The sequence below is a fragment of the Pelodiscus sinensis genome, chromosome 22 (assembly GCF_052426305.1).
Source record: "Pelodiscus sinensis isolate ZL-2025 chromosome 22, ASM5242630v1, whole genome shotgun sequence".
NCBI classification, from domain to species: domain Eukaryota; kingdom Metazoa; phylum Chordata; order Testudines; family Trionychidae; genus Pelodiscus; species Pelodiscus sinensis.
The window spans coordinates 25,725,369-25,786,316 of NC_143073.1; the positions used below are offsets into that span (position 1 = coordinate 25,725,369).

Sequence of the window (60,948 nt, forward strand, 5' to 3'; positions counted from 1 at the left end):
CTCAGTCTTCTCCTTTCCAAACTAAACCAGCCCAATTCTTTCAGCCTTCCCTCATAGGTCATGTTCTCTAGACCTTTCATCATTCTCGTTGCTCTTCTCTGGACCCTCTCCAATTTCTCCACATCTTTCTTGAAATGTGGCACCCAGAACTGAACACAATACTCCAAGGCTACGTCTACACTGGCCCCTTTTCCAAAAGGGGCATGGTAATTTCAGAGATCGTAATAGGGAAATCCGCGGGGGATTTAAATATCCCCCGTGGCATTTAAATAAAAATGTCCGCCGCTTTTTTCCAGTTTTTAGAAAAGCCGGAAAAGAGCGTCTAGACTGGCCCCGATCCTCCGGAAAAAGCGCCCTTTTCTGGAGGATCTTATTCCTACTTTGAAGATCCTCCGGGAAAGGTCGCTTTTTCTGGAGGATCGGGGCCAGTGTAGACGCTCTTTTCCGGCTTTTCTAAAAGCCAAAAAAAAGCGGCGGACATTTTTATTTAAATGCCGCGGGGGATATTTAAATCCCCCGCGGATTTCCCTATTACGATCTCTGAAATTACCATGCCCCTTTCGGAAAAGGGGCCAGTGTAGACGAGCCCCAATTGAGGCCTAACCAGCACAGAGTATAGCAGAAGAATGACTTCTCGTGTCTTGCTCACAACAATCCTGTCAATGCAGCCCAGAACCATGTTTGCTTTTTTTGCAACAGTGTCAAACTGTTGACTCAGATTTAGCTTGTTACACTCTGACCCCTAGATCCCTTTCTTCAGGATCCTTCCTAGGCAGTCGCTTCCCATTCTGTGTGTGTGAAACTGATTGTTCCTTCCTAAGGAGAGCACTCTGCATTTCTCCTTATTAAACTTCATCCTATTGACCTCTGACCATTTCTCTAGTTTGTCCAGATCATTGTGAATTCTGAACCTGTCCTCTAAAGCACTTGCAGCCCCTCCCAACTTGGGATCATCTTACAACTGCATCTTTTTTTCCTGGTGCTTTGCAGCTGACTAATGGGGTCAGAGAGCATAAACTGGGGGGCTGTGCCATGTGCCTGGGCTGGGCTGTGAGGGGCTGGCCGTGGCGGGGAGGAGGGTGGCCCAAGCTGGGGTGAGATGGGCCAGGGTTGATACAACATCACCTACCTAGTGTGTTTTCTGCTGCCACGGTATTGCAGCCGCCATTGGCCTCTGCTGTGCACTCTTTCCCTGCCTCAGCCTGGCAGTTGTCTCCATTTATGAAGCATGTTTGACATGTTAGTCCTGGAGAAAGAAGAGTGAGTGTTTCCTTCGCTCTGTGGATGTCATGTGTGCGCTGACACATCCCTGAGCCCGCAACCCCCTGCTCCCAGCAAGCTGAGGGACTTAGGGGCTCATGACTTCCAGGACCCTCTGCAATGGGACAGTTTCAGCCACAGGACCAGCAGTACCCAGTAGAGGGCAGACTGGTGATGGCTGAAGGGGGCGGTGCTCCTCCTAAGCTCCACCCTCCAAATAAGCCCCGCCCACCTAAGAGGTCGTTCCCATGATGCAGATATTCCCAGTACTGGAGAGTGACTCTCCTCACACTGCCTGGGGCTCCTGGCAACCCCCCATTGCCATGAAACCACCCAGCCTCATGCCCTGTATGCCATGGGCTCCCCATCTGCCCAGCAGGATCCCGCATGCTCAGGACTGTGTGTGCCTTCTATTTCCTATGCCCCATCCCAGGGTCCTCCATTCTCCCCCTGGCTCCGTGTGCCCCCAGTGCATCCCTCCCCCATCCTCATCCTTCCTTCTGTCAGGGACCCCAGCTGCCCGGGGGGCGCTAGGCAGAACGGGGCTGGGGGGAAGGGTGTGAGGGGTGGAAGGTGCCAGTGGCTCCACCAATCGGTGCATTGATCTACACACAGGGTTGGGGGGGGGAGTGTAGCTAGGCTGGCCTGATGCCAACAGCTCTGTGTGTCCTCGACTTCCCTCTTCCTGTTATCTAAGTCCCCCCAAGTCCTCAGGGTTCAGCCTGGAGGTGTCTAGAGCATCCCCAGAACTGCTGAAGCAGGGATTGCAGTGCTCACATGCTCTCCTGGGGCAGAAATAGGGGAGTACCGGGGAGGGGAGAGCATCCAGGCTGTCTGAGCTGCCGCCCAGCCAGCAGAGGTGTCCAACAAGCAGGTGTGGGGGGCAGAAGCCAACTGCCTTGGCCCAGAGCCTTGTGGGTGTTGCTCACCAACGGGCAGGCTCTGATGGGCTGGCTCCCGGGGTCACACTTCGATTACAGGGCCTTGAGTCTCCAAGACATGAAGGGGGTTTCAGGGAAAGACACACCCCTGTGGGTGCACTCAGCCGTTCCCAGTCTGGGGAAAGGGAAGGGTGGAAATTGCTGGGCAACAAAAACCAGAACAAAAGGCCCCCTGGAGTGGATGCAGCTGGACCGAGGTGGGAACGTTCCCCTCGGCCTGGACACCCTGGCTCAGGAGGTGAGCCCCTTGGGGGAGGGAAACCCCCTTCCACTGGGGCAGGCGGCGTCTGCACTACGGGCTCTGCCAGCCCCGCTCCAGGCCCCGCTACCATAACCGCCGTGTGGACAGGCCCTTGCGCCCAGAGTTACTTCCAGTTTCCTTCACGTGTGGGAGGGGCCCTGGTCAGGGAGCCGAGGAGTGTGAGGGGTCCAAGTCCAGGAGGGGTTAAGCGGCTGCAGCCATGGACGACTTACCTTGGACACTGGCTGTGGCTAGGAGAACAGTGAGGAGGCAGAGGAGCCAGGAAACCCCCATGGTGCTGGGAGGAGCTGGGGGCTGGGCTGGGAGCTGAACGGAGCCTTCTCACGGCTGGTGCAGCGAGCTCTGCCGGAGGGGAGCAGGAGAGAGTCAGGACAAAATTAGGCTGGAAAGGGAATTCGAGCCGAGATTAGGGGTGGGGGAGAAGCACCAGACAGCAGAACCGCACAAACACCCGATGGTTTGGCTCCCTGGCAGTTCAAATATTGGGAAACATCACGTTGGGGTGACCCAAACCTCTCGTCCTCAGAAAGGCCAAAAAACAGCGCCAGCTCCTTTCTGAGCATTTGCAAGATTCACGTTGGTCACAGAATGAAAAGTCCCGCCCACATGGCAAGGCACAGAGAGGTCAGGTTGGGAAAAGAGCAAAGCGCCTCACTCTGGCCGTGTGACACCAAACGATGCCATTTCTCAGGGTTGTTTCTTGTATTTTTTCCCTGCTGAAGCGCGGTGGCGAAATTGACACAAATTGCTGACTCATAGACTCACAGACTCATAGACTTTAAGGTCAGAAGGGACCATTATGATCATCTGGTCCGACCCCCTGCACAGTGCAGGCCACAGAATCTCACCCACCCCTCCTAGAATAATCCTCTCACCTAGATCTCAGATATTGAAGCCTTCAAATACTTTGAAGACCCCAAGATGCAGAGAGTCCTCCAGCTGTGATCTGTGCCCCATGCTACAGAGGAAGGCAAAAAACCTCCAGGGCCTCTGCCAATCTACCCTGGAGGAAAATTCCTTCCCGACCCCAAATATGGCGATCAGCTAAACCCTGAGCATATGGGCAAGACTCACCAGCCAGACACCCAGAAAGTTCTCAATCAACCCAAACCCTCATTTTCAATGGAGAAAAGTGTCAGATGGAACATTTCCCCCTCTCTGGCTGCCCCCCTTGCCACAGGCCTGCCCAGGTGTGACAGAGGGGAAGGGCGCTCCTATAGATGGTCCTTGTAAGTCGTTATGGAAGGAATCAGAGTTACAAGCAAAGCCAAGATGACAAATGCAGTTTGTGACAGACACGGGGCCATGACCTGCCCCTGCATCACGTCCTGTTACATCAATGGAGCTGCAGCCCATTGACCCAGCTGGATCTGCCCCATTGACTCCAGTGGAGCTACGGCCCATTGACCCAGCTGGGATCTGCCCCATTGATTCCAGTGGAGCTACGGCCCATTAACCCAGCTGGGTTCTGCCCCATTGACTCCAGTGGAGCTACGGCCCATTGACCCAGCTGAGATCTGCCCCATTGACTCCAGTGGAGCTATGGCCCATTGACCCAGCTGAGATCTGCCCCATTGACTCCAGTGGAGCTACGGCCCATTGACCCAGCTGGGATCTGCCCCATTGACTCCAGTGGAGCTATGGCCCATTGACCCAGCTGAGATCTGCCCCATTGACTCCAGTGGAGCTACGGCCCATTGACCCAGCTGGGATCTGGCCCATTGACTCCAGTGGAGCTATGGCCCATTGACCCAGCTGGGATCTGCCCCATTGACTCCGGTGGAGCTACGGCCCATTGACCCAGCCGGACCCCTCGACAGTCCAAATCAATTACATCAACCAGTTCATTTCTGCTCCTGATTCCTGGGACCCTGACTCTCACTCACAGTGAAGATCAATGAATGCCGGCTACTTCGCTGCTTTTTGTGCTTTAAAAACCATTTGATTTCACTCTGGGCCCATCCCACGTGCAAGGCTCCCTGTGCTCTGCAGCCAATCATCACCACTGGTGAGCAATCGTGCAACCCGCCTTGGGAACACTTACCGTGGGCGCCGCACGGCTCCACGCACCGCAGAGTCCTTGAGGCGAGGCTGCAGCCAGGGCCCCTTCCCTCTCTATATATCGCCCAACGCCAGCGCCTGAGTCAGCACGGAACGGGGAACAAAGGTGAATGATTGACTGAGGGGACAGGACCCTCCACGGGGCCCCTCCCTCTTCCAATACAATTGAGATTAACCCTCCGCCAACCCACCCGCCTGCGTTTTATGGGACTTCTCCTGTCCCCGCCTGCTGGATCCGGCAGCAGAGATAAGGGGCGATACTCCGCTGGAGGAGCGACTGTTTGCACGCGAGAGGCCTCTCTCCAGAGCCCGAGTGGCTGTAAATACTAGAACAATGGTACACTCCCACAGCTGGGAATCCGGCTCCGGCAATTGACCCAGGGGGGTGGGGTGGGATGCTCAGAACGAAACTCCAGCTGGCCTTGAAGTTGGCTTCTTACGAGCGCTCCCCTCCCATTCCCAGAACGGCTACATTCCTTCGCCTTCCACTGCGTCAGCAGGCCATGGGGCAGATTTTATTTGCCCCCCGCCCTTCCCCCAGGGAGGTTCCATCCCGCTGGCTCTCGGGGGATGTCACAGCCGGAGACGTGAGCGGAGAAGGGCGCTCTGGCCGTGGGGGGATTCCAGGCCAGTGCTGCCAGTAGAGACGAGCTGGGGGCAGGGCTGGGGGCTGGCTGGTGCCCAGTGGGATGGAAAACTGGGGTGTTATTTCCAACCCTCAATCTCCTGGCTCAGGTGTTGCTAGGACGCGGGGTCTGTCTGTGGCTGGAGCTGCAGCCTTGTTCGCCAGGCTCTCGAGTGAACTCACATGAGTCAGATCGGGTCCACGCTTCTGCCGGCACAGCTGGGAGGGTCCGGGCACGTGATTGGCTGGCTCACCACCAGATGGAGACCAGCAAACCACCCCTTGACCCATAGGCCCAAAGAACAGGGGGGCTCACGCAGGACCGGGAGGGGATATGGACTCTTGGTGCGACGCTCTGACTTGGGGCCTGCCATTGACGGGGGAGGTCGGGCGATCACAGAACAGCCTCCCGAGCAAGGGAAGGATTCAAACTCTGCCTCACACCTGCCAATCCCAGCGGCTCGGCCTGCACAGCTCAGCATGGGGATGGCCCATGGAGGGGCCAATCCCAGCCTGTCGGACCCATGTGGGGGGCAAATAGCTCCTCCTCCACCCAGCCAAGGAGGGCCTGGCCCAAGCCCCCGGCTGGAAACTGGGTCTGGCCAAGGCCACCCTGGAAATCATGGTTGGGTGTTGAACCAGGAGGGGAATTAGCCTCCGGAACGACCTCCCCAGGGTCCTGGTGGATTCTCCAGCCGGGCCCGCGCCGACGGCCGGACGAGGGCCTGCGGCTCAGACTTGCGCTCGGCAGCACGCGGGGGAGGGTCCCTGACACGGGAGGTCAGACAGGATGGCCCCGCGGGCTCTGTCTGGCCTGGGAACCAGCCCCCCTGGGATCCCAGCTTGGAGTGTGGCCTGGTGCTCTGCTCTGACCCCAGTCCTCGCCAAGCCCCAGCTCTCCCGAGCGGCTCCGCACTGCTGTCATGTCTGGCAGGCCTGGCACCCGCTGCCTTGGCTCTGGGCTCAGCCCTGGCTCCCTGTCGGCATGACTAGGCTGAGCACCCCAGCGCTTGCTCCTCTCCCCAGCCCTCACGGCTACTGTCCCCTTAACTCTGCCCTCCGTGGCCTCAGACAGCCCCCGCTCACCCAGAGCATGGGCCCTCCAGTTCTTGACTCCCTCATTGGCCCGCTTCCCTGTCAATCAGACTGAGCTGGGGGGCTGGCCTTGCCCCAGTGGTCCTGGGGCCTGTCAGTCTGATGACCCTCTCTGGCCCGTCCCCTTTCCTTTCCAGTTTTCACACTTGCTCAGTGGGCTCCCTACCAAGAGCCATTACTGGCAAGGTCCCTCTGGCCCCGCAGGGGGGCTGGGGTTGGGGGCACCGGCCACGAGGTGGGCAAAGGTCTCCAACCAAAGCTGCCCCAGGCTCTGTCATGTCCCACCCCAGCCCTGCGTGGCATCATGGCCCCGCCTTGGACGGTGAATCACCCCACGACAGACAGCAGTGGCCTGGCTAAATCCAGGGTCCCGATACCCAGCCCCCAGCTCCCCCCGCACTGTAACCACTAGACGCCCCCTCCCAGCGCTGGGGCTGAAACCCCAGAGCCCTGGCTCCCAGGAGGGAGAGGTGGGCTGGGTTCTCCATCCTTAAATCACGGCACCTTTCCAAAGGCGGTGGCTCACCCCCTCCCCATCCCTCCCCCATGGGCTGTGTGCGGAACTCCCCCGGGCTGTTATGTGGCACAGGATGCCTAGGAGGTCATAGGGGACTGACTCACCCGTCCCCTCTGGCCTTAGGGGCTAAGAAATGAAATGAAGCTCTAGGGAGCAGCCGGGTTAGTCTGTGACAGGATAAACTCAACCCACAACCCACGGGCTGGTAGCACCGTGCAGACTAACAACACACGTCAACCGGATCATGAGCTTGGGTGGCCAAGCCCCCGTCTTCAGGGGACCGGAGTCTGAAATGAAATCGGCGTTCAGCATCCAGCCCCCGCTCAGCTTCGGCTCTGACACCCGACCGGTGTCTCCTGCATCAGCTGGATCCCTTGGGTGGGACCTCGGAGAGGCAGAGCGGGCAGGCGAGCGAAGGGTTAAATCCGAGCGGGGCCCGCGGGAAGGAGCGGCACCTGGTTCCCATCGCTCCAGCCCCTTTTCGGGGAAATTGTTGTCCGCTGGGTTATCAGAAATGGGAATCAGAAAGTGATTTCACTTTCCATATGATGCTGCTTGTAGCTGAGGGATCTGGGGCTGGGCCGGGAGAGGAAAGGAAGAAGCCCCGTCCCTGTGCTGCCCAGACAACAACCCCCCAGCTCCCCACCCCAGCCCCTGTGCCCAGCCAACCCCTGATTCCCTGTGCCAGCCAGCCCCCTGCCCCATCCCCTGAGCCCAGCTGCCCCCGAGCCCCAATGCCCAGCCAGCCCCCGTCCCATCCCCTGTGCCCAGCCAACCTGATTCCCTGTGTCAGCCAGCCCCCTGCCCCATCCCCCATGTCAGCTGCCCCCCCGATCCCCTGTGCCCATCCCCCCGCCCCATCCTCTGCACCATCCAGTTGCCTCCCTGATCCCCCGTGCCAGCTACCCCACCACCACAAATGCACAGCTCTGTGCGCAGCACCACAACTGCCCACTCCCCCCCTACAGAGCCCCCCACCCTAGTGCCCCAAGACCGGGAGCTCTTCCCTGCCCCCTCCTCACCCTCACCCTCACTGACGCCCCAGCAAACCCCGAGTGAGGACCCCATGGAATGGAGGGGGGATGGGAGGGGCTCTCAGAAAGTCCTCCCCTCCCCCTTCTGGGGGTTAGAAACCGGCTCCCTTCCGGCCCCAGCAGAGCCTGCCAAGGCTCCTCTCATCTGTAGAGCTCAGGTTTGGGGCAGGCAAGGGGGTGGGGGGAGCCTATTGCCACTGATGTGGGAGGAGAGGTTAGCATGGCACAAGTCCCCTCGGGGAACCCCCCCCCCCCCGTGTGCTGATCTGCCACCAATGCCCCCCTTCCTGCTCCCTGGGGCTCTCCCGTCCTGCTGAGCCAGCTCCTCTGCTCTCCCTAACCAGTGCTGGGGTCCCTGTGCCCCCGCAGAGCAACGCAGACACTGAACCAGCCCAGCCCTGGGGGGACTCAGCTCTCAGGGCCCCCCCCCCAGGGGACTCACAAATCCACCTTGCTCCATGTGAGCAAACGCAGGGGCAGCCCAACGCGCCGGACGAGGGTCTGGGGACACCACGGAAAAGTCGCCCTTTCCCGAAGTGCATCGGGAGGGCAGAGAGATGCACAGGGGTCGCTCCCGGCCCCGGGTCACGAGGATCGGCGCGGGGCCGGAGAGTCAGCGCAAGCGGCGCCAGGAAGTACGAACAGTCGGATTTCGATGGTTGCACCAAAGCGTCAGGTCACAGCAAGTTCCTAAATTAACACGCAAACGCTTGACTGAATTGGGAGTTAATTAAACCCTCCGCTCGTCTGAATCCACGAAGGACCTCGGTGCCTGCACAGTCTGACCCGAAGCAGCTGTTCTTATTCCAAGTCAATCGCCACGTTCCCCGCTGTTTCCAGGTTCTTCGCACCCTCTCGGGATGGGCCGGGCAGCCTCATAGGCCGGGGGCTTCTTATTGCTCAAATAGACGTTCCCCCGGGACGGAATCCCCCACCCCCTGGGAACACCCAGACTCAGGATGGATTCCAGTACCACGTGGCATGGGCCCAGGCCTTCCTCGGACCAATCACGGGCTTGGGTGTCCGGGACACACACGCCCCTTCGCAAGGCGTTGGTCTGAGTGCCGAGCCGTTACGCTCTGGCGTCTCGTTAGCACACGTAGAATTTGAAACTGATCCGCACTTTGTATTTCTAACAGGCCGTGCAAGACTAACGCACGCGCGAAAACGGGACACACGCCGTCCCCAAGTGTATCGGTAAAACTGGGCCTCGGAGGGGTCGCCGGAGGAGTCTGACCCCCCTCTCCTGGTCCCAGTACACTGCTCCGTCTCAGTCCTGCGCTATTTGCCCTTGGCTGGGTTTGAACTCTGCCCCTCAGCTACAAAGGGCCTTGGGGCCAGCGTGCTGGGCTCAGCCTGGGCTATGAAAACAGTCCACTCCAGCTCCCAGGAAAAGGGGGGCTGAACCCCCTGTTTGGAGCTCTACACCCCCCTTTGTTGTCTCTGGCAAGGTCGCTGTCGCTGTCTTAGCTTGTCTGGTTCTTCTCCTCTCTGCTCCAGTCTCTCACTCTGCAGCCTCCCCTGGCTTCCTGTTAAAAGCCTCAGGTGCAATCAGCTGGCTCTGACTGATTTACAGCAGCCCTATCGCCTCCGCTCCTGATTAACCGGGGCTGCTCCTGCCTTTCAGTGCTGCCTTTCTCCCTCGCGTTTGTAGTCCTCCCGCCTGACCCTTTAAAAACAACAGCGCAGTCCTGGGTTCCCGCAGGGTCCATCCCCACAGCACAGTTATTTTGGGATTCCCAGAAGAGCTACTCCGCGTCTTTTGAACACGCCCGTTCTTTTGAAATATAGCAGGCCCGCTCTTTCGCCCTCCCTGTAAACCTCACCCGGGCTACGTCTAGACTGTAAGCCTCTTTCGAAAGAGGCTTTTTCGGAAGATACTTTCAAAAAAGCCTCTTTCGAAAAAGAGCATCTAGACTGCAAGCAGTACTTTCGAAAAAGCAAGTCGCTTTTTCGAAAGAAAGCACGGAGAGAGTCTGGATGCTCTCTCTCGAAAAAGCCCTGTTTGCATTCAAGAACGCCTTTTTTCGAAAGAGCACTTTTGAAAAAAAGTGTTCTTCCTCGTGAAATGAGGTTTTCCGCCGTCAAAAGAAAAGCCGCGTTCTTTCGATTTAATTTCGGAAGAACACAGCTGTAGTCTAGACGCAGGTGAAGTTTTTTCGAAAAAAGGCTACTTTTTTCGAAACCACTCTTGAGTCTGGACACAGCCCCGGTGAGGAGCAAGGGATCTTTCGAAATAGCACCGTGGTTTGAAATTTGGCGCGGTGCGGACGGCGCCAGATGACGAACTAAGCTATTTCGAAATAGACTCGAAATGAGCTACGCGATGGGCGTAGGGCAAATTGCGTCTCTTATTTCGAGTGCTGTGTGGACGCACCCGAAAGATTAACAAACACATCGAGGATCACGAGTTTTCCTGGGCACAGCCCACTTCCCCAGAACTGCTGGAGTGGGAAGAACAGAAACCAGGATATTTGCATGAAGCCTGTTACGCATCTCCCTGTTCGTAAGTCGATTTCCATAGAGCACAGTGGGGCCTTTGAGAACCCTCCCCCCTCTAGAGGGATGGACTGGACTTTGGTCCAAGCCAAAGGCAGCGTGGTCAGCTGTTCTCTTTGGCTTTCTAGGCACCGTCGCCCAGCATCACCAAACCTGGGGGTGTCATTCCTTGTGTGTCCAGAGTTGTGGGTTCCTGTCCCCCAGGTGCCTGAAAACATGTCGGGGTGCAGCAGTTCCCCCCGAATGCAGACAGCAACATCTCCTAAATGGAAGGGGTCTTGGCAGCTAGCCCCCTGGCGGATAGCTTGCTCCTTGCTCAAATCCCCTTGGACTATAGACATTTCTGCCCCCGTACCCCTCCAGACAGGCCGTTCGCTCTGCCAGGCTTCGTGTGCTCACAGCCTGGACTGGAATTTGCCCGCGTCACAAGCCCTTCTGCCTGAGTTCCAGCTCCTCTCTTAAGGACCTAAGTTTCCCCCAGCCCGGCTGTGTCTACACTGGGAGGACTGGCCACACAAGTGCTGCGGACGGACAGACGGACGTTCAAAAGTTGCCAAAAGAGAAAGCTGGACAAACCAGTTCTTCTGCTTCCCTTTGCTGGCCACGCTGCTGGCACCCTGTGGGCAGACAGAGCACAGCTCGGAGGGGAAGCACCCCGGTCCTCGGGATTCCCCCCTCGTCCGTCCAGCCCTGCCGCGGCCGCCTGCCTGCAGCAGGGTTCCTGGCCGGGCGGAAGAGGCGCACTCCCACGATTTGCTTTGTTTGTTCCCCACACGGAGCAGCTCATGCAGCTGCCATATCCACGAGCCAATTTGCATAAAGAAGGGGGGGCCCCCGGGGCAGCCCGGTCACAGTGTCGCCCTGGTGGGGCCTGTCGGCCTTGCAGGTGCCAGGGCGGGGTGGCCGGGCCCAGTCTGAGCCGTGCGGCTGACCCCGCATCCCAGGTGGCCACGCCAGGCGCTGAAATCGGCACCCAAACTCCCAAGGCCACGATTCTGATTGGCACGCCAGCAAGCGGGACGGCGAAGGGTGCTGTTGGTCTGGACCGGCAGAGGTACGTGTGGGTAAATAGACTAGAATAGGAGAGTGCATCCGTCTGTCCATCTGTCCATTTGTTCAAGAACTCCTCCTGAACCGTAGGAGCTGAACTGGGGGGCCTTATCTGCTCCCCTGGGTGAGCAGTGGGGGGGGACTCCATCTGCAGGGGCCAGTGTCTTCCTGCTGCTGCTGCCACCAGGGGTCGCTCTGCTGCGTTGCTGTTCCCTGCCGCTCGCTGCCCCTTGTGGTGAGTCTGCAGGATGGCGCCCCCTCGCTGGGCCCCTCCCTTGCCATGTTGTGGGAAACCATCGGATTTCAGGCACGTCCCATTGTCCGGCTGCAGCCAAACACTGACTTTGGTTTAAGTTAGGGTGACAGGAAGTTGCATACTGGGTGCCCCCAATTTCCCCCATGCCAGGGGCTCTGTGTCCCTGACTTCTCCCATGCCAGGAGCTCTGGGTGCCCCCGACTCCCTCCCTGTGCCAGGGGCTCTGGGTGCCCCCAATTCCCCCCATGCCAGGGGCTCTGGGTGCCCCCAATTCCCCCCATGCCAGGGGCTCTGTGTCCCCGACTCCCCCCATGCCAGGGGCTCTGTGTCCCCGACTCCCCCCATGCTAGGAGCGCTGAGTGCCCCGACTCCCCCCATGCCAGGGCTCTGGGTGCCCCTGACTCCCCCCATGCCAGGAGCGCTGAGTGCCCCGACTCCCCCCATGCCAGGGCTCTGAGTGCCCCGACTCTCCCTATGCCAGGAGCTCTGGGTGCCCCCGACTCCCCCCATGCCAGGGGCTCTGGGTGCCCCCGACTCCCTCCATGCCTGGGGCTCTGTGCCCCGACTCCCCCCATGCCAGGGCTCTGAGTGCCCCCGACTCCCCCCATGCCAGGGACTCTGTGCCCCGGACTCCCCCCATGCCAGGGACTCTGTGCCCCCAACTCCCCCCATGCCAGGGACTCTGTGCCCCCGACTCCCCCCATGCCAGGGGCTCTAAGTGCCCCGACCCCCCCCATGCTAGGAGCTCTGAGTGCCCCCGACTCCCCCCATGCCAGGGGCTCTAAGTGCCCCGACCCCCCCCATGCCAGGGCTCTGAGTGCCCCCGACTCCCCCCATGCCAGGGGCTCTAAGTGCCCCGACCCCCCCCATGCCAGGGCTCTGAGTGCCCCCGACTTCCCCCATGCCAGGGGCTCTGAGTGCTCCCATTCACCCTCCCCCTGCACGTTGGGACACACAAAGCCCTGGGAAATGCCCCATACAAGGCTTGCCCCAGGCCCCAGCTGCTGTTTCTAGCCATGGAGCAGCCCCCTTGCTCCTTGCCGCAGGAGCCCGGCTCTGCTGCATGGAGCCACTTGCCGACGCGAGGCGGAGCTGGCGTTTCCCTACCGTGTGCAGCGACACAGGCCCTGCATCAACCCATCGAGTCCTGGCACCTCGCCAGCTGGGACTCCCGCGACAGGGGCCCTGCCCTGCCCAGCCGGCTCCGGATGCCAACGGCGGGCGGCCCCCCAGTCAGCATCTGGCAGGCGTCTGTGTCGATTGCCTCACGGAGACGGGCAGGCGCAGCCGGCTGCTTCACTTTCCGGCATGCCCGGTGCCAGGCCTCACCGCTGCAGAACTGGGGGCGTCCGGAACAAACCGCTGCGACGTCAGCAGACGCATCGGCCGTGGGAGCAACCGGCTTCCGAACCGGCAGCCACATCCCAGCCGGCCCAAGGTGACATGGGCTGCGCTCGGATCTTTGCGCACCTCTGCCCTTTCGGCGCACGGCTGCAATGGAGACCACAGGCTGCTAGCGCCGACCGCCTCCAACGCCGCCGTGTGTTCCTGAGCTCTGCAAACAGACGGGAGTTCTGCATTCCCACTAGGCATGCCCAGACACGACAACCACACGCCTTTTCTGAGCCCTTTCCAGGCATAAATAACTAAAAAGCCAAGTCCCCAGTTAACTCCTGCCCAACCCATACTGAGGACACACACACCCTGCCCTCTCCTCCCCACCATGGTGTTATTCAGGCTACAGGGAGCTTTTTGAGGTGCCTCAGTGGGTCCTGGCAGAGGGCTGAGAGCAGCCATGCACCTTCCGGCCAGCGACATCGCCAGGTGGGCCCTGGGGAGACAGGGAAGCGTTAACATCCTAGGGCAGAGCAGGGCCGACCTCACCCAGCCCTGGACCCTCGCACTGAGGAAAGAGGAATTCCAGTTGGCACTGGGCAGAGAAGAGCTGGTGGAGCAACGAGGAGACAAGGGGGCTGAGGGGCACTAAACGAGCTCGGACTTGTTAGCCTGAAGTGCAGACTGAGAGGGGCTTTGCCTGGTCTGGGGGAGAAGGGCAATTGAAGCACAAGAGCAATTCTGGCCTGAAAACACACCAGCCGGGCGTGGAATGAAGCCGTGAATGAGAAGCGGGGTTCTGAGAGACCCGGATGGGGAGGGAAGGTCCCTGGAGGAAGAGACGCGCTCTCAAGGGTGACAGGGCCCTGCCTCAGGGACGGGGAAGGCAGCCAGTGTTCCTGAGGTAAACACAAGGCTCGCACAGGCGGCAGGAGCCAGGCACAATGAAGTGGGCCTTGCAGGCAGAAGGCCCATTGTTATAATGGCCTAGAAACCACTCACAGGCCTTGGGGGACCGGCCAACCCTGCCTACAGACAGACCTGAGGCAAATCCTTTCCAGCAGCCACACGTCACAGCTCGGCCACACCCGCCCAGGGTCCCACCCCTGCAACAAACCGCGGTGCCAAAGCTGCCCTCACATCGCCACCAGCCACCTCACCCCAGGCCCTACCCACATCAGCTACCACATCAGGGGATCCTACAACGGCACGTCCCCCACTGTGATCTGTGCCAGCCACGCCCCCCTGCCACATGTATTGGCCAAACCAGACAGTCTCTGGGCCAAAGGATGAATGGACACAATCAGACTCAGGAATGGGAACACACAGAGACCCGCAGGGGGACATTTTAACCCGCCTTGGCACCCAGTCATGGATTTACAAGGAGCCGTTCTTCTACAAAGACATTTCAGAAACCAACCGTGGAGCTGGCCTGACCCTCTCTTTCAGGACCTGAACAAAGATGGGCCATTATATTTAACACCCCGAGGACATCAAAAGCTAAGCATAGGGCACCTCTAGCCCACTCCATTAGTCTCGTTAGCACCCGCCTTCCCATGGACAGGTACGTTTCCCCCTTTCCCTTTTTCTCTCATAAATTGGGAGTCTCCCCCTTTTCTCTCCACTCTGCACCTTCTGATGAAGTGGGTTGTGCCCACCAAAGCTCAGCACATTCTCCCTACAGTGTTGTTAGTCTCTCAAGTGCTGCACGGCTGCTCGTTGTGGTTTTAGAAACCCCTGCGTCTGTCGAGTCCTCAGTGTTCGGGGTCTAGCTGAGTTATGAAGCTAAGCACGCCGGCTGGTGTTTGGATGGCACCAGGCAGGTTTCTGGCCAGGACAGGAATAGTGAAGTCAGGTCACCAGGTGACAAGTGCTCACCCATGGGTGACAGGGGTGGCATTTAGGGAGCTGGAGGGGTGCTCCTGCCCTCCCCCCCGTATTGCACACAGGAGGTGTGCTCCCCAGAAGGTCTCTTCAGCATGGTGCAGAATAAGAGTTCAGAGGAGAGGTGCTTGTCCTAGATGGAGCCCTGGGGGCAGGGAGCGAGCACTGTTTATAGAGGCAGAGGCATTAAGCTAGGGAAGGGCTGATGATTCAATTAAGGAAGGGGAACTCCTTAGATGAGCCTGTCAAACAGGAATCCCGCTACTGAGGAAGGAACTATGGAAGCGAGCCTCTCAGCCAAGCGGGGCCAGCAATGGTAGAGTGAGGTTCCCACTCAACTTGGGGTCCATCACCATGGTGTCTGGGCACCTCACATCCCAGCCCCTCAGTGAGGCAGAGTCAGGCTGTTATCCCCATGATCCTTGGGGGACACTGAGGCACACACTAAGGGCCAGGCTTTCAAAGGGATTTTGGCACCTCTGTCACGCTTAGAAGCACACAAGATTTTTTTTAGGGAAAAAGGCAACGTGCTGCATTTCTTGAGCACCCTCCCCCCTCGTCCTGCCAAGGGTGGACACAAGAAAGGAGCCGGGTTCTGTCAGTTGTGATTCTGGTACTCTGAGGCTGTTGGCAGGACGAACCCTAAGTTTCTTGGCCAGACACCCGTCTTCTACAGGAGTTCCTTCCCAGACAGGCCTAGGAGTTGTAATCAGTCATTTTGCAACCTGTGTTTGTGTGGAAGTTGTTTACGCTGTTGTTTAAAATCGGCCTGCTGACGACTTTCCTGGGTGTTGCTCCGCCGTGGTTTCGGGATGTGTTTTCTTCACACATTGGGAGTGCTTGACTCACTTCACGGTTATCAATCTGCCCTACATCTATCACCGAATACAATGGGCATGGTCGATAGTTCCTTGGCACCCTCCACATCTCCAGCCCCGCTTATGACCCTCTGGATGCTGTCCTTCAGGCTAATTTCTTTTCAAACACTCACGTCCTTCACGCACACAAAGAAGAAGTCCATCGGTGCTTTCACACAAGCAGAGACTAGGTAGTTGCTTTTGTAAAAAACAGATTTGCTCCCTCTGTATATTTCAGAGATTTGTGCTTCTGTCTGTGAGTCCATCCATATATCTGTGTCTGGAGTCCACTTATTCAAGAACTCCTCCTAAATGAAAAGCAGTAGGACCGACCCATTTCGTATGCAGGTTCCTCTTATTCTAACTTAAAGCAAGGCCAGGGCTGGGTTGTGCCAGGAAAATGGGATGTGCCTGGAATGGCATTGTTTCCTATAACATGGAATGGGAGGGGGCTGATCAGAGGGACTGCTATACTGCAGAGTGACCACAAGGGGGTGGCCACATGAGAAAACCAGTGACCTGCTGGATCCAAGGCTCATTATCTTGTGGGCCACTAGCCCAAGTAAGTGGCTCCCCTCCCCAAACTCCTCCCCTCCAGCCCTCAGCCACAGCACCAGATCGGGGGCAGAGAGAAAACCCCACCAGTCACACCATTGCGGCTCCTCCTGGGAGCACTGCCAGGGTGTGGGCAGCACAGCTCAACCCCCCAGGAGACACACACTGCCTCCCAGCACCACTGGACTACCCAGTGCAGCCCCCAGAGTCAAGAGTGGCCAGAATTTTAGCTGACAGCTGGCAACTCTTGCATCTGTCTCCTGGAGCTGGAAGGTTACAGTTCCTGGGGTATGACCTACGTCCTTTTGCTCACTGGTACAGAGACTGGCTGGGCTGGCTGGTGTCCAAGGCGTGGGACATCACTGGCCCATGGGCGACTGGGCAACAAAAGGGCAAGTGACTTTTAATGTTGAAAAACGCAAAATGACAACGCACATTGGGAGACTTCATCCCAACTAATGACGGAGAGTGTAAATCAGCTGTTACTACTCAACAGAGGGATCTTGGAGCAAACGGAATGTTAGGAATTATTAAAATAGGATGGAGAAGAAGCCAGAGAACATCCTATTGCCTCTATGTAAGTCCATGGAATACTGCATCCAGATGTGATTGCCTCATCTCAAAAAAATAGAGAAGATATTTTGGTATTAGAAAGGGTTCAGAAAAGAGCAACAAAAAGACGATGGCTTTGGAACAGCTGCCATATGGGGAGAGATTGAAAAGCCGGGGATTTTTCAGCTTAGAAAAGAGGAGACTAAGGGGGTTATGATAGACATCTATAAAATCATAACTGGTGTGGAGAAAGTGAATATGGACAAGTTATTTACTTGTTCCCATAACATAAGAACTAGGGGTCGCCAAATGAAATTAACAGGTAGCAGGTTTTAAACAAAGAAAGGGGAGTTTTTCTTCACTCAGCACACAGTCAACCTGTGGAACTCCTTGCCAGAGGATGTTGTGAAGACCAGGACTTTAACAAGTTAAAAAAAGAACTAGATAAACACATGGGGGTTAAGTCCATGAATGGCTGTTGGCCAGGATGGGCAGGGAGGGTGTATCTGGCCTCTGTTGGTCAGAGGCTGGGAATGGGTGATGGGGGGATCACTGGATGGTTCCCTGTTTGGTTCCCTCTCTCAGGGGCACCTGGCATTAGCAACTGTGGGCAGACAGGACACTGCGCTGGATGGACCTTTGCTCTGACCCTAGATGGCCGTGCTTATGTTCATGATGGCATCTGTCACATTGGTAAGTGTGCAGGCCGGAGGGTGCGGCTGACGCACTCCGGGTTGGGAATCATAGAATCATAGAATAATAGGACTGGAAGGGACCTCGAGAGGTCATCGAGTCCAGCCCCCCGCCCTCAAGGCAGGACCAAGCTCCGTCTACACCATCCCTGACAGATGTCTATCTAACCTGTTCTTAAATATCTCCAGAGAGGGAGATTCCACCACCTCCCTGGGCAATTTATTCCAATATTTGACCACCCTGACAGTTAGGAATTTTTTCCTAATGTCCAATCTAAACCTCCCCTGCTGCACTTTAAGCCCATTACTCCTTGTCCTGTCCTCAGAAACCAAGAGGAACAAATTTTCTCCTTCCTCCTTGTGACACCCTTTTAGATATTTGAAAACCGCTATCATGTCCCCCCTTAATCTTCTTTTTTCCAAACTAAACAAGCCCAGTTCATGAAGCCTGGCTTCATAGGTCATGTTCTCTAGACCTTTAATCATTCTTGTCGCTCTTCTCTGTACCCTTTCCAATTTCTCCACATCTTTCTTGAAATGTGGCGCCCAGAACTGGACACAGTACTCCAGCTGAGGCCTAACTAGTGCAGAGTAGAGCGGCAGAATGACTTCACGAGTTTTGCTTACAACACACCTGTTGATACAACCTAGAATCATATTTGCTTTTTTTGCAACAGCATCACACTATTGACTCATATTCAACTTGTGGTCCACTATGACCCCTAGATCCCTTTCCGCCATGCTCCTTCCTAGACAGTCGCTTCCCATCTTGTATGTATGGAACTGATTATTCCTTCCTAAGTGGAGCACTTTGCATTTCTCTTTATTAAACCTCATCCTGTTTACCTCTGACCATTTCTCTAACTTGCTAAGGTCATTTTGAATTATGTCCCTATCCTCCAAAGAAGTCGCAACCCCACCCAGTTTGGTATCATCTGCAAACTTAATAAGCGTACTCTCTATCCCAATATCTACATCATTGTAGATGATGTCTCACTGGAGTTTCATACAGGAAGTGGGTTCCCAAGTGGAGCTTCCAGGGATTAGTGGGGAATGGGAGCTCTGCAGAGAGGTACCTGTCCCAGTTTCTGTCCCCAGCATCATTGTTTACCCATAAAGGAAATTGATGAAGATAAGAGATGATGAGTAAATTAAGGATCTGGGAGCATTTAGAGGAACATGCCAAACCGGTCTGAAGAGATTGGGAGAGGCACGCTCCCGACACAAAGCAGCTTTCCCCTTTTCGTTATTCACACCGTCTCATTAATTATCGGATTCATGCCACACCCACCCTGACGGAATCGGCCTCATTCAGCCCTCTGCATAGAAGCCAGCAGATAAAATGGTGTCCTTGGCCTCTGTTTTTCAGAGGCTGGAGAGAGATGGCAGAAGACAAATTGCTTGGTGTCTTCGGTCCACCCTCTCTGGGGCACCTGGTGCTGGCCACTGTCGGTAGACAGGATACTGGGCTAGAAGGACCTTTGGTCTGACCCAGTACGGCCGTTCTTATGTTCTTATGTTCTTAAGTGACACACACGCATCTCGGCTCGCGTGCGAGAGACCGACCACGCATCTTTTTCCACTCAGCGCATCAGACACGGGGGTTCCAGCCCACGGAAGCTGGGGTCGAAATCCCTGTGCTAGCCCATGTCTACACTGCGAGATAAGCTTGAGTTAACTTCGGTCAACCTTTTTAGCCCCCGAGTTAGTCCAGTAGAAGGCGCATGCCTCTGCTCTGCCCAGGAATTTGGCGCCGTTCGGAAAAGCACGTCCCCATTGTGATGGAGACTTGGAGAGCGCTGCACTGTGGACAGTGATCCCGAAGTACCTGTGCCCCTTTGCATTCTGGGTTATGCATCCAGTGCATGCTGGGACCCAAACTGGGCAGCGGGTGGTTCTGGGTACTGGGACGAAGCTCCTACTTGAGCCACCCTTGCAGAGGGATGGCTTGGCTCAGAGGCTCCCAGCAGCCCTCAGTTTCGACACCACCCCAGGGCATCGGTTTCCTGCACATTGAGCTCCTCTGATCATCACCCGGCATGAGGCGACTGACGGCAGGGACGCCCTGTGCAGTGCAGAGTGGTGGTCGCATGGGCTCCAGGGCCTGTCAAGGGACGGGTCTGCTGCCTGTTAACCAGCTTAGACCTCAGCGAAAGCAACATTCCCGTTGGTTGGGACAGCCCGCTGGGCGCTCCATAACATTTGTGGCAGCAGGAGGGAAATGTCTCTGCCCAGAGGGAATGCCGAGGCACCGCGCCTGGCCAGCCACACACCAGGGCAGCCGGGAGAGCCCAGCGGAGGGCAGGGCCAATCAGAGAGGCATTGTGTGGCTGGTTGGGGCTAAGCCCCTGGGTCCTGCGCTTCCTGGCAGGGTTGGGGTTTTTTGTGGGCCTCAGAGGCTCGTGGTGTCCCTATCACTGCCACAAAGGCGAGGGCACCCTGCTATCAGAGCCCCTTTCATCACAGGCAAGTCCAGGGCATGGGAGGTCCATCCCTCCGCTAATCCACAGGGACTCCCCTGTTTCTTGCTGGCAGGAGGGCTGGGGGGCACCCGGTCCCCACCCACTTGCTCTGGGTTCTGGCCCAGGGCCCCATGGGGGGAGGGGGTAGACCTGAGTGGTTCATGAGGCTTGACCCTTGCCCCCTCCCTGGGCTACTTCCCCAACTCCTCCTGAGGACCCCCTCCCGACGCCTTGGGTCAGGCTTCATTGCCGGCTGCCTAGGGTCAGCCTCTTGGGCTGGGCTGCTCTGTTCTCCTTCGCCTGTCCTCTGGCCTGTCCCTCCACTCCTTCCCCGCCCCCAGCCTTGCCCGAGGAAGGGTTTTTATGGTGCACCCATCAGCCTTAACTGGCCCCGGGTGTTCTAATTAGCCTTCCCTTCAGGCTGATGGCCGAGGGGCTTCAGGTGTTGAACTGGCTGGGCCCCAGTCTCCGGCAGCCTATAACGGGAACATAAAACCGCAGAGCCAGCTCCCCGCGTATCCGCCATCCACCCGGCTTCTGCTGCCCAGTCTGACAGACAGTTTTATGAATGGCCAGTTGTGAGAGTCATGCACGTTGTGCTCAGTGCGCCGCCCCTGCATTCAGGGTGCTGGCCTGTAGCCTCCCTCCCCCCCCCCTCAATACAAGCAATAAGGAGACGGTTGTGCACCAAGCCTGCATGTTAATGAAGGAAACACAGATCAGTGACAGAAAAGGCCTGCCCTGTAACCTGGTGACATCTGTGCTGTGCTGTATTCTGGAGAGGCAATAAACTCCCTCCTTTCTACCGGCTGGTGGAGTCTGTTCATGCCATTTCGGGGGTGCAGGAGGCAGGGGACCCCAACACGCCGTCACAGTGACAGAAAAGGAGTCCCTCTGGGTGCTTCGGGTGGGGGGTGTCTCCGTGTTGTGATGACAGCCTTTGGTTTTGGGACACACTCCTGGGAGTTGAGTATGAAGCTAATCCTCGACTCCCCCTGCATTCTACAGTCAGAGGGGGCGCCTGTCCAGGAAGAAGTCGTGGAGTACCACCCTGTGGCCTATCCCATCTGCCACCCACAGCAATACCCTCTCCTGGTGCCACACGTCCCTTTCCTCCTTTCCTGATGCTCTGCCGGTGTCTCCTCCGGCAGCGTATGCTTCCACTTGCTTATTCACCCCCTGTCCAAGTCGGTGTGTTTGCATCTGCAGATTGGTGCCAGGCAGGCAGCTGGCAGGACTGTATGTCAGTTCATGTGACGGGACAGGGGTTGTGGTGATCAGCAGGTAGGGGCTGAGGGAAAAATGGGCGGACTCAGAGTTTCTACTACTCATCACTCCCTGTAAATCCCTCTTGTGAGTGTGCTTAGGTGTTGCCAGCTGCTTGGTTGCACATGTGTGTTCCCTGTGTGCTGACCCAGCCCTGCCCCGACAGCTGACCTGGCTCCCCATACATGAACTGCCCAATGACCAGAAGATCCATTAAGGGATGAAGGCAGCAGGTGGCACAGCAGGGCCCTGGTCCCTGGGTATTGCCCTAGGACGTTTCTTTCTCTCTTACATGCCAAAGGGCTGGAGGTCCCACTGGGCTAGGACAGCGCTGACGTGCAGCCATCACCAGGGGGCAATGACCCCAGCCTGAGCCTGTCTCTGGAGAGCGTCATGTAGGAAACATGCTCTGATGGGTTAACATGCTCTGAGAGGAGCCCAGTCACGTTCCCAGAGCCCAGGCTGGAAATTGCCACCCGTCCTGTGACTCCCCCTCCCTTATGGCCTGTGACGGCCCAGCCAGGCTGCTGCCCAGGGACTCTGCCCTAAGGGCTGCACCGGCCTTCCCAGCAGTGGCCTCCCCCAGCCCTGCAGCCATCTCTTGCCCCAAATGTGGGAGGCCTGTTAACCCTTGGGGGGCATCCGCACAGCAGCCAAGAGGGGCCAGGCCCAGCTCAGGGAGAGGTGCTCGCACTGGCACCACTCGAGCTCTGGAGAGGGCTGTGGCCTTGTGCCAGGAGAGATACATGTCAGGCCTCCCTGGGTGACACCCCCTGTGCTCGGTGTCCCAGGTCTCTAGCCCAGAACAAGCCCTTAATGTTTGTGCCACCTTCCTGCTGAGAGCGCGGCAGAGAGGCCCCGGGCGGTAACATTGACCCTTCGGCACAGCGTGGGCTGGGAATGGTGGGTGGGCACCGTGGCTGGGGTCACACGCCTGGCGGGAAGGAAGAGGTGTATTGACTGGGACAGGCCTGCTGTGGGCCCAAAGGCTGCAGCATTATGCAAACGCACCAGGGAATTGAATGAAACTTGCCCTGCGTTCGGTCGTTTCCCAGCTCAGTGTTTGCGCGGGCAACCTCCAGCCTCGCCTGGGAGGGGAGATTTTTAATAGTCATCTGTGCAGAGACAGACACAGGGATCGTGGGAAAAACACACCCAGAAAGACAGACACACTCCTCTGTAGCTAATGTGTCTGGCTCTGCCCCAGTCTCACACAGACAAGGCAGGCAACGGGCAACGGAGACATAACACATCGGGGGCTTTTGTTTCCACTCCTGGTTTATTCAATGAATTTGCCAAAGCCCAGAGAAGTTCCAGCCGGCTGTGAGGTACCAGCATAGACACACACCCAGGGGCTAGGCACCCCTCACCACATGGTGATACAGCTCCTCCTTTGCATCGCCACTGTACCACGGAGGAGTCTTTGTGGAAGCAGCTCAGATTTCAACCTTCATTTGCAGACATCATGAGCTGAGTGGCTCAAAAAGCACAGGGGGTCAGGAGATCAGGTTCACCAGCAGCAGCATGGTCAGGCTCGGCAGGGAGAGGGCAAATGAGAATTTCCCCAGAGACGGGCTGGCCCCACAGATGTGGTCATTTGTATCAGGAGTGGGTGTAGGAGACCTGGTGGTTGTCTTGGTGGTGGTGGTGATGGTTCCAGTGGTAGTGGGAGTGGTTGTCTCGGTGGTGGTGGTGGTGGTTCCAGTGGTGGTGGGAGTGGTTGTCTCGGTGGTAGTTTCAGTGGTGGTGGGAGTGGTTGTCTCGGTGGTGGTGATGGTGGTGTCAGTGGTGGTGGGAGTGGTTGTCTCGGTGGTGGTGATGGTGGTGTCAGTAGTGGTGGGAGTGGTTGTTTCGGTGGTGGTGATGGTGGTGTCAGTAGTGGTGGGAGTGGTTGTCTCGGTGGTGGTGATGGTGGTGTCAGTGGTGGTGGGAGTGGTTGTCTCGGTGGTGGTGATGGTGGTGTCAGTGGTGGTGGGAGTGGTTGTCTCGGTGGTGGTGATGGTGGTGTCAGTGGTGGTGGGAGTGGTTGTCTCGGTGGTGGTGATGGTGGTGTCAGTGGTGGTGGGAGTGGTTGTCTCGGTGGTGGTGATGGTGGTGTCAGTGGTGGTGGGAGTGGTTGTCTCGGTGGTGGTGATGGTGGTGTCAGTGGTGGTGGGAGTGGTTGTCTCGGTGGTGGTGATGGTGGTGTCAGTGGTGGTGGGAGTGGTTGTCTCGGTGGTGGTGATGGTGGTGTCAGTGCTGGTGGGAGTGGTTGTTTCGGTGGTGGTGGTGGTGGTGTCAGTAGTGGTGGGAGTGGTTGTCTCGGTGGTGGTGATGGTGGTGTCAGTGGTGGTGGGAGTGGTTGTCTCGGTGGTGGTGATGGTGGTGTCAGTGGTGGTGGGAGTGGTTGTCTCGGTGGTGGTGATGGTGGTGTCAGTGGTGGTGGGAGTGGTTGTCTCGGTGGTGGTGGTGGTGGTGTCAGTAGTGGTGGTAGTTTCAGTAGTGGTGGGAGTGGTTGTCTCGGTGGTGGTGATGGTGGTGTCAGTGGTGGTGGGAGTGGTTGTCTCGGTGGTGGTGATGGTGGTGTCAGTGGTGGTGGGAGTGGTTGTCTCGGTGGTGGTGATGGTGGTGTCAGTGGTGGTGGGAGTGGTTGTCTCGGTGGTGGTGATGGTGGTGTCAGTGGTGGTGGGAGTGGTTGTCTCGGTGGTGGTGATGGTGGTGTCAGTGGTGGGAGTGGTTGTCTCGGTGGTGGTGATGGTGGTGTCAGTGGTGGTGGGAGTGGTTGTTTCAGTGGTGATGGTGGTGTCAGTGGTGGTGGGAGTGGTTGTCTCAGTGGTGGTGATGGTGGTGTCAGTGGTGGTGGGAGTGGTTGTCTCGGTGGTGGTGATGGTGGTGTCAGTGGTGGTGGGAGTGGTTGTTTCGGTGGTGATGGTGGTGTCAGTGGTGGTGGGAGTGGTTGTCTCGGTGGTGGTGGTGGTGGTGTCAGTGGTGGTGGGAGTGGTTGTCTCGGTGGTGGTGATGGTGGTGTCAGTGGTGGTGGGAGTGGTTGTTTCGGTGGTGATGGTGGTGTCAGTGGTGGTGGGAGTGGTTGTCTCGGTGGTGGTGGTGGTGGTGTCAGTGGTGGTGGGAGTGGTTGTCTCGGTGGTGGTAGTGGTGGTGTCAGTGGTGGTGGTAGTTTCAGTGGTGGTGGGAGTGGTTGTCTCGGTGGTGGTGATGGTGGTGTCAGTGGTGGTGGGAGTGGTTGTCTCGGTGGTGGTGGTGTCAGTGGTGGTGAGAGTGGTTGTCTCGGTGGTGGTGGTGTCAGTGGTGGTGGGAGTGGTTGTGTCAGGAGTGGTAGGTGTGGTTGTGATGGTGGTGGTTGTTGTATCAGGGGTTGGTGTGGTTGTCTCTGTGCTAGTTTGGGTGGTGGGGGATGTAGAAGGGGCAGGAGTGGTTGTTTGGGGAGGTGCGGGAGTAACGGTCCCATACACAAATGTAATGGTGCTGTCTGTAGTCGTCAGGGTGGTTACAGGTTTAATGTCCTGCGCAGACATTGATGCGCAGCCCATTGCTTTAAATAGGGAAGGAGATGAACCTGTTGGAGAAATTCAGCCTGGTGTTAGTGGCGAATCGCTCCGGGTCCTTCTCTGCCCCCTTCCCTCTGTCCCCACCAGCTGACAGTTCCCCCTCTGCTCCCCTTCCCTCCTGCCTGGGCATCTCTCTGTTCCGGCTGTACCAGGCCACAGCAGGTACCCGGGCACTGGGGTTGGGAACGGAGCTGTGGCCAGGGCGGCACCTTCCACAGCACATGGCACCACATGGGAACAGTCCAGCTCTCCCTGTCATCACCTCCCCCCACCTATTGAATTCTGATCATCTGGCAGAATTAAAACTCTAGTAAAGAATCAAATTGTCAGACACATGGAGGAACTTAATTTGTTTGGGGAAAGTCAGCCTGGTTTCTGGAAAGGGAAATCATTAAAATAAAAACGGCCACCACGCTGTACTGGCAATCAGCTGATCCAGGACAGCGTGGCAGTCTAGACACGGATTGGTCGACAAGGGAAGCCTTTACCGACCGCTCCCTTATGCCTCTTGAAATGAGGTTTACAGGAGCAGTCAACAAAGGCTTCCCTTGTTGACCAATCTGCATGAAGACTACTGTGTTGGATCAGCTGATCGTCCGTACAGCGTGGCGGCCATTTTTATTTTAATGAAGCGGGGATTATTTAAATCCCCACTTCACTGACTATGTCGAGTAAACTACTTTACATGGCGCCGTCAACAGAGCCATGTAGTCTAGACACACTCTCAATGTGCAGTGGCAGTCAAAAAAGCAAGCAGAATATGAGGAATAATTAAAAAAGGGATAGTGAATAAGATGAGAATATCTTATTGCCTTATATAAAACCACAGTACATCCACATTTTGAATACTGCGTACAGATCTGGTCGCCTCATCTCAAAAATATATATTGGCACTGGAAGAGATTCACCAAAGGGCAACAAAAATGATGAGGAGTTTGGAAAAGGTCTCACATGAAGAGAGATTAAAAAGACTGAGACTTTCCAGCTTATAAAAGAGTAGACGAAGGGGGGATATGATAGAGATCTACAAAATCAAGACTGATATGAAAAAAGTGAATAAGATAAGAACTCGTGGTGTATCTAGACTACAGGGTTTTGTTGACAAAAGTAGGCTTTTGTCAACAAAACTATACCTGCATCTACACTGCTGCTGAGTTCTGTCGACATAACGTTGACAGAACACGGCAGTTTTGTCGACGGCTGTAAACCTCATTCTACAAGGAATAACGCCTTTTGTCAACAGAGTTCTGTCACCAGAAGGCGTTATTGCATCTACACTGTCCTTTGCGTCTACACTGTCATGTCGACAAAGCAGCTTGCTTTGTCGACAGAATTGGATGCAGTCTAGACACTCTTTGTCGACAGACGCTTTGACGACAGTATCTGTCGACAAAGCCTCTGTCGACAAAATCCTGTAGTCTAGATGTACCCTAGGGATCACCAATGAAATGAATAGGAAGCAGGTTTAAAACAAACAATAGGAAGTTTTTCTTCACTCAGTGCACAGACAACCTGTGGAACTCCTTGCCAGAGGACGTGGTGAAAGCTAGAATCAAAAAGAGCTAGATAGATTCATGGAGGTTAGATCCATGAATGGCTACTAGCCAGGCTGGGTAGGGTTGGTGTCCCCAGCCTCTGTGTGCCAAAAGCTGGGAATGGGCGACAGGGGAGGGATCACATGATGATTCTGTTCTGTTACTCCCTCTGGGGTACCCGGCATTGTTCACTGTGGGCAGACACTGGGCTAGATGGGCCTTTGGTGTGTCCCAGTCTGGCCGTTCTTATGTTCTTATATCCTGGCAGCCCCCTCACCCCTCTGTTCAGTTATTTTATAACCACCCCAGAGTGCCGGGAGCCCTGGGCCACACTGAGAGCAGGAGCTGCCCACGGAGCAACAGCAGCTTAGCTCCACCTTAGACATCAAGGGGGTGGGGACTAGTGGTTAGAGCAGTGTGTGGGGGGGAGCTAGGACTCTTGATTTCTTTCTTCAGCTCTGCATCCCTGACATCACAACCCTCCCCCTGGCAAGTACCCCGCTGCCATCACCCCTGGAGTAGGGCAGCATCGCTGGGGGGAAGCTGGGCTAGGAGGGAAAATCACACTTGGTGGCCCCACCCACCCAGGCCTTGGCACAGACTCCGGGTCCCACCAACTCTCTGGGGAGCTCCAGGGGCAGGATATTCCTGGGGCACCCCCCACCCTGCAATTGGCTGGCAGAATTTACCTTGGGTCAGCAAGACTAAGTAATCCAGGCAATAGGTCTCCTGCCCTGTGCAGGGGGTGATTTCACTGTTGCAGGTATCGGAGTTCAGAGCAAAGCAGGTTGGGCACTGCAGCCCGTTCGGGGTGGTGTCCGGGATCACTGAGAACAAAGACAGAGAGACGGTTACCGGGTGGGTGAAACCTCGTCCCAGCTGGGGGCTGGGCCGTGCCTCGCCCAGCATGTGCAGGCCCCTCCCTGCAGCCGGGGGCATTTCTCCGCCTGTCTGGGACACGACAGTCGGCGACGGCCGCACTGGCTCAGTTCTGGATCCCGGCGAGTGTGAAGGGGGAGCCGATAGGGGCCAGGAAGTTCAGATTTGAGCCTGTCCCGGTGGCTGCTCCCTCCTTCGCATGCAGCCCCACCCGTCTGATGGCAAACGGGCCCCGACTGTTCTACCCCCGCCCAGAGACCCGCCCACTACAGGGATTTCACTAAAGACAGGAATGCCATGTGAGGAAATGGATTTTGGGCCAATAAATGGGAGAAACGGGAACAAATATAATTGTGCCGGGGCTTGTCCAAATGAACAATCCGACTGTAGCAAGGGGGGTGGGGTGTGCGGAGCTGCTGGGTGTGACTCTGCCCTGTGCCGGTCCAATGGCCTCTCTGTTCATATGCACCCTGCAGATCATCCGGAATGGTTTATTGCTGTGCTTTGAGTGAATGCCCTTCCAAAGCGCTCCTCCCGCCGACCCGTGTGCATCGGCTGGGGCACATACAGAGCTAGATTCACACCCAGCTCGCACCCCCTAACTGTGGCCGCGCCCTACAATGGGGACATTTCAAACAGACCCACAACGTACCTTGAGGTGTGGCCGAGTTGCACAAATCTGTGTTGCATTGTAGGACGTTGATCCTCACGTACTGGCCATTCCCCACAGTGAAAGAGAAGGGGCCTTTTATGTCACTGTTATAGTCGCTGAGACATTGCTTGGAGTAAAACGTCTGCTTTATCTCGCCTTTGTCAAAGACAGAAAAGCAAATAAAAAAATGGGAGGCTGGGAGGGACCCTCCGATGGGGGCTGGGAGGGGATTTTACTTCCTTGTGCAGCTCCTGGCATCTCGTGTCTGATTCTGGGCTCACAATTCAGGAGGGTGAAGAGGAGCCCAGGCCTAAACTGCCCCCCAGCTTGTGTCACCCAGGCTGAGGTTAGAGGGTGTGTGTGGGGGGAGTCGGGGCAGTGAGGGGCTAGGGTCACATCTAAGCTCACAACCACATTAATCTCAGGGAAGGCGCAGCTTGCATTTGGGTGGGAGTCTGTGACGGTGCTGGGAAAGTGTCCTGAGTGCGCTCAGAGGCAGGCGGGCGGGTGGGCGTGGCGGGGAATGAATAGGGAGGCAGGTCGGCAGACAGGTGACTGGATAATGAACGCCCACGGCACAGCTGGTGAGGTGCTACCATCATTCTTACAGGGCACATGGAAGGGGCCATTCAATCTTGTACATTCAATGGAAGGATGAGTAAAACTGGGGCTTTCTCAAAGGACACACTGCGGGAACTGAAGGGAACTGGTGGAATCCACTGGCCTGCGGTGCTGGGGGGTTGAGCAGGGAGAAGGTTTGTTTGGCATCTCCGAGTCCAAAGGGGGGAAGAACTTGACATTTCCATTTACATGCCGGAGTGTGCTGTGCCGGGTGCCGGGGCTCCGGGAGGGGTGGTGTTGGGGCTGGTCCTGGTGCCGAGGGAGGGGACAGAGGCAGGGTAAGATGTGCCTGGGGTGAAGACAATGTCACCTACCCAGGGAAATGTCTTCCACCACGGAGAGGCAGCCGCCCGTCGCCGGGTCGTCTTGGCAGGTCCCTTGAACCACATCGCAGGTCTCCGTTGGGCCCAAGCACACATTGCATGTCAGGGTCCCTGCCGGAGAAAGAAGAGCGAGTGTTTCCTTCGTCCTGTGGGCTGGCAGTGCCAGCTTGGACACGTCTCTTTGCCCCAGTCTCCCCTGCTCCAAACAAGCCAAGGTGTTAAGGGGCCCAATTGTCTCCAGGCCCCTCTGCAATGGCTCGATTTCAATGACAGGCCGGCAGCAGTAGCCGGTCCATGGGGTGTTGGGCTCAGGAAAGGTCCTGGACAACTGGGAAAAGGCAGACGTGGAGCCCATCTATTAGAAAGGGAAAGAGCAGGACTCAGGGGCCGACAGACCCGTCATCTGGGCAGCTTCACCTCAGTCCTCATGGAATCCACTTGGAAACACTTGGAGGAGAGGAAGGTGACCAGGAACAGCCAACGTGGATTCCCAAAGGGTAAATCCTGCCTGACCCGTCTGGTTGCCTTCTATGCTGCGGTAACTTGCTCTGGGGACATGGGAAAGTGACTGTTCCCCTTTGTTCGGCTCTGGGGAGGCCACATCTGTAACTTTGCATCCAGTTCTGGGCCCCCCACTACAGGAAGGATGTGGACGCATTGGAGAGGGTCCAGCGCAGGGCGACCAAAATGATTTGGGGGCTGGAGCACATGACCTATGAGGAGAGGCTGGGGGATTGGGGCTTGTTCAGTCTGCAGAACAAGCAGAAGAGCAGAGTGAGGGGGGATTTGAGAGCAGCCTGATGCTCCCTGCAGCGGGTCCCAAAGAGGCTGGCGAGAGGCTGTTCACAGTGGGGGGAGGTGGCAGAACAAGGAGCAATGGGCTCAAGTTGCAGTGGGGGAGGTCTAGGTGGGATATTAGGACAAACACTTTCCCTAGGCGGGTGGGGAAGCGCTGGGCTGGGTTCCCCATGGAGGGGGTTGAATCTTCATCCCTAGAGGCATTTAAGTCCCAGCTGGACAAAGCCCTGGCTGGGATGATGGAGTTGGGGTTGGTCCTGCTTTTTTGGGTCCCTGCCAGTCCTAGGATTCTACGGTGCTCCCCACATGCTGGGGTTGCCATGTGCCCCCATCTCTCTTCCCAGGGTATCCCACTCTCCCCCCATGTCCAGGGCACTGTGTGCCCCCAGCTCATCCTCCAATCCCCATCATTCTTCTTTGGATCTCAGAGACCAGCTGCACACGGTGCAACACGTTAACCTCCACGGGGTGCTGGGCAGAGCTGGGCTGGGGGGAGGGTGAGATGGGCTGGAAGGTGCCAACGGCTCCACCAAGCAGTGTAATGAGCTACACACAGGTCCAGTGTAGGTGAAAGTGCAGCTGGGCTGGCCTGATGCCAACGGCTCTTTGTGTCCCCAACTCCCCCTTCCTGTTCTCTGAGGCCCCCAAATCCGCAGGGTTCAGCCTGAAGGTGTCTAGAGCATCCCCGGAGCTGATGAAGCAGGGATCGCCGTGATCAGAAGCTCTCCTGGGGCACAGGAAAAGGGGAGTGCCAGGGAGGGGAGAGTGGCCAGGCTGTCTGGGCTGCTGGCGGGCCAGCGGAGGGGTCTGACAAGCAGGTTTGGGGGGCAGAACCCCGCTGCCTTGGCCCAGAGCTTTGTGGTTGTTGCTCCTCAATGGGCAGGCTCTGATGGACTGGCCCCCAGGGTCACACCCTGATTACAGGGCCTTGATTCTCTGGGTCATGAAGGGGGTTAAGGGTAAAGACACATCCGTGTGAGTGCACCCAGCCATTCCCACTTGGGGGTGGGGGGAGAGGGAATTGGCAGGTAAACTAAACAAAACAAAAGGCCTCCTGGGGTAGATGCAGCTGGACCGTTCCCCTCAGTTTGGCCACCCTGGCTCGGGAGGTGACCCCTCCAGAGAGGAAAACCCCCTTCCACTGGGGCAGGCGGCGTCTGCACTACGGGCTCTGCCGGCCCCGCTCCAGCACTGCAGCTGTGGACGACTCACCTTGGGCACTGGCTGTCGCTAGGAGAGCAGGGAGGAGGCAGAGGAGCGAGGAAACCCCCATGGTGCTGGGAGGAGGCCGGGGCCGGGCTGGGAGCTGAACGGAGCCTTCTCACAGGTAGCGCAGCGAGCTCTGCCGGAGGGGAGCAGGGGAGAGATGAGGCCAAAATGAGAACGGAAAGGGAATTCCAGCCGAGATTTGGGAAAGGGAAGGTGGTAGGAAGAAGCACCAGGAAACAGAGCTGCACAAATACCAATTATTGGTTCCCCGGCAGTTCTAAAAAATGTTGACAAAAATATTCTGGTTTGATCCAATTTCTAGTAACTGAAATGCCAAAAAATATGGTTTGGTACATTTTCAAGTACTTAAAAAATCTAAAATTGCTTTAACTATAATTCTTACAGTCAACATAGAAAGGCAAAACCACCCTGACATTGAAAAAAAATCAAAATGTCCAATTCTGAAAATGTCACATTTTTTCAAGATTATTTTTCCTTTTTTTTTTCCCAGCTAAAATAACGTGGCAAAATTGAGACCAGTTTACACAATGTTTGAGTCTCTCCAAACCTGCATTTTTTACTGGAGAAAAGTTTTGGTTGAAGAATTTCTCCCTGCTCTATTATGCCACACACATTCCCAGAAAAAACAAAACTGGGATTTTGTGGTGCAGCCCTGAGTCGCACTATTTTTAAATTGTACTCCCACTCTCTCCTGCATTGTTTCTTGTATTTCTTTCATTCACAACAGCAAAGATCTTATATTACGCTAATTATACAAGACAGACATATTCCCTCAAGCTACTTTAAAAAAATAGTTTGGTTAATATATCATCCATATGCACAGAAGTCAGACACAATTTTTCTCACTCAAAATAAGAAATAAATCTTGCTTTAACCATGTAAAAAGTCATTTCACTGCTCTTATACCACACCCCAAATCTCTTCCTACTCCCTCCCTAAATTCTAGTATATAGACCTTAAGGCTGTCTCTACACTACAAAAAAAAGTCAGCAAAAGATACGCAAATTGAGAACTGCAATTTGTGTACCTCTTTCTGCTTTCCTTATAGAAGAGGATTTTCTGAAATTTGGCACATCTATAAGATGCCACATTATGGAAAAACTTCCTCTTTCGGCTCATCTCTTCTTCCTGGCTATGTCTAGACTGCAAGCCTCTTTCGAAAGAGGTTCTTTCGAAAGATACTTTCGAAAGAACCTCTTTCGAAAGAGAGCGTTTAGACTGCACGTTGAACTTTCGAAAAAGCGGCTTGCTTTTTCGAAAGAAAGCATCCAGTGAGTCTGGATGCTCTCTTTCGAAGAAGCCCTATTTACATTGAAGAACGCCTTCTTTCGAAAGAGGAACTTTCAAAAGAAGGCGTTCTTCCTCGTGAAATGAGGTTTACCGCCATCGAAAGAAAAGCCGCGTTCTTTCGATTTAATTTCGAAAGAACGCGGCTTGAGTCTGGACGCAGGGGAAATTTTTTCGGAAAAAGGCTACTTTTCCCGAAAAAACCCCTGAGTCTGGACACAGCCCCTCATACAACGAGGTTTACAGGGATGGTGAAAGAACTCATCCGCTGTTCTGAAAAGAGCTGCCGTGGAGACATAGCCTTATTTAGGAAAACACTTCCTCTCACACTGACATTTCTGACAAGCTGCTGTCATGTGCTTTGCCCTGTGGCCCCACAGTCTCTTCTTCTTGCCCACCCAGCCACCCCCACAGCAAAGCACCTTTTCCCGCTCCTACGATTGTAGCAGCGAGGCCGGTGGTACCAGCAGGATTGCAGTCCCGCTGCAAAGCTCTACCCTGTGCCAGTTTTCCCCTCCCCCATCCGTATTGGCTCCAGATCTGCGCTATCCCTTCTGAGACGGGGCGACCGGCACTGCCCACCCCGGGGCCAGAGCATCCTGCTGGTCCGGAGAGGGCACCACAGTATTTCCATGTAGCTCTCCATCCCCTCTGGCAACCGAACGTCCTTCTTGGCTTTTCTCCTCTACAGCCGAGAGCCGAGGTGAGCACGGCTCCTCCTCCGGGGACACTCGGTTGAGTTAGAACCGGCCAAGTCTTGGGTGCTTCAGACTCTCCATCCCCCACCGCGCATTACTTTGCATTTATCCAAACTGATCTGCCATCCCGTTGCCCACAAGCCCACCTCGACCAGGTCTCTCTGGAGTTCCCGACTCACCTCGGTGTCTGTCACCTCTGCAGATGTCACCCCCTAACCTGGGAGCCAGCTCTTATCAACATAAATACCCATGTAGGGGCCCTGCCCTTCCCCGGGTGTCACCGGCTCAGCCCTCATTTCCACCATGGGCACCCAGCCAGCTATTTGCCAGAAACATGGAATGGCGCCTGTGAAGTAATTAGCACCGCGTGTGAATGCACCGAGGGCAGCAGAGGAGAGGTGCACAGTCAGAGCCGGGTGATTCAGCCGGGAAGAGGTGGACGCTGGATGTATCCCCCTGCAAAACAGGGAGGTGGGCGGGGGGCAAATTGATGAAGATAAGACAGGGCTGATGAGTAAATTAAGGATCAAGGGAGGGCTTAGAGGAACCTGCCAAACCGGTCTGAAGAGATTGGGAGAGGCGCGCTCCCGACACAAAGCAATTTTCTCCTTTTTGTTATTCACACCGTCTCATCAGTTATCGGACTCGTGCCACACCCGCCCTGACGGAATCGGCCTCATCCAGCCCTCTGCACAGTAGTGACACACACGCATCTCGGCTCGCTTACGAGAGATCCACCACGCGGCCGTTTCCACTCGGCACATCAGACACGGGGATTCCAGCCCACGAACGCTGGGTTCAAATCCCTGTGTCAGTCCATGTCTACACTGCAAGATAATCTTGAGTTAACTTCAGTCAACCTTTTTAGCCCCCGAGTCAGTCCAGTAAAAGGCGCATGCCCCTGCTGTGCCCAGGAATTTGGTGCCGTTCGGAGAAGCACGTCCCCATTGTGGTGGAGACTTGGAGAGCGCTGCACTGTGGACAGTGATCCCGAAGTACCTGTGCCCCTTTGCATTCTGGGTTATGCTTCCAGTGCATGCTGGGACCCAAACTGGGCAGCTGGTGGTTATGGTTGTGGGTACTGGGACGAAGCTCCTACTCGAACCCGGTGGGTCCCATGCTTGCAGAGGGATGGCTTGGCTCAGAGGCTCCCAGCAGCCCTCAGTTTCGACACCACCCCAGGGCATCGGTTTCCTGCGCATTGAGCTCCTCTGATCGTTGCCCGGCATGAGGCGACTGACGTCAGGGACGCCCTGTGCAGTGCAGAGTGGTGGTCGCGTGGGCTCCAGGGCCCGTCAAGGGACGGGTCTGCTGCCTGTTAACCAGCTTAGACCTCAGCGAAAGCAACATTCCCATTGGTTGGGACAGCCCGCTGGGCGCTCCATAACATTTGTGGCAGCAGGAGGGAAATGTCTCTGCCCAGAGGGAATGCCGAGGCACCGCGCCTGGCCAGCCACACACCAGGGCAGCCGGGAGAGCCCAGCGGAGGGCAGTGCCAATCAGAGAGGTGTTGTGTGGCTGGTTGGGGCTAAGCCCCTGGGTCCTGCGCTTCCTGGCAGGGTTGGGTTTTTTGTGGGCCTCAGAGGCTCGTGGTGTCCCTATCACTGCCACAAAGGCGAGGGCACCCTGCTATCAGAGCCCCTTTCATCACAGGCAAGTCCAGGGCATGGGAGGTCCATCCCTCCGCTAATCCACAGGGACTCCCTTGTTTCTTGCTGGCAGGAGGGCTGGGGGGCACCCGGTCCCCACCCACTTGCTCTGGGTTCTGGCCCAGGGCCCCATGGGGGGAGGAGGTAGACCTGAGTGGTTCATGAGGCTTGGCCCTTGCCCCCTCCCTGGGCCACTTCCCCAACTGCTCCTGAGGACCCCCTCCTTGGGTCAGGCTTCATTGCCGGCTGCCTAGGGTCAGCCTCTTGGGCTGGGCTGCTCTGTTCTCCTTCGCCTGTCCTCTGGCCTGTCCCTCCACTCCTTCCCCGCCCCCAGCCTTGCCCGAGGGAGGGTTTTTATGGTGTGACCATCAGCCTTAACTGGCCCCGGGTGTTCTAATTAGCCTTCCCTTCAGGCTGATGGCCGAGGGACTTCAGGTGTTGAACTGGCTGGGCCTCAGTCTCCGGCAGCCTATAACGGGAACATAAAACCATAGAGCCAGCTCCCCGTGTATCTGCCAGCCACCCGGCTTCTGCTGCCCCGTCTGACAGACAGTTTTATGAATGGCCAGTTGTGAGAGTCATGCACATTGCGCTCAGTGCACCGCCCCTGCATTCAGGGTGCTGGCCTGTAGCCCCCCTCTCCCCCCCTCAATACAAGCAATACGGAGACGGTTGTGCTCCAAGCCTGCATGTTAATTAAGGAAACACAGATCAGTGACAGAAAAGGAGTCCCGCCGGGCGCTTCAGGTGGGGGGTGTCTCCGTGTTGTGAGTAGGACAGCCTTTGGTTTTGGGGACACACCCCTGAGAGTTGAGTATGAGGCTACCCTCAGTTCCCCTCGCATTCTAGAGTCAGAGGGGGCGCCTGTCCGGGAAGGAGTCCTGGAGTACCGCCCTGTGGCTTATCCCGTGGCTGAGGTCACACACATGCCCGGCAAGAAGGAAGAGGTGTATTGATCGGGAAAGGCCTGCTGCGGGCCCAAAGGCTGCAGCGCTATGCAAACGCACCAGGGAATTGAATGAAACTTGCCCTGCGTTCGGTCGTTTCCCAGCTCAGTGTTTGCGCAGGCAACCTCCAGCCTCGCCTGGGAGGGGAGATTTTTAATTCAGTCCCTCTGTGCAGCGACAGACACAGAGGTCATGAAAAAAAGGCACCCAGCAAGACAGACACGCTCCTCTGTGGCTATTGCGTCTGGCCGTGCTCTAGGTCTCACGCAGATACAGCCGGTAATGGGCAACCGGGACATAACACACCAGGGGCTTCTATTTCCAATCTTGGTTTATTCAGTGAATTTGCCAAAGCCCAGAGCGATTCCAACCAGTGGTGAGGTACCAGATCAGACACACACCCATGTGCTGGGCACCCCTCACCACATGGGGATACAGCGTCCCCTTGGCATCACCACTGCACCACGGAGGGGCCGTAGTGGAAGCAGCTCAGATTTCAGTCCTTCATTTGCAGACATCAGGAGCTGAGTGGTTCAAAAATCACAGGGGGTCAGGAGAGCAGGTTCACCAGCAGTAGCATGGTAAGGCCTGGCAGGGAGAGGGCAAAGGAGAGTTTCCCCAGAGCCGGGCTAGCTCCACAGATGTGGTTGTTTGTATCAGGAGTGGGTGTAGGAGATGCAGTGCATGTACCAGGTAAGCAGGGGTCACTTGTAGTGGTAATGGAAGTGGTGGTTGCAGTGGGAGTCGGAGGGGTGGTAGTAGGCATGATGGTGGTTGTATCGGTGGTGGGGGGTTCAGTGGAGGTGATGACGGTGGTTGTATCGGTGGTGGGGGTGGGGGGTTCAGTGGAGGTGATGACGGTGGTGGTATCGGTGGTGGGGGTGGGGGGTTCAGTGGAGGTGATGACGGTGGTTGTATCGGTGGTGGGGGTGGGGGGTTCAGTGGAGGTGATGACGGTGGTTGTATCAGTGGTGAGGGTGGGGGGCTCAGTGGAGGTGATGACGGTGGTTGTATCGGTGGTGGGGGGTTCAGTGGAGGTGATGACGGTGGTTGTATCGGTGGTGGGGGTGGGGGGTTCAGTGGAGGTGATGACGGTGGTTGTATCGGTGGTGGGGGTGGGGGGTTCAGTGGAGGTGATGACGGTGGTTGTATCAGTGGTGAGGGTGGGGGGTTCAGTAGAGGTGATGACGGTGGTTGTATCGGTGGTGGGGGTGGGGGGCTCAGTGGAGGTGATGACGGTGGTTGTATCGGTGGTGGGGGGTTCAGTGGAGGTGATGATGGTGGTTGTATCGGTGGTGAGGGTGGGGGGTTCAGTAGAGGTGATGATGGTGGTTGTATCGGTGGTGGGGGGTTCAGTAGAGGTGATGACGGTGGTTGTATCGGTGGTGGGGGTGGGGGGTTCAGTGGAGGTGATGACGGTGGTTGTATCGGTGGTGGGCGTGGGGGGTTCAGTGGAGGTGATGACGGTGGTTGTATCGGTGGTGGGGGGTTCAGTGGAGGTGATGATGGTGGTTGTATCGGTGGTGAGGGTGGGGGGTTCAGTAGAGGTGATGATGGTGGTTGTATCGGTGGTGGGGGGTTCAGTAGAGGTGATGACGGTGGTTGTATCGGTGGTGGGGGTGGGGGGTTCAGTGGAGGTGATGACGGTGGTTGTATCGGTGGTGGGCGTGGGGGGTTCAGTGGAGGTGATGATGGTGGTTGTATCGGTGGTGAGGGTGGGGGGTTCAGTGGAGGTGATGATGGTGGTTGTATTGGTGGTGGGGGTGGGGGGTTCAGTAGAGGTGATGATGGTGGTTGTATCGGTGGTGGGGGTGGGGGGTTCAGTGGAGGTGATGACGGTGGTTGTATCGGTGGTGGGGGGTTCAGGGGAGGTGATGACGGTGGTTGTATTGGTGGTGGGGTGTTCAGTAGAGGTGATGACGGTGGTTGTATCAGTGGTGGGGGGTTCAGTGGAGGTGATGACAGTGGTTGTATCGGTGGTGGGGGTGGGGGGTTCAGTAGAGGTGATGACGGTGGTTGTATCGGTGGTGGGGGTGGGGGGTTCAGTGGAGGTGATGACGGTGGTTGTATCGGTGGTGGGGGTGGGGGGTTCAGTGGAGGTGATGACGGTGGTTGTATCAGTGGTGGGGGGTTCAGTGGAGGTGATGACAGTGGTTGTATCGGTGGTGGGGGTGGGGGGTTCAGTAGAGGTGATGACGGTGGTTGTATCGGTGGTGGGGGTGGGGGGTTCAGTGGAGGTGATGACGGTGGTTGTATCGGTGGTGGGGGTGGGGGGTTCAGTGGAGGTGATGACGGTGGTTGTATCGGTGGTGGGGGTGGGGGGTTCAGTGGAGGTGATGACGGTGGTTGTATCGGTGGTGGGGGGTTCAGTGGAGGTGATGACGGTGGTTGTATCGGTGGTGGGGGTGGGGGGTTCAGTGGAGGTGATGACGGTGGTTGTATCGGTGGTGGGGGTGGGGGGTTCAGTGGAGGTGATGACGGTGGTTGTATCGGTGGTGGGAGTGGGGGGTTCAGTGGAGGTGATGACGGTGGTTGTATCGGTGGTGGGGGTGGGGGGTTCAGTGGAGGTGATGACGGTGGTTGTATCAGTGGTGGTGGTGATTGTATCGGGAGTTGTGGTTGTGATGGTGGTGGTTGGTGTATCAGGGGTTGGTGTGGTGGGGGATGTGGAATGGGTAGTAGTGGATACTTGGGGACGTGCAGGAACAACTTTCCCAAGCAGAAATACAAAGGTGCTGCCTGTAGTCCTTAGGGTGGTTTTAAGTTCAATCTCCTGTGCAGATGTTGTCGCGCAGCCCATTGCTTTAAATAAGGAAAGTGATGAACCTGTTGGAGAAATTCAGCCTGGTGTTAGTGGCGAGTCGCTCCGGGTCCTTCTCTGACCCCTCCCCTCTGTCGCCACCAGCCGGCGGTTCCCCCTCTGCTTCCCTCCTGAGGGTTTCCCTCTTCCAGCTGCACCAGGCCATGGCAGGGCAGGCGCCTGGTGCCCTCTTGCCTCCCCCACACTCCACAGGAGCCAGGGCACTGGGGTTGGGAACGGAGCTTTGGCCACGGCTACTCCTTCCACAGTACTTGGTACCACCAGGGAACAGTCCAGCTCTCCCTGTCATCACCTCCCCCCGCCTATTCAATTCTGACCATCTGGCATAATTAAAACTCTAGTAAAGAATAAAATTGTCACACACATGGATGAACATAATTTGTTGGGGGAAAGTCACCATGGTTTCTGGAAGGGGAAATCCTGCCTTACTAATCTTGAGGGGGACAACAAACATACGGACAAGGGGGATTCAGTGGATCTAGTGCACTTAGATTTCCAGAAAGCCTTAGACAAGGTCCCTCTCCAAAGGCTCCTAAGTAAAATAAGTTGTCATGGGATAAGAGGAAAGGTCGTCTCATGGATTGAGAACTGGTTAAAAGACAGGAAACAAAGAGTAGGAATAAATGGTCAGTTTTCAGAGTGGAGAGAGGTAATTAGTGGGGTCCCCCAAGGGTCTGTCCTGGGACCCATCCTAATCAACTTATTTATAAATGATCTAGAGAAAGGAGTAAACTGGGAGGTGGCAAAATTTGCAGATGATTCAAACTGCTCAAGATAGTTAAGACCAAAGCAGACTGTGAAGAGCTTCAAAAAGATCTCACCAAACTAAGTGATTGGGCAACAAAATGACAGATCACATTTAATGTTGATAAATGTAAAGTAATGCACATTGGAAAAAATAATCCCCGTGATATATACGATATGATGGAGACTAATTAGCTCCAACTGCTCAAGAGAGAGATCTTGGAGTCATTGTGGAGAGTTCTCTGAAAACATTCACTCAGGGCGTGTCTAGACTACATGGCTCCATCGACGGAACCATGTAAAGTAGTTTACCCTACATAATCAATGAAGCAGGGATTTAAATAATCCCCGCCTCATTAAAATAAAAATGGCCACCATGCTGTGCTGACAATTAGCTGATCCGGCGCAGTGCAGCAGTCTAGACATGGATCAGTTGACAAGGGAAGCCTTTACCGACTGCTCCCTTATGCCTCGTGAAATGGGGTTTACAGGAGTGGTCAACAAAGACTTCCTTGTCAACCAATCCGTGTCTAGACTGCCACGCTGTGTCAGATCAGCTGATTGTCGGCACAGCGTGACGGCCATTTTTATTTTAATGAAGCAGGGATTATTTAAATCCCCGCTTCATTGATTATGGTGAGTAAACTAGTTTACATGGCTCTGTCAACAGCCATTTAGTCTAGACACACCCTCAACGTGCAGTGGCAGTCAAAAAAAGCAAGCAGAATTTGAGGAATAATTTAAAAAGGGATAGTGAATAAGATGAGATTGTCTTATTGCCTTATATAAAACCATGGTACGTCCACATCTTGAACACTGCATACAGATGTGGTCACCTCATCTCAAAAATATATATTGTCACTGGAAAAGATTCACCAAAGGGCAACAAAAATGATGAGGTGTTTGGAAAGGGTCTCACATGAAGAGAGATTAAAAAGACTGAGACTTTTCCGCTTATAAAAGAGTAGACAAAGGGGGGATATGATAGAGATCTATAAAATCAAGACTGATATGAAAAAAAGTGAATAAGGAAAAGTTATTTACTTATTCCCACAATATAAGAACTGGGGGTCACCACATGAATGAAATAGGAAGCAATTTAAAACAAACAAAAGGAAGTTTTTATTCATCCCACGAGGCATACCGGGAAGGTTGGCAAATGCCTCTGATGTCCAGACTACAGCGCTGTGCCGCCAAACAGCTGATCCGCACAGCGCGGCAGCCATTTTAATTTAAACGAAGTGGCGATTATTTAACTCACCGCTTCATTTTCCTATGTCTAGAAACCTAATCTACATGGCTCCGTCAATGGAGCCATGTCGTCTAGACATACCGTCAGTGCACAATCAACCTGTGGAACTCCTTGCCAGAGGACGTGGTGAAAGCTAGAACTTTAACAGGGTTCTAAAAAGAGCTAGATAGATGCATGGAGGTTAGACCCCTGAATGGCTATTAGCCAGGGTGGGTAGGGTTGCAGTCCCCAGCCTCTGTGTGCCAGAAACTTGGAATGGGCAACAGGGGAGGGATCACATGGTGATTCTGTTCTGTTCACTCCCTCTGGGCACCTGGCCACTGTGGGCAGACAGGACCCTGGGCTGGATGCGCCTTTGGTGTGACCCAGTCTGGTCATTCTTATGTTCTTATGTCCCAGCAGCCCCCATCCCCTCTGTTCAATTATTTTATAACCTCCCCAGAGCACCGGGAGCCCTGGGCCACACTGAGAGCAGGAGCTGCCTCATGGAGCAACAGAAGCTTAGCTCCACCTAAAACGTCAAAGGTGTGCGGACTAGTGGTTAGAGCAGTGCGGGGGTGGAAGCCAGGACTCCTGGGTTCTCTCCCCAGATCTGCATCCCTGACATCACATCCCTCCCCCTGGCAAGTACCCCATTGCCATCGCCCCCGGAGCAGGGCGGCATCGCTGGGCCAAGGGAGCTGGGTTGGGAGGGAAACGTCCCAATTCCTCTCTCCTTCTCTCTGGCCAAAAACCCTCTTGGTGGCCCCACTCACCCAGGGCCCAGCACAGACTCTGGGTCCCACCAGCTCTCTGGGAATCTCCAGGGGCAGGATATTCCTGGGGCACCCCCCACCCTGTGATCGGCTGGCAGAATTTACCTTTGGTCAGCAAGCCTAAGTAATCCAGGCAATAGGTCTCCTGCCCTGTGCAGGGGGTGATTTCGCTGTTGCAGGCAGTGGAGGCCAGAGCAAAGCAGGTTGGGCACTGCAGCCCGTTCGGGGTGGTGTCCGGGGACACTGAGAACAAAGACAGAGAGATGGTTATCGGGTGGGTGAAACCTCGTCCCAGCTGGGGGCTGGGCCCTGCCTCGCCCAGCATGTGCAGGCCCCTCCCTGCAGCCGGGGGCATTTCTCCGTCTGTCTGGGACACAACAGTCGGCGACGGCCGCACTGGCTCAGTTCTGGATCCCGGCGAGTGTGAAGGGGGAGCCGATAGGGGCCGGGAACTTTAGATTTGAGCCTGTCCCAGTAGCTGCTCCCTCCTTTGCATGCAACCCCCACCCATCTGATGCCAATCGGCACCAACAGTTCTACCGCCACTCGGAGACCCGCCAGCTACAGGGATTTCACTAGAGATAGGAATGACACAGGAGGAAATGGAGTTTGGATCAATAAATGGGAGAAACGGGAACAAATATAATTGTGCCGGGGCTTGTCCAAATGAACAATCCTACTGTAGCAAGGGGGATGAATCTGCCCTGTGCCAGTCCGATGGACTCTCTGTCCATGTGCACCCTGCGGATCATCCAGAATGCTTTATCGCTGTGCTTTGAGTGAATGCCCTTCCAAAGCGCTCCTCCCGCCGACCCGTGTGCATCGGCTGGGGCACATGCAGAGCTAGATTCACACCCAGCTCACACCCCCTAACTGTTTGTGTGGCCGTGCCCTACAATGGGGACAATTCAAACAGACCCACAACGTACCTTGAAGTGTGTCTGAGTTGCACAAATTTGCATCGTTGCATTGTTGGACATTGATCCTCACATACTGGTTGTCCCCCACGGTGAAAGACAAGGGGTCTCGTATGTCACTCTTATAGGATCTGAGACATTGCTTGGAGTAAAATGTCTGCTTTATCTCGCCTTTCTCACAGACAGAAAAACAAATAAAAAAACAGGAGGCTGGGAGGGACCCTCGTGTGGGGGCAGGGAGGGGATTTTACCTCCTTGTGCAGCTGCTGGGATCCCGTGTTTGATTCTGGGGCCACAATTCAGGAAGGTGAAGTGCAACCAAGGCCTAAACTGCCCCCCAGATTGCATCGCCCAGGCTGAGGTTAGAGGGTGTGTGTGGGGAGATGGGGCAGTGAGGGGCTAGGGTCACACCTCAGCTCACAACCACATTAATCTCAGGGAAGGCGCAGCATGAATTTGGGTGGGAGTCTGTGACGGTGCTGGGAAAGTGTCCTAAATGAGATCAGAGGCAGACGAGTGGGTGGGCGTGGCGGGGAATGAATAGGGAGGCAGGTCGGCAGACAGGTGACTGGATAATGAACGCCCACGGCACAGCTGGTGAGGTGCTACCATCATTCTTACAGGGCACATGGAAGGGGCCAGTCAATCTTGTACATTCAATGGAAGGATGAGTAAAACTGGGGCTTTCTCAAAGGACACACTGCGGGAACTGAAGGGAACTGGTGGAATCCACTGGCCTGCGGTGCTGGGGGGTTGAGCAGGGAGAAGGTTTGTTTGGCATCTCCGAGTCCAAAGTGGGGAAGGACTTTACATTTCCATTTACATGCCTAGAACAGGCAAAAGTCATGTGAGGAAGGGCCCCAGGCCTGATCAGGTGATACAGGGCGTCGGACGGGCTTTGGGAGCGGCCGGCAGGGCCCAAGGGATCCCATCCCCAATCTCCTTTTCCACCCCCCTCAGAAAGTGCATTTCTCCCCAGTACAGCTTCTCTTGCTGCCGCACAGCCGGCCTGTGAGGAGTTCAAAGCCCAATGGATGAAATCCCATCAGTAGCGCCCGGGGGGTGACATTGGGCCCCTGAAGTCAATGGGAGCTTTGCAACTGACCCGCAGGTCCAGGCCTCCAGACTGCCCGGCCTGCCAGTCGCTGTGTCAGAGACTGGAATGTTGCCAGAATCAACCCAGCACTGCACCAGGCCGGAGTGTGCTGTGCCGAGTGCCGGGGCTCCGGGAGGGGCGGTGTTGGGCTGGCTCTGGTCCCGAGGGAGGGGACAGAGGCAGGGTAAGATGTGCCTGGGGTGAAGACAATGTCACCTACCCAGGGAAATGTCTTCCACCACGGAGAGGCAGCCGCCCGTCGCCGGGTCGTCTTGGCAGGTCCCTTTAACCAAATCGCAGGTCTCCGTTGGGCCCGCGCACACGTTGCATGTCAGGGTCCCCGCTGGAGAAAGAAGAGCGAGTGTTTCCTCCGTCATGTGGGCCGGCAGCACCAGCTCGGACACGTCCCTTTGCCCGGGTCTCCCCTGCTCCAAACAAACCAAGGCGTTAAGGGGCCCAATTGTCTCCGGGCCCCTCGGCAATGGCTCGATTTCAATGACAGGCCTGCAGCAGTAGCCGGTCCATGGGGTGTTGGGCTCAGGAAAGGTCCTGGACAACTGGGAAAAGGCAGACGTGGAGCCCATCTATTAGAAAGGGAAAGAACAGGGGTACGTCTACACTACAGCGCTAGTTCGAACTAACTTAGTTCGAATTAGTTAATTCGAACTAAGCTAGTTCGAACTAACGCGTCTAGAACTAAAAACTAGTTCGAACTAGCGTTTTGCTAGTTCGAACTAGCGCGTCCACACTGATTGGACGCAGGGGGGCATTTAAGGGCAGCTGAAACCGGTTCTGGCAGGGCATCAGGTCAGCAGTTGCTTTGTGTGGCTGCTGTCTGAGGCTATCTGAGGCTCGTGCTTAAAGGGACCACCCTGGACAGCCGGTTCTCAGCTTTTCCTGCTTGCTTGCCAACCTCGCCGAGGGACAGCAAAGCGTCGGTCTCTGTGCCCGTCTGTGTCGGTGCTTCCCTTCGGGGGGGACCGCCGCAGGTGGCAACATGGAGCCACGGCTCGCCCTGCACCTTCTGGTGCACTTTCTGGACTTGCTGCTGCAAGCCTGCCAGCAATGGCTCGAGGCTGCCTGGCACCACCTGGGGAACGTCAGCCCCCTGCCTCTCCGCCTGGCCGCCCTGGGGGCCATGGAGGAGCCGCGGCGGCGCCCCGGCACCGGCGTGCCCCGCCGCATCTGGCGTCTGGACACCAGCAGCGACTGGTGGGACCGCATCGTCCTGGAGCGCTGGGACGACCGACAGTGGACCCAGAACTTTAGGATGAGGAGGGACACCTTCCTGGAGCTCTGCGAGTGGCTCGCCCCTGCCCTGCAAAGAAGGGACACTCGCATGAGGCCCGCCATCCCCCTCCAGAAGCGGGTGGCCATCGCCCTCTGGAAGCTCTCCACGCCGGACAGCTACCGATCCGTCGGGAACCAGTTCGGCGTGGGGAGATCCACTGTCGGAGCAGTGCTCATGCAGGTACGGCGCTCGTCGGCCACCAAGCCGGGGGGGTGGGGGGCTGCGAGGAGGGGATGGGCCGCCCCAGGGACAAAGGGGGGGGCGGGAGGAGGCGAAGGCACCCCGCACCGGAGGGGTCGGGCTGTCCCGGCCGTACTACACGCCGCCAGGGGGGTTGCTTCCGGGAGTGGGGCGCGGGGCACTGCCAGGGCACGCACGCTCCCAGCCACCCGGGCGCCCCACTGATTGACGCTTTGCTGTGTCTCTCTCCGCAGGTGGTCAAGGCCATCAACCGGGTGCTGCTCCGCAGGGTGGTCCGCCTCGCCGACCTGGATGCCGTCATCCGGGGATTCGGCGCCCTCGGCTTCCCCAACTGCGGGGGGGCCATCGACGGGACGCACATCCCCATCCGTGCCCCGGAACACCAGGCGTCCCGGTACGTGAACCGCAAGGGGTACTTCTCCGTCATCCTGCAGGCCGTGTGTGACCACCGTGGACAGTTCACGGACATAAATGTGGGCTGGTCCGGCAAAGCACACGACGCACGGGTGTACCGGAACTCCTCCGTGTGCCAGCGGCTGCAGGACGGGACCTTCTTCCCCGACCGCCACATCAGGGTCGGGGACGTGGACATGCCCGTCTGCCTGGTGGGGGATGCCGCCTACCCACTGCAGCCGTGGCTCATGAAGCCCTACACGGGGCACCTCAATCCCTCCCGCCAGGCCTTCAATAACAGGCTGAGCAGGGCCCGCATCGTGGTGGAGGGGGCCTTCGGGCGACTGAAAGCCCGCTTTCGATGCCTCCTCACCCGTCTGGACCTGGCCGAGCACAACATCCCTCCCGTGGTGGCGGCATGTTGTGTGCTCCACAATTTGTGTGAGCGGAAGGGGGAGGCTTTCCTGCCAGCCTGGATGGCTGAGGCTGACCGCATGGCTGGACACTATGGTCAGCCCCGCACCGCCGCTGTCCGGGAAGCCCAGCGGGGGGCCATCCGGATCCGGGAAGCCCTGCGGGAGAGCTTCCAGGTGGAGGAGGAGGAGGACTGACCTCTCCCTGCATGCCCCACCGGGGCCTTCTTCCACCCTACCCCCCTTCCCCTTTCCCCTCCCTACCTACTGTCAAATAAAGACACCTGTTTTTCAAACAAAAACGTCTGTTTATTTCACAGAACTGGGTGGTAGAAGGGAGGAATGAAGGTGGGAGAAGGGAGGGGGAATCCTGGGACGAGGGAGCTGGAAGGGGAGGGGAGGGAAGGGAGGAAGGGAAAGGAAAGCTCAGGGGTGGGAGTCCGGCTGCCTCTCCCGTCTCGCCACACTGCGGGTCCGGGGGCGTCGGTGGGGAATGGTTGTGGAGGGGGGGGCAGAGAGGACAGGGGGTGTGGAGGAAGCAGGAGCGGAAGCAGGAGCGGAAGCAGGAGGAGCAGGGGGAGCAGGGGGAGCAAGAGGGGGAGCAAGAGGGGGAGAAAGAGGGGGAGCAGGGGGAGGAGGAAATGGAAAGCGGTCCAGCAGGCTCTGGAGGTGGCCTCGCAGGGCACGGCCCTGCTCCTCCAGGGACTCCAGACTCCTCTGGCGCAGCCTGAGGTCCTCCTGGACCCAGTGGTCCTGGAGACGGAGCTGTCGGTCCAGGAACCGGAGATGCCGCCTCTGGTAGTCCTCCTGGTTCCTGGCTGTCCTGCTTGCCCGGGCGCGGGCGGCTGCTGCAGGCGGTGTGGTGCACCCTGCAGGCCCCGGTGCTGCAGCTGTGGTGCAAGAAGACCAGCGGTCAATTACCCCAGGGGCCCAGGTGTGTGAAACCCAGCTCCCCTCTGCAAGGCCAGGGCCCCTGCAGGATCCCCAGCTGCTGCTCCGTGGTGGGCAAGGCCCAGGCGCACGGTCCCGGGGCTCCCTCTCGCCCCAGCCCCCCGTACACATAAGGGGAACACGAGGGTACTCACAGGTGGACGCCTCCCCGGCCTCTGATGATGCAGGCGAGCGGGTCTGTGGCGTGCCTCGGGGGTCCCGGGTCCTGGGAAGGCTGGCGGCAGGCTCCTGGCTCTCAGAGCCCTCTTCCTCCTCCTCGGTGTCCAGGAGCGGTCCCTCTGCCCCGGGGTCAATCACGTCCCGGGGGGCAGGGACGGCATGAGGCCCCAGGATGCGGTCCAGGGCATGGAAGTGGGGGCAGGCCTCCGGGTCAGCCCCTGGCAGGCAAGCCCGGGAGTAGGACTGCCGCAAGTCCTTAATTTTGCAGCGCACCTGCTCCCGGCTGCGCTGGTGGCCCCTGGCGGCCAGACTGGCAGCCATGCGTCCGTAGACGGCCGCGTTCCGGTGGCTAGTGCAGAGATCGTGGACATTGGAGGCTTCCCCCCAAACCTCGATGAGGTCCACGATCTCCGCACTTGACCAGGCGGGCGCCCGCCTTTTGCGCCCCCGGGCAGGCTCCCGGGAGCCGCCAGGCTGGTCGTGGGGAGCAGTGGAGGGCTGGGAGCCCTCGGATGGCTGGCTCATAGTGTGGCAGGTGCAGGCTGTGCAGGCACGGGTGCTTGCAGCCTTGCAACTGGCACAAAGTGAGTAGCCAGCCCGTGGCCCTTTAAGGGCTCCGGGGCCGGGAGGGGGGCAATAGAGTTTCCCTGGTGTTGGCCAGAGTGGCCACCAGGGAAACCTGGGAAGCCTTAGCCTCCCACTAGTTCGAACTAAAGGGCTACACAGCCCTTAGTTCGAACTAGCTAGTTCGAACTAGGCGTTAGTCCTCGTAAAATGAGGTTTACCTAGTTCGAACTAAGCGCTCCGTTAGTTCGAATTAAGTTCGAACTAACGGAGCGCTAGTGTAGCGCCTAGGAAAGTTAGTTCGAACTAACGGACGTTAGTTCGAACTAACTTTCTAGTGTAGACATACCCCAGGACTCAGGGGCCGACAGACCCGTCATCTGGGCAGCTTCACCTCAGTCCTCAAGGAATCCACTTGGAAACACTTGGAGGAGAGGAAGGTGACCAGGAACAGCCAACGTGGATTCCCCAAGGGCAAGTCCTGCCTGACCAGCCTGGTTGCCTTCTATGCTGCGGTAACTGGCTCTGGGGATATGGGGAAGTGACTGTTCCCCTTTGTTCGGCTCTGGGGAGGCCACATCTGTAACTTTGCATCCAGTTCTGGGCCCTAGGCGAGTGGGGATGCGCTGGGCTGGGTTCCCCTGGAAGGGGGTGGAATCTCCATCCCTACAGGTGTTTAAGTCCCAGCTGGACAAAGCCCTGGCTGGGATGATGGAGTTGGGGTTGGTCCTGCTTTTTTGGGTCCCTGCCAGTCCTAGGATTCTACGGTGCTCCCCACATGCTGGGGTTGCCATGTGCCCCCGTCCCTCTTCCCAGGGTATCCCACTCTCCCCCCATGTCCAGGGCACTGTGTGCCCCCAGCTCATCCTCCAATCCCCATCATTCTTCTTTGGATCTCAGAGACCAGCTGCACACGGTGCAACACGTTAACCTCCACGGGATGCTGGGCAGAGCTGGGCTGGGGGGAGGGTGAGATGGGCTGGAAGGTGCCAACGGCTCCACCAAGCAGTGTGATGAGCTACACACAGGTCCAGTGTAGGTGAAAGTGCAGCTGGGCTGGCCTGATGCCAACAGCTCTTTGTGTCCCCAACTCCCCCTTCCTGTTCTCTGAGGCCCCCAAATCTGCGGTTCAGCCTGGAGGTGTCTAGAGCATCCCCGGAGCTGCTGGAGCAGGAATCGCCATTATCAGAAGCTCTCCTGGGGCACAGAAATAGGGGGGTGCCAGGGAGGGGAGGGCGGCCAGGCTGTCTGGGCTGCCGGCGGGCCAGCGGAGGGGTCTGACAAGCAGGTTTGGGGGTCAGTAGCCAGCTGCCTTGGCCCAGAGCCTTGTGGTCATTGATCCCCAATGGGCAGGCTCTGATGAACTGGCCCCCAGGGTCACACCCCCAATTACAGGGCCCTGAGCCTCTCCTTCTGCAGAGGAGCCCTGAGTTGGACTATTTTTAAATTTCACTCCTGCTCTCTTCTGCATTGTTTCTGGTATTTCTTTAATTCACGCCAGCAAAGACCTTAGATCTCATTAGTCCTGCACAAAAGACATATTCCCTCAGGCTACTTCTTAAAAATAGTTTTGTAAATATATCATACATATACACAGAAGTCAGACACAATTTTTTATCTTTTTCTGCTTTTCTTTTAGAAGAGGCTTTTCCGAAATTTGGCTCATCTACATGATGCCGCATTGCGGACAAACTCTTTCAGCCCATCCCTTCTTCCTCATACAACGAGGTTTACAGGAATGGTGAAAGAACTCATCCGCTTTTCTGAAAAGAGCTGCAGCGTAGACATAGCCTTATTTAGGAAAACACTTGCTTTCTCTCGCTGCCATTTCTGACAAGCTGCTGTCATGTGCTTTGCCCCGTGGCCCCACAGTCTCTTCTTCTTGCCCACCCAGCCACCCCCACAGCAAAGCACCTTTTCCCACTCCCACGACTGTAGCAGGGAGGCCGGTGGTACCAGCAGGATTGCAGTCCAGCAACAGGGCTGTGCCCTGGGCCGGTTTTCCCTTCCCCCATCCTCATTGGCTCCAGATCTGCACTATCCCTTCTGAGACGGGGCAACCGGCACTTCCCACCCCAGGGCCAGAGCATCCTGCTGGTCCGGAGAGGGCACCGCAGTATTTCCATGTAGTTCTCCTTCCCCTCTGGCAATCGAACGTCTTTCTTGGCTTTTCTCCTCTACAGCGGAGAGCCGAGGTGAGCACGGCTCCTCCTCTGGGGACACTCGGTTGAGTTAGAACCGGCCGAGTCTTGGGTGCTTCAAACTCTCCATCCCCCACCGCGCATTACTTTGCATTTATCCGAACTGATCTGCCATCCCGTTGCCCACAAGCCCACCTCGACCAGGTCTCTCTGGAGTTCCCGACTCACCTCGGTGTCTGTCACCTCTGCAGATGTCACCCCCTCACCTGGGAGCCAGCTCTTATCAACTGATAAATACCCATGTAGGGGCCCTGCCCCTCCCCAGGTGTCACTGGCTCAGCCCTCATTTCCACCATGGGCACCCAACCAGCTATTTGCCAGAAACATGGAATGGCGCCTGTGAAGGGTGAACAGGTAATTAGCACCGCCCTGTGTGTGAATGCAGCGAGGGCAGCAGAAGGAGAGGAGCACAGCCAGAGCCGGGTGACTCAGCTGGGAAGGGATGGATGCCGGATGTATCCCCCTGCAAATCAGGGAGGTGGGCGGGTGGCTCAGGGTTGGGGAATCCAGCCAGCCTGGCCTGGGCAGGTGGGGAGTGGCCAGAATGATAACGTGAGGGATGGAGGAAAGGAGAGAGGGGTCACAGAGACCCACTGATGAGCTGAAAACATATCACAGCCCCCCAGCCTGGCTTTGGGGCGCCCCTACACCCTGCACTGCTGAGCCAGGCCCTCTGGCCTCTTCCAGCCCTGGCAGAGTTGGAATCACAGCGAAGTGACACAGACGCTCACGGGCTCGGCTCAGGGTTGGCTGAGTTACAGGAACTCGTCCCAGCTCCCGGGTGAACAGCCCCATGGACCAGAACTCCAGACAAATCCACCCCACTCTGTATAAAGTTGACACACAGCAAGCTCATAACATGCTCCACCCTTATCCCTGAATCAGAGACATGCTCAGTCCTCGTCCCCCTCAAGGAACAATTACTTACACTGGCTTTATTAATAAAGAAAAGTGTTTGTATTAGGTACTGAAGTTTGTAATTATGTGGTTGCAAGTGGTAACAGACAGATCAAAGAAAGTTACTAAGCAAAATAAAACACATTGGCCAGATAAGAGTCAAACCCTCAGAAACTTGTTCCATAGAAATCCATCCCCTAACTGTCGTCCTGATCATCTTGTCTCACAAACCACGAAGCCTCCCAACTTGGGCCTGATCCTCCCCCATTCAATCTTGGATGTTTCCCGCAGGCAGCTTGGGTGCTAATCTGGGGTCTCTGGGTGTCTTGCGGCCGCCCCCATTGGCCAGTTTCCCACCTACAGAGAGATTTTGCCCGAGGCGGGATCCCTTTGTGCTCAGCTCAACCTTTGTCCCATTTCCAGGGGAACGTCCAAGCCCCATAAGGGGCTCCGGAAGCAGGTGCCTGGCCCCATGTCCCAGCAGGACCCAGCCCAGTTCAGGCTCACAGGGGAAGTGAGACTATGCACAGAGCAGTGTCCCCAGATACCGGCCGCTGTCTCCCTTCTGTAGCGCTACTGGGCCCGCTTCGCAACGTTAGGTCAGTACACGCCATGTGTGTTCCATATTGCTAATGTCAAACATGGGAATGATACGGGAATGACACGGGCAGCCAGCTAAGAGAAGACGTTGCATGATATGTTTTGCATAAAGCTTCCGAGTTAGGCATATTCATATTCAGAAGCCTCTTTTCATAAAGCCTAGGGAGGCGGGACTCCTCCCCCAGTGAGATCCCAGCTAGACAGCTGGGCCATGTCCAATGCGAAGGCAGCATTCCTCACATCTTTACTGCACTCTGCTTACACATCCACTGAGGGCCATTATCCCGGTGATGCCATTCACAGGAGTGTTTACCGACTTCTAGGTCTCTGTCGCCCGTGTGCCGGAAAACATTTTGGGTGCAGCCTTGCCCCAGAAGCAGAGAGTGTAGAGTTCCTGGCTCCTTCCCACCTGTGCTGCAGCCAAAGGGGCAGGGATCTTAGGGCCACCAGCCAATCCCAGCTCTGCAGTGTCCCTGGCAGAATGTTCTTCTTGTTACTCAGGTGCTCCCGACGACAGAAATCTCAGCCCCCGTGTCCCTCGCCCTGGAGTTCTACAGAAGAGCAGCCAGGCTGGGTCAGAGCAAAGCTCCATCCAGACCAGTGTCCCGGCTGCCCAGTGGCCAATGCCAGGTGCCCCAGAGGGGGAGAACAGAATAGGTTCCTGGCCGTTCATTCGGGCAGCAGGCAGATGTTCCCTGCTTGGCTGTGCAGTGACCTGCCCCAACCAAGTGTGCAGAGCGGCTACTGCCTGGGGACCCCCGTGCTCTGGGGAGCAGCATTTCCACGAGTTACCTGCTGCCGGTTCCGTTCAGACCTGGGTATTTGCTCCCCCTGCTCAGTGGGACCCAGTGACAGCCCATCTGGGCTCCTCTGGCTGTGCAGGGGCTGCGGGGCCGGGAACAGGGGAGTGAATTGGGGGAGGAGAAGGCCTGGCCACCTCCCACCTTCCTTCCCAGGGCACTGCGGGGCCTTTGCCTCCCACCCATCTGACACCCCCTGCCTGTGATTTACCCCAGCCGGGGGTGCGATTGTTCAAAATGATCAGCACAGGCAGCAGGAGCTTCTGCTCCTTCCCTTTGTTTATCCCACAAACAGTTTCACAAGGTCTGTAGCCACATTCAGGAGCTGTTCCTGAGCAACCTGCTTGCAGGTCCCTCAAGGCCTGCCATGCCTGTCCCCTGACTCACTCATCTACCAGATCTGCCAGCTGGATCACCTGAGCCGCTTTGCCGCACCCAGCCACCGTGGGCTCCTCAGGAATCCAAGGAGATGGGGCCCAGTCTGCAAAAGGGGATGGGATGTTTCACCATGGCTGCAGATTCCTCATAAGTTTGGAAGAAATGCTTCCTTGTGTGGATTTGTGGGGAGCTGGATCCTGCTGTGTTGGGCTGTTGCCTCTTTCAGGCCCAGGCAGCCAGTTCAGGCTTTTGAGCTGCCCTCTGGGCCTCCAATTCCTTCCTTCCGTCCTTCTGTCCTTCCGTCCTTCCTTCCGTCCGTCCTTCCTATCTACCTACCTACCTACCTACCTACCTAGTGTCAGGGCTGTTTCCTGAGCAGCAAAATGGCATCTTGCAGGATCTAGTTTGCATCAAGCATCTTCCAGTTATACATATCGTGGCCAAGGTCCGTCCATGCCCCATGGGCCCTGCACTATTTAGGTGGTTATTATGTGCTGCAGAGGCTCGCTGGGACCCTCCACATTGCCCTGTGCGTTGTGCAAGAGGTCAGGGTTATAGCATACTGAGCCATTTTCATCACGGGCAAAGTCAAGGCTTGGGGAGACCTCTCTATAACTCTAGACCTCCTTTTCTCAGAATCAGGTCTCTCTGCAGAGCAGGGACACTAGGCAGTGGCAAATGCTCTGATTTCCCCTCTAGTCCCAAGACAGCAGCCTTTTCACTGGGCCACTGTCCCAAACGCTCCCTTAGAACCTTCCCTCTGGCAAGTGAATGAACCTTTCCTCTCTCAGGAACACACTTCTCCTCTGTCTGTCCCTCTTCTCCTTCCCCCTTTCTTACCTGGGGGACACCTTTTAAAGCAGCACCACAGGCTTTCATTGGTTGTGGGTATCAGATTAGCCTGTTCCTTCTGGCCAGTTATTGACCATCCCCAGGTGTCTGCCTGCCTTAATTACAGGGGAGCAGACTCTGGGAGCTTATTCAGAAAACTATTTATCCCGCACGCTGCATGCCTGCCCTCTGTTAGAGTGCAGCAGCCAGCTGGTCTGCGTCTGTCACAATATTCATATTCATAAGCCAATTTCCATGAAGCGTAAGGGGGATAGCCCATGACAGGGGACATTCCCTGTGCTGCTCTTTGGTCCTGATCTTTCTAGGGGGCTGAGCTGTGACCACACCCATTTCCCAATGCCACATGGGACAGGTAGGGCCTGGCCCTGGAGAGTCCCTGAGACAGAGGGAAGGAGAGCAAGGCCGTGTCCAGACTCAGGGGTTTTTTCGGGAAAAGTAGCCTTTTCCTGAAAAAACTTCCCCTGCGTCCAGACTCAAGCCGCGTTCTTTCGAAATTATTTCGAAAGAACGCGGCTTTTCTTTCGATGGCGGTAAACCTCATTTCACGAGGAAGAATGCCTTCTTTCGAAAGTTCCTCTTTCGAAAGAAGGCGTTCTTCAATGTAAAGAGGCCGTCTTCGAAAGAGAGCATCCAGACTCGCTGGGTGCTCTCTTTCGAAAAAGCGGATTTCTCTTTTGAAAGATCCGCCTGCAGTCTAGACGCGATCTTTCGAAAGAGGCTCTTTCGAAAGATGCTTTCGAAAGAGCCTCTTTCGAAAGAAGCCTGCAGTCTAGACATAGCCCAAGAGACACACAAAGATGAATAATGCTAATGGTCTGTTAACTCTGTACCTGGTCTTCCATTGATGGGCTGGAAATAGAGTTTTCCCACCATGAATACACAATAAACCTTCAGTCCTTATTCCTCATTTCACAGGCAGAAATGAATCTGAAATCCTCATGCAAACAAAGAGAATATACACATTCAGGGAGTTACAAGCTTTCCAGACATAGGTTACACAAAAAGTTTTGCATAAAACCCATTCAAGTTAGGCATATTCATAAGCATATTTTTTACAAAGAGTATTAGGAGACATACCGGCATTGCTCAGTACTTTTAACTGAAGTATTTTGGAGAGGGGAAATCAATGAAAAATATTCATGCTGCGAGTGAGAGATTGGAGGTGTGATGGACAGGAGACATGCTGTCTTTTTCTGGGCATCCCAGCATTCAGTGATTAAAGGGTTAAACTCAGGAAACGAGGAGGTGTTGGCAGGGAGCCAGAATAGCACATGATGAAAGGTGTTGAGATCTAAATTGAAAGGAACCCAGATTGCTCTTTTCCCTTGTGTGAGTTTAAACCTTGAACTGAAAGGGAGGGGAGAGAGATATATTGAACTGAGTAGGAATACCATGCCTATAAAAAAGTCCCAGCATAGAAATGGACTGGACCCTGAAGTAGGTTTTGTGAGTAGATAGGAAATGTTTATTTAGATGTGATCAGATTATTGTCTTTGGTTTGTGGTTTGGTTAAACTTCTCTATGCTGAGCACATGTGCCTTTTTCCTCCCCCCCCCCCCCCCGGCCGCATTGTAACTTTAAAGCTGAGTCCCAGGGATACAATCCTCCATGTTTAATCTGTTCCCTTCTCAGTTGCTTTATTACACCTAGCAACCTAATATGCTTTACCAAGCATATCCTTTTGTTTTGTTAATAAAATTGCTTTTTTTAAGGCAGTGATTTCATTCTTGTGTCCTGGAAGGTAATGGGGGGTCTGTGTGTGCCTGCCTAGGAGAGATCAGCTATCAGCAATTACATCTTATTTTCTTTTTTTCAAGTAACAGAGCTTGGGGTACCCCTCCGGAAAAAGTTCCTGAGGACTTTCTTTCTGGGTACAAGAAGACAAGATTTGTTTGTTTGTTTGTTGGTGGCAGCTACCTCCCCAGGGCAGGGAATCTGTGACCTTCGGGAGCTTTTAACCCTATAGAGACAAGGTATTTTAAGGTCACTTGGGGACTCCCACATTCTGCACTCAGAGTTCCGGAGAGAGGATCGACTCTGACAGGGAGGGCCAGGAAAGGCAGGGATGGGTGGCTTAGAGCAGTGGGTTGGGAGGTAGGGAGCAGCTCAAGGAAGTAGGTGAAGGGTTCAAGGCAGGAGGCGGAAGATGTGGGGGCTCAGAGTAGCGGGCAAGGGTGCAGGGGACTGGGGCAGTGCTCAATTGCAGAAAGCTCCCCAAATTGTCCCCACGGCCTACAGGCTGTCAGGGGGAACCTGGTCCCAGAGGCTGCTGCCCCCTCCAGTAGCTCCCCCCCTTGTGACTGTTTGCACTCAGCACCCACCTCGGGCCCTGGCTCTAGCCTGTGTCTCCAGAACATGCAGCTGGCTGGGATATTCCCCAGGCCTTGTCAGGAAAGCAGGAGCCGGGTTGGGACAGGCTGCATTGCCAGGACTCCACCCCTCTGCTGATTTACACCAGTGACCCTCCAGCCCCAGTACCTGCTTGCCCCCATTCACACCCAGTGCACTGGGATGGGGGGAGGGGTCTTCCAACTGCTGTCCTGGCCCCTCCCCAGCTCCCATCCCCCTCCTCACCCACTAACTACCCCCCGGTCCCTTGCTGGACTCACACAGCCCCCAGCATGAGGTCAGGGTGCTCACAGACTGGCAGTAGGGGAGAAGCCATTGGGGGGATGGTCTCCATCAGTCCCGTTTGAGCCAGGCAAAGTGGCTGCCCCCTTTAGCTCCACTGGCCCCTTCTCACTCCAGGTGGGAGGTTGGGGGGCTGCTCAGCTGCCCTGCTGGGAGGGGGAGAGGGAACCTCCTTCCACCCAGGTAGTGCAGCTTTTTCAGCCTCTCTTTGGGATGCTGCACTAAAGAGGGGTTGCTCAAAGACCCGTTCACTGCATCTGGGGGGGACAGAGCACAGATGTTACTGGGAAAAGCAAAGGAAAGGCCCAACTCCAGCCAGCCCCCCAAAAATCCCTTCTCAGGCCCTGGAAGATGCAACCTGCCTGCAGTGAATCAGCATGTCAGGTGAGCATTGCACCAGCCCATACCGACATGCCCTCGCACTCACGCCCTCACCAGTTCCACCAAGCTAACTGCTCTACTGCTGCTGCCTGCAGGTGGGAGCTGCCCCAGGCCTAAGCACACACCTTCAGCTTCTGCAACAAGCTCCCTCCCACCCCCTGGGTTCCAACCCCATGTAAGGCCAGGCACGGCTCTTTGCTGCCATCCGGTGGGAGAGGCACCCAGGTGCGGGCACAGGCCTTCCCAGCTGCTGCGGGGGCAGGGAACAGAGTGATCCAGGGAGCCCCCACTGCTCCTCTCTCACTCCTGGGGGGAGGCTCAGCCCCAGCTCTGAGACTCTCTAGCAGTATTGAGGCGGGGACCCTGAATTCTTTCCCCAGCTGTTGCAGGGCAGTGGGGTCTAGTGGTTACAGTAAGTGGAGCTGGAGGCCAGGACTTCCGGAGTCTCTCCCCAAGTTCTCGTTCCCCCATCCCTTACCATTTACCTCCAGCCAGGCCTGACACCCCACTCCTCCCCGGCCTCCAGTTCCATTCTGGCCCAGAGGCCCAGCTCCCCCCTCACCTGGTTCTGGTCCAGCCAGTTGATGACCTCATTGCACTTGTCCTCGGGTGCCAGCTTGTCCCTCAGCTTCTCGTCCTCGGCCGTGCTCTTCATGTTGAGGGCCAGCGACTCCAGCGAGTTCTTGGCCGCGATCGTCTCCCGCTGCACCTTGTCCTCCGCCTTGTACTGCGCCGCCTCCTGCACCATGCGCTGCCTGGTGGGGAAGAGCTCATCACGGGGGCCCTGGATGCCTGGAATCTCCTGTTGGCTCAATGAGGGGGTCTAGTGGATGTGAGGGACTGGGAGTCATGACTCCTGGGTTCTCTCCCTGGCTCTGGGGTCTATTGGTTAGAGCAGGTTTGGGGGCTGGATGCCTGGGTTCTTACCCTTGTGATTTTGTTCTCCTTCCCCATGCTCTTGTCCACGGCCGAGATTCTGAGGGTGCCGTGGGCATCAATGTCGAAGGTCACCTCAATCTGGGGCACCCCGCGGGGGGCAGGCGGGATGCCTGTCAGCTCAAACATGCCCAGCAGGTTGTTGTCTTTGGACATGGCGCGCTCACCCTCGAAGACCTGCAGGGGGAGCCAGCAGTTAGGAGGGAACCAGTCAAACCCGGCTGTAGGTGGGTAGGGGGTCCCTTGACCTTCTCTTGGAGTCGATCTAGAGATCTTATGGGGCCTGTCACCTGATTTGCTGATCCAGCCTTTTAGCCCACCAACCGGCCCTCTGGGGCAACCCCCCCCCATCCTGTTCTGGACCAGAAGCTAATGCACAGAGTTGGCATAACAAACCCCCTCCCCAGCAGAGCAACACAGATGCTGAGCCAGCTCAGCTCAGCTCTGAGGCCTTGACAGCACCCAGGGACACAATGTCCAATAAGGACCAAAACCCCGAATAAATCCCTCCGACTCGGTGTGACACTATTGGGTTGTGATGTGCATGCACAGATCATTTTTGCAACCTCTGTTTTCTGTTTGCACCAAAATTTGTTCGGGGGGGGGGGCAGGTCTATGAAAAGCTGATGATTCTCAGATGGCTCTGTGCATGCTTTTCCCATGCAGGTATCAATCTGAAGTGATGAGCATCAGCTCTGTACTTGTATTTCCCATGTTTGCTTCAGGGAGACATCAGCGGGTGGAAGGTTGCTAGCCAGGTGACCAGCGGCACTTGACTGACAATGCACCTTGAGTGGTGCCGATTCACATCTGAGCAGCTTTGCTGGGAATGTTCAGACCAGCATGGGAGCCATGGCTGCTACCTAAAAAGGACTGGTCCTGCCTGGTCAGGTGACTTGCCCATGTGACAGGCTCCACCTTGGGACAGACTTTCTCACAGTGAGAACAATGGGATTCCCTCCATGTGGGCAAGGGTATAAGGAGGGCACTGAGGGCTCCTCCACTTTGTCTTCAATCCTATCTTCACCTCTGAAAGGTCTGTGCTCTGAACTGTAGCCTAGAAGGACTGATGGCCCATCCTTACAGAAGACGTAGTCCAGGAACATAATCTAAGGCAGCAGATTCTGCCATCTCTGCTGCAAGCCTGTGCCAAGCACGTTGCAACGGGTGCGTGTAATTTGATTCCGTAAGAATTCTAATTCTTGTGGTTTCCTTCTGTCCTTTTATTAATGAACCTTTCGATTTTCGTTTCTAATGGATTTCGCTGTGAGGACAAAATTTCTGCAGCAGGGCTTATTGAGAGAATTCAGTCCTGGCTGCCCTGGCAGTGAGAGGGGACAGGTCCCCATCCCTTCACCAGACAAATAATTCCAGGCCAAGTTCCAGAAGCCGAGGGACCGGGCTGGCCTCAGTGCAGATCAGCCCCTGTGGGGGAGGCTGTTAGGAGAGGTTCCTGTGGGACAGGGGATTCCTGGACCAGGAATGGGCCTCTCCAAGGGAAGCGGAGTTGTGGGGGGTCCGGCAGCAGATGGTGGTTCCCCAAAAGTACTGCCACAGGCTGCTGAAGCTGGCCCATGACATCCCATTCCCAGGACACCAGAGATCCAGTGCACCAGGCAGAGGCTGCTCCAAAACTTTTACTGGCCTGAAGTCTATGATGCTGCCCAGCAGTACTGCCAGTCCTGCGACTCCTGCAAAAGGGTGGGGAAGGCCTGGGATGAGGAGAATTTGGTACTAATCATACATAGGGGCAGGGAGATGATCCCATGGTGGATCTATTCTCTGGGACCAGAGTTCAGCTCCTTGCTGAAATCTACTTTTCTCATCCCTTTGGGGCTCTAGGAGTTTCTGTTCCTGCCTTTCAGCCTGAAGAGGGCGCCAGCCACCTTCCAGTGCCTGCTGGACCAGTGGCTGCAGGGGATAGAGAGTTTAGCCCTGGCTTGCATTGAGGATATTTGTGTGTTTAGCCAGACCTAGGAGGACCACGTGTCCCAGGCCAGCCAAGTGCTGGGCAGCTGCGGGCGGCCGGGCTGACTGTAAAGGCTGAGAAGTACAAAGTGGGGATGGCAGAGGTGTCTTATTTGGGCCATGAGGTGGGACAAAAGATTCCCACCCTGCAGGAAAGTGTATTCAAGCACTGGCAAGCCATCAGCCCTTGCAAAGCTGGTTGGGTGCCCCCCTGCCACCCCAGGATCACATGCAGCCCCTTATACAAGTGGCATGGTCGCAGCAATGATGCAGATCACCATTTGCCTGCTTTGCCTTCTGGTGGGACTGCCTCAGCCCCTTTGTTTTCAGGCAGCCCTGCAAGGCGGCCCTGGTGTATCGTTTCCCCTGCATGGCCTTTGCGAGCTTGGCAAAAATGTCCCTGTCGAGGGGCAGAGGTGGAAAGTAGCTCAGTAGAAATACTTCGTTACACTGCTCACGTCCGTCTTTTCGGTATTTGTACTTTACTCAAGTTATTTATTTTTGTGATACTTCGAATTTTATCCAAGTAGGTTTTGTAGAAAATACTTTGTACTCCACCACCACTTCCAGAAGCACTTAGTTACTTGCTCTTTTCAGCACCCCACTGACACGTGTGCATTCTATTTGCTACAGCACAGCCACATGCGCATGGGTGCCATTTTCAGGGGCTAAGTCTCAAGTTTGAACCCCTAAAGCTTCAGGACCTGGCTCCAAAAGCAGCTTCAACTGCAGGAGAGTTTGAGCGCTTGCAGCCTTGCCTTAGGGGCGGGGAGTCTGTTAAAAAGCGAGGGAGGCAGGGTGATTAAGAATAACAAAGGACTGGTCATTCGAGTCATTAAGGGATCGTTAGATCATCGTGAAAACATTAAAAGTTGGGTGGCAGGAGGAGTCACAATAAGGGTTGTGCTGCTGGGATTTGTATTTGGACCAGTACTATTAAACTTTTAAATGTCCTTGAAAAGAAGATGAGATGTCAAAATGTGCAGATACTACAAAATTACTTGACATAATTAAGTCCAAAGCTGACTGCAAAGAGTTACAAAGGAATCTCACGACACTAGGTAACTGGGCAACACAATAACAGAATAAATTCGGTGTTAATAAGTGTAACGTATTGAACCTGGAAAAATAGAATCCTGACTATGCACACTAAACTGATGAGATCTAAAATAGCTGTTCCCACTCAAGGCAGAGATCTTGGAATCTCTGTGGACAGTTCCCTGAAAACATCTGCTCAATGTGCAGTGCAGTCTAAAAACTAAAAAACTAACAGACTATGGGGAACCATTAGGAAAGGACTAGATAGGACAGAAAATATCACATTGCAGGCAGAGGTGAGCTGGCCCTGATGCTCATCCCCCTAATTGCAGGAAAGGACCCCACAGCAGCTCTTTGCCTCAATGAAGTCCTCTTGCATTAATGAAACTGAAAGGCAGCTTGACGACTATTTAGCCTGCTCAGCAGCCACCATGGATCTGTTGCGGTCCTTCCCTACAATCAGGGAGTTGTGGGTCAAGGCCTACGCACCTCTGCCTGCCTCACCTGCCTGTGAGGGACTCTTCCATGTTGCTGGACTCATAGTTTGTCCAGCAAGGCTGGATTCTGATCTTTTTGAAATTCAGCTACTGAACAAACCTTTGAAATATAAATATATAGTATGTGTGTTTATAGGATACAATACACACACACATTTATACATATATACTCATACATACACACACTTATAAGTATATATATACTAGCCAATTAGCCCATCATAAGACGGGATTTTCAGGTCTTTCCTCCATGTCGGTCTTCTCTCCTGAGCCTCCGGTCTCTCGCTCCGTCTCTCTCTCTCTCTCTCTCTCCTCCTCCTACTGCCTCCCCTCCCCCACAGCTCTCCTCCGTCTCCTGCCTCTCTCTCTGTCTCTCTTTTTCTCTTCTCTTCCCCCTCCTGCCTCTCACTCGGGGGACCACGGAGCCCAAATGGTCGCTTGCGCCACTTGCTCCCACGTGGCAGCCCGGCTGAGCGGTGTGGCAGTCAGCTGAACACCACGGCGGGAGGCAGAGGGGCGGGGTGGTGACATTCACGGCCAGGGGACGGGGCCTGGAGCCACTTTTACACCGCACATCACCACCCCACCCCTCTTTTCCTCCCGCTGTGGTGCTCAGCTGACTTCTGCGCCGTTCAGCCAGGCCGCCACGAGGGAACAAGCGTCCGTTTGGACTCCCCCATGGTGACCCAGATGAGTGGCGCAGAAATCAGCCGAGCGCCCTGGCGGGAGGCGAATGGGGACGGGGCGGTGACGTACACGGCCAGGCTCCGCCCCCTGGCCATGTACGTCACCGCCCCGTCCCTCTTCCCTTCCCGCCATGGTGCTCGGCTGACTTCTGCACCGCT

General features: G+C 56.0%; 3 protein-coding genes across 3 annotated transcripts in view; all 3 read right to left on the bottom strand.

Moving 5' to 3' along the window:
- The window catches only part of LOC142819734 (phospholipase A2 inhibitor and Ly6/PLAUR domain-containing protein-like), a 12,401-nt gene extending 4,984 nt beyond the window's left edge, over positions 1-7,417 (bottom strand). Inside the window, exons 1-3 of the mRNA XM_089772647.1 lie at positions 4,508-7,417; positions 2,676-2,805; positions 1,130-1,246 (exon numbers count right to left, since the gene is read on the bottom strand). Coding sequence (XP_089628773.1) covers positions 1,130-1,246; positions 2,676-2,736 — 178 coding nt within the window. The 5' untranslated portion in view covers positions 2,737-2,805; positions 4,508-7,417. The remainder of the gene's footprint in view (positions 1-1,129; positions 1,247-2,675; positions 2,806-4,507) is intronic.
- Positions 7,418-22,699: 15,282 nt separating this feature from the next.
- LOC112546959 (uncharacterized) lies at positions 22,700-31,930 on the bottom strand. Its single transcript, XM_089772751.1, has 6 exons — positions 30,769-31,930; positions 28,750-28,869; positions 27,815-27,970; positions 26,973-27,110; positions 23,726-24,756; positions 22,700-22,963 (listed from the first exon to the last, which is right to left on the bottom strand). Exons 1-6 carry the CDS (start codon positions 30,827-30,829, stop codon positions 22,700-22,702), a joined length of 1,770 nt encoding a protein of 589 aa, XP_089628877.1. The 5' UTR covers positions 30,830-31,930.
- Positions 31,931-45,591: 13,661 nt separating this feature from the next.
- On the bottom strand, positions 45,592-49,319 carry LOC149521887 (uncharacterized). The gene is made up of 2 exons (XM_089772657.1): positions 46,336-49,319; positions 45,592-46,140 (listed from the first exon to the last, which is right to left on the bottom strand). Exons 1-2 carry the CDS (start codon positions 46,883-46,885, stop codon positions 45,677-45,679), a joined length of 1,014 nt encoding a protein of 337 aa, XP_089628783.1. The 5' UTR covers positions 46,886-49,319; the 3' UTR covers positions 45,592-45,676.
- Between the last annotated feature and the right edge of the window lie 11,629 nt (positions 49,320-60,948).

What these genes read in the sequence shown, in the direction of transcription:
- LOC112546959 (XM_089772751.1), bottom strand. Translation starts at nt 30,829, where the DNA reads ATGGGGGTTTCCTCGCTCCTCTGCCTCCTCCCTGCTCTCCTAGCGACA. An exon ending in AGCGACAGCCAGTGCCCAAG is followed by an intron (nt 28,870 to 30,768) that starts GTGAGTCGTCCA and finishes TTTCTCCGGCAG; the next exon opens with GGACCCTGACATGCAATGTG. An exon ending in CAACCACTCCCACCACCACT is followed by an intron (nt 22,964 to 23,725) that starts GACACCACCATC and finishes ACCACCACCGAG; the next exon opens with ACAACCACTCCCACCACCAC.
- LOC149521887 (XM_089772657.1), bottom strand. Translation starts at nt 46,885, where the DNA reads ATGAGCCAGCCATCCGAGGGCTCCCAGCCCTCCACTGCTCCCCACGAC. An exon ending in GGCCGGGGAGGCGTCCACCT is followed by an intron (nt 46,141 to 46,335) that starts GTGAGTACCCTC and finishes CTTGCACCACAG; the next exon opens with CTGCAGCACCGGGGCCTGCA.